Here is a 72,089-nt window from a genome sequence, read left to right on the forward strand (position 1 = left end):
AGGTTGTTTTCATGTTTTGGCTATTATAAACAATGCTGCAGTGAACATGAGGTTGTATGGATCTCATCAGGATAGTGACTGTATTTCTTTCAAATATATTCCCAGACATGGAATTGCTGCATTGTATGGTAGCTTTTTTTGTTATTATTTGAAGAACCTCTGTACAGTTTTCCAGAGTGACTTTTACTTTACTCCAAAATTATTTGATAATTTTACTTTTCCGGTAGCAGTGTATAAAAAGTTCCTTTTCTCTATATCCTGGTCATCACTTGCTATGTCTTATATTTTTGATAATAGCCATTTAAACATATATAAGGTGATCTTCTGATGTTTATTAATATTTATATTTCTATGATGATTAGTGATGTTGAATATATTTTCATGCATCTGTTTGCCATTTAAATATATTCTTTGGGAAAATATCTGTTCAAGTGCTTTGTCCATTTTTATACTTGAATATTCACAGGGTTTTAGTTTTTTACTCTTGAGTTATGTGAATTCCTCATGTATTTTTGATGTTACCCTCTTATCAGATATGTGGTTTGCAGACATTTTCTACCATTCCATAAATTGTCTTTTGATTTTGTTGATTATTTCTTTTGCTATGTAGAAGCTTTTTACTTTGATGTTGTCCCACTTGTTTCTTTTTGTTCTTTTGGCTTGTGCTTTGTGTCTTATCTAGAAAATTATGGCCAGAACCCATGTCAAAGAGCATTTCCCCTGTGTTTTCTTCAAAAGAGTTTTATGGTTCAAGTTTTATATTTAAATTATTACTCCATTTCAAGTTGATTTTTGTGAATGATGCAAGATAGGGGTCTAGTTCATTTTTTTGCCTGTGATTCTAGTTTCCTCAGTACCATTTATTAAATAGACTGACACTGCTCATTGAGTATTCTTCATGCCCTTGTCAAATATTAGTTGATGATATATGCATACATATATATATTTCTTAGCTCTCAATATTGTTTTGTTTCAACTGATACAAAAGAAATACAAAGGACTATGAGATTAATCTGAATAATATACCAATAACTTGGACAACCTAGAAAAAATGAATAATTTCCTAGAAATGTATAAACTACCAAGGCTGAATAATGAAGAAATAGATAATCTGGACGCCAATATTCAGTAAGGATATTTAATTGGTAATAAAAATGCTCCAAACAAGGAAAATTTTAGGACTACATGGTCTCACTGGTGAATTCTACCAAATATTTATAAAAGAATTAACTCTAATTCTTCCAAAATATTTTCCAAATTTTTGAGGAGAGAATACTCCCAGATTTATTTTATGAAGCCAGTATTACCCTGATACCAAATCCATATAAGGATACTATAAGAAAAACAAACAGCAGACCAATATCCCTGATGAATATAGATGCAAACATTTAAAAAAAAAAATATTAGTAGACCGAATTCAAGAAATCATTAAAAGGCTTATACACCATGGCCAAGTGGGATTTATCCCAAAGATGCAAGAATAGTTTAACATGTGCAAATCAGTAAATGTAATATACCACATTAGGAGTATAAAAGACAAAAAAAAAAAAAAAGTATGGTCGTCTGAATAGAATCAAAAGAAAGCATATGATGAAATTCATGATACAAATTCACAACAAATTGTACATAGAAGGAATTCAAGTGAATATATAACTATTGAAATTTTGTGTAAATGTATAACATAGGGAGGGCTTCCCTGGTGGCACATTAAGAGAAGAATCCACCTTCCAGTGCAGGAAACATGGATTCAGTCCCTGGGTTGAGAAGATCCCCTGGAGAAGGAAATGGCAACCCACTCCAGTATTCTTGCCTGGAAAATCCCATGGACAGAGGCGGGCTGCAGTCCATGAGGTGACAAAAGAGTCAGGTATCACTTACCCACTATTCAACAATAATACAGGAAATGTATGAATATTGTGTTATATGGCAAAAAAATTAAAAAAGTAAATGCATAATAGGTTTACTCAAAATTATAATTGTATATCTTCAGAATATATTTGATATTTCCAGAATTTTTGCTTATACCTAGGCTAAAATAGCATTATGTAAGCGATGACATCTATTAAGATTTTGAAAATGAGTACAAATGAGCTCATTTTTTTCTGGATTAATGATTTTCACTTTATTTAAAGGACAGCATTGGAAATGTGAATGATTCTTTCCCTATTTTCATAGTCAGCAGAACAAAGTGTCCAGGGGCAGCTATGCTTCAGTCAAAAATCTACCAGTCACTTCTGTTAGCCATTCTTAACAGGATTTTCATTATCCATTAGCATGGTTATACATTATCATATGACACTGATGTGAATCTGGATATAGAAAGAAGAGTAGTGATCCTCTTTTTTACAAGGAAATATAAAGATAACTCTGATAGTTACAACATAATTCCTCTGAGAGTTCAATGGTAGCATGCCCATATTATTGTGACAGTCGTTAGCACCCTTATGAGTGAGAAAAATATAGACAGAATTTTTAAGTTAAAGGAATAAAAAGCTTTATTTTGTTAAAGAAATTAAGTATTTGCTGAAATCTTTAAAACTAATCATAATGACTTTTTTTTTTTTTTTGGGAAGCATGATCTATATACAATGAAGAGTGCTTTAAAAAGCACAGGCCTTTTTTGGAGAAATGTCTATTTAGTTCTTTGGCCCATTTTTTGATTGGGTCGTTTATTTTTCTGGAGTTGAGCTGTAGGAGTTGCTTGTATATTTTTGAGATTAGTTGTTTGTCGGTTGCTTCATTTGCTATTATTTTCTCCCATTCTGAAGGCTGTCTTTTCACCTTGCTAATAGTTTCCTTTGATGTGCAGAAGCTTTTAAGGTTAATTAGGTCCCATTTGTTTATTTTTGCTTTTATTTCCAATATTCTGGGAGGTGGGTCATAGAGGATCCTGCTGTGATGTATGTCGGAGAGTGTTTTGCCTATGTTCTCCTCTAGGAGTTTTATAGTTTCTGGTCTTACGTTTAGATCTTTAATCCATTTTGAGTTTATTTTTGTGTATGGTGTTAGAAAGTGGTCCAGTTTCATTCTTTTACAAGTGGTTGACCAGATTTCCCAGCACCACTTGTTAAAGAGATTGTCTTTAATCCATTGTATATTCTTGCCTCCTTTGTCGAAGATAAGGTGTCCATATGTGCGTGGATTTATCTCTGGGCTTTCTATTTTATTCCATTGATCAATATTTCTGTCTTTGTGCCAGTACCATACTGTCTTGATAACTGTGGCTTTGTAGTAGAGCCTGAAGTCAGGTAGGTTGATTCCTCCAGTTCCATTCTTCTTTCTCAAGATCGCTTTGGCTATTCGAGGTTTTTTGTATTTCCATACAAATTGTGAAATTATTTGTTCTAGCTCTGTGAAGAATACTGTTGGTAGCTTGATAGGGATTGCGTTGAATCTATAAATTGCTTTGGGTAGTATACTCATTTTCACTATATTGATTCTTCCAATCCATGAACATGGTATATTTCTCCATCTATTAGTGTCCTCTTTGATTTCTTTCACCAGTGTTTTATAGTTTTCTATATATAGGTCTTTAGTTTCTTTAGGTAGATATATTCCTAAGTATTTTATTCTTTCCGTTGCAATGGTGAATGGAATTGTTTAACGCAAATCAAAACCACTATGAGGTACCATTTCACACCAGTCAGAATGGCTGCGATCCAAAAGTCTACAAATAATAAATGCTGGAGAGGGTGTGGAGAAAAGGGAACCCTCTTACACTGTTGGTGGGAATGCAAACTAGTACAGCCACTATGGAGAACAGTGTGGAGATTCCTTAAAAAACTGGAAATAGAACTGCCTTATGATCCAGCAATCCCACTGCTGGGCATACACACTGAGGAAACCAGAAGGGAAAGAGACACGTGTACCCCAATGTTCATCGCAGCACTGTTTATAATAGCCAAGACATGGAAGCAACCTAGATGTCCATCAGCGGATGAATGGATAGGAAAGCTGTGGTACATATACACAATGGAGTATTACTCAGCCATTAAAAAGAAGACATTTGAATCAGTTCTAATGAGGTGGATGAAACTGGAGCCTATTGTACAGAGTGAAGTAAGCCAGAAGGAAAAACATAAATACAGTATACTAACGCATATATATGGAATTTAGAAAGATGGTAACAATAACCTGGTGTACGAGACAGCTAAAGAGACACTGATGTATAGAACAGTCTTATGGACTCTGTGGGAGAGGGAGAGGGTGGGAAGATTTGGGAGAATGGCAATGAAACATATAAAATATCATGTAGGAAACGAGTTGCCAGTCCAGGTTCGATGCATGATGCTGGATGCTTGGGGCTGGTGCACTGGGACGGCCCAGAGGGATGGTATGGGGAGGGAGGAGGGAGGAGGGTTCGGGATGGGGAGCGCATGTATACCTGTGGAGGATTCATTTTGATATTTGGCAAAACTAATACAATTATGTAAAGTTTAAAAATAAAATAAAATTGGAAGAAAAAAAATAAATAAATAAAAAGCACAGGCCTTAAATTTGTCAGGATGTGGCTTCACAGATTTCTTTCTCCCCTTTACAAAGAAATTCTGAGAACTTAATTGGTGGTCATTCAATTAATCAGACTTAACAGTGCACATATGCTAGCGTCCATCTGCTGAAAGCTGTCATCAAGTGACATTGCCTTGTAACTGGATTTCAGAATTATTTGGCATGCCTGCAACATAGCCCACCTTCTGTTCCAGGCTGTAAAATAGACGCTTAAATTTTTTCCTTTCTCTTGATGATAACAATTTATATTACTTATGTACCAGAGACTTTTCATTTATTCAGATTCTTTGATCATTCACTGTTTGCTGGGATTAAAACTTTCTCAGAAGACACAGGAATTTCTGTGTCGATTTTCCACTTTTGTGACAATCATAGAACAAAAATGTACATGCTTTCCTCAACTTTCAGCCTTTGTGATTTGTGTTAGTGTTAGTAAATGATAAAGAATCAAGTAAGAAGATAAGGGTGAGTTTAACAAGATTTATTTCTAGATTCCTTTGATGCTATCTCTTGGCTAAGAGTCCGTCACCAGTAAAAGGAGATTTTATTTCCTGCCTTTAGGTGTAAAATAAGGAGCTTTTTCTGCACTTACTGCTGCTTAATTGCCTTCACTCAAAATAATTTTTATGACAAAAGGCATATTTTGGGATGATGTATTCTGGTTCCTTTAAATCATTCTACTTGAGACAATATATTAATCTTCAATATATAGTGTTACTTACATATATTGCTTGACCACTACAAGTAAATTCCACTTACCCAAGATTTTACCTCCCACTCCCTATCTTGAAAACATCAAAAAAGACACATAGCATAGTTAACAAGTAAAATAGTTCTGGTGATGTACCTGTCCCAAGGAAAATATAAGCAATATTTTTGGGTACAGTAAAACAAAACATATTAAAAAGCCAATATATCCAAGAAAATATAAGGCTACTGTTTGGGACACATTTATTGGTAACTGAAAATAAAAATAAAGCAAATTTACTCACCTCCTGTTTTGCTATTTTCTCTATTAAGGAGGATCAACTTAACTCTGGTGAAGATGGAATATATTAGTACATTGAGTAAAAAATTAGAATAGGAGACTATTAATATGAGACTCTAAGTGAGAAATTGTGTGTTCCAAATGAATTCAAGCCTCCTTGTTAACTGATGTTATATGCAGGGATATTGATATTTCAGAATATGGAGAGAAACACTGCTGACAATATCTGAAGACTCAATGGAGAGGCAAGTTATTCTATTTCAAAAAAATCAAATCAGAAAAAAAACTTTAATTCTAAAATGCAAATGAGATCATTCCTACAATTATAAATTGCTAAGAATATAATAGCAAAGCTTGCTTTTAATTCCAACAGAAAAGCACTAACCACAGATAGGAAATTCATTCAGGTTAGCAGAGGTAGACAAAAATAGGTCCCAACTTATTTCATGTAAAAATTCAGAAAAGTTAAGTACCTTGCCCTACATTACGGAGTTTATAAGTGGCAGACAGAATTCACATATCTGTCTGATTTCAGAGCTTTCACAATTATCTATTGCCACATACAGTTTTTGATAAATATCCAACCAAAATCCTAGGTTGGATTATTGAATGTGTAATTTTTTATGAGAATAGTGGTCATTAGAACCACTAATAATAATACAATGATATCACATTGACAGATAAATAAATATATAAATTTTTCTAAACTGTAATGATTAATATATTGATTTAAGCCTTGATAAAGGAAGTAGTCAGACAAATGGATGCTTTATTCTATGTTTTATTGATGATGCGAATCCAGTTATATAGTGTGCTAATCAAATTGGCAGATGGCACAAATCTAGGCCAATTATATTAACAGGATGTCAATATTTGAAACAAGGATTTGTAAATACTGAAGGAATTGAGAACACCACACCCCAAAATATGCCACTCTGGCATATTGACCTATTTTGAGTTAAAGTCACTTGAAAATTAGCAAATACAAAAAAGCTCTGACCTTCCTTCTTCTTCTTATAGTAGGAGGTAACATTCCATTTAAAAAAAAAAAAAAAGTTTTCCCTATACCAGAAAGATAATGACATTATTATCATCAAGAATGAGGTGTTGAAACTGAGAAAATTGTTTGGAGATCTTGTTAAAAGAATTGTTATCTTCCTTTAGCCTTCACACATAGTTTAGTACTCACTTTTGCACAATTGCCTTTCTTTGTTCAACCTAATATAAAAGGAAGCAGATTTTACTTCATCCTTGGGTCTTCATCCTTTACGACGGCTCCCATATTATATAGAATTTACATTAAATAAACTCATATTCTTTTCTCCTGTTGATGTGTTTTATATCAATTTAATTCTCAGGCCCCATGAAAAAGAACTCTGATAAACTAAAGGTAGATGTTCGCCTCCCCTACAATGTGATTCAGTTTAACTTGATAGATCTCTACATTGTTATCCAACCAATCTATACTTGAGTAATTTACAAGAAACTCACCATTTTCTGATGTTTCCTCTTTTAACCATGGTTGTTTTATTCTTTCAATGAGGAAAGTATGGCTTGGTTTCTTACAACTATTTAACCAATTAATCTTTATTCAGTGTAGTGGAAACAGTGAAAATCTGTATATATTTTAGGAACATACAGGCAAGTTTTAAAAAGTGCTTGAATGGTTGAAAATATCAGCTGAATTAAGGAAGCATATTCCCCTGTTTTAAATAAAATGTTTGAATTTCTTTTCACGAGTGCTGTTAATAACTAAAATATAGTACAGAAAATAATAAGTATACAGAATAATTGGATTAATGTTGTAAGAGATCAATCCTGGATTATTGGATGGAACATATTCACGACTCTCTTAGTAGTTCCAAAGAAATAACTACTATTAGATTTCTGTTTAGTTAAGAATGACTGACTATCAATGTCAGATATAATTTTCAAAATAAAACTTGCAATGGTGAAGTTAATTCTAGTTATAATTTAGATTCAACTTTATTAAGGAATAATTTGTATATAATAAAATCCACTCTTTGTAAGTGTAGAATTCAATGTGTAAGTAGTGAAACCATTGCTATAATCAAGATGTAAGACATTTTCATCACCCCTACATCCCCTCCTGACTAGTTCCTCAACTAGAACTGCTATAAAGACAAGTGAATGTGATTCTTAAAAAAAGCAAATACGTAAAGTAATTTGCTTCCAATTAAAATAAATAAATTTATATTTTTTAAAAAAGCAAATAGATTTTCTATAAGTAAATAAATATATGTATATATAAAAATGATATGAATATATGTGAAAGTGAAAGTGAAGTCGCTCAGTCATGTCTGACTCTTTGCGACCGCATGGACTGTAGCCTGCCAGGCTCCTCCGTCCTTGGGATTTTCCAGGCAAGAATACTGGAGTGGGTAGCCATTTCCTTCTCCAGGAGATCTTCCTGACCCAGGGATTGAACCTGGGTCTCCCACATTGTAGGCAGACGCTTTACCATCTGAGCCACCAGGGAAGTCCATGAATGTATGTAAATATCTATAAATCAACATCTATCTCACACCAAAATATAATGAATGAATTAAATAAGACTAAACAAAGCAGAAGAAAATATTAATGAACTGAAAGATTTGAAGTTATTTACTAAAAATTAGAGCAGAGACATTATAGCTGTAAAATATGAGACATTAGGATATAGTATTGACTGACTTCTGAGAGATAAGACACAGATTCTTTTCTTAATCTCAATGTTTTTAGTCTGCTCCAAATATATTGGAGAAAGTAAAAATTTCCTCAAAGTCTTAGAGTAGGACAACAAATTTGTTGTATATATTGTATTACCTGAGAATTACCTTCAATTATAGCGTTGGTTCTATGGGAAAAATGTATTCCAAGTTAAAAATAGCTGAAATGCATTGAAATTTTGTAACAAAAAATTATATTTGATGTCATGACACATACTTGCTGTATATATACATTTCTTTATTATTTCTGTTGGTATTCTTTTGTTTCATACTCATACTTTCATCCACAGTACTATAATAATTATAATCTCTAAATGGAATAACAAATATAAGAATATTCTTTATTGTGATACCATGTATATTTCCTTATTTGAACCATTCTTTTCTGTTGTTCTGAAACAAAAATATAAATCCCATGATTTACATATTTCTTCTATCAATGTTTAAATACAGTATGAAAAATTACAAGAGATTAACTTCTTTAAGACTCTGAAGGTGAAATAAAGAAATCCATCTCCCATTTTTAATGTTTTTAAATCTCTGAATAAGTATCAAAAGATAGAAGTTATTATAGTTTAAATTTTATGAAGAAATATTGCTTACTTCAAGGACTTTGAATATAATTTTTTTCATTTAGTATACTATCCTGAATAAAGACTTCTTTTCAGTGTATGAGAATTGTTCCTCTACTCTGATCAATTTAATTTGCCTTCAATTAGATTCAATTATGATTGTATCTAACTCATCATTCTAAGTTTTAAAAATATGCTTTTGAAATCCTTCAGTTTATTGTATCTCTAATTCTTATTTGAGATTCCAGAATACATAAAGCACTTCGAATAGAACTAACTTTAAAACTTAGAGTTCACAAAATATATTAAAACCTTGATTAATAGATGCCTAAGAAATACTGTTTAAATGCTCTACTGAAGTGACAATTACCCAAAAAACCCATTGTTTTACATTTTATTATTTAAAAGTTTTATAAAATACCTGTGTCTACTTTGTTTTTACCTACTATATTAAAGTGATTTTAACGAAATCTCTCTTTTAAAACACTACAGTGCTTCAGGGTCATCTGTTAGCATAGCAGTTCATAGTGTGGATGAGTTTATATGTTAAAGCTGCAAAGACTAAACCATCTGTATACTAAATCTGGAGCATCTCCTGAAAGTTACCTATGAATTGTATTTTTTGTCATTAACATGCTATCAGTAGTATCTTCTAGATAGGTTGAAATGTCACAAATCCTGATTATTTGAGAGTTACAGTGAACTGGATTCTAGCTAATTTATATTAGTACAGCTAAAAATATCTAAGTTGTGTGAAGTGTAGGCCCCTAATAACAGTATCAAAATCATAACCCATCAGTCGTTCTTTTGTGTTACATAGGATAATGCAATACCTCTGGTAGATCATATGCAAAGTGAAAATGAAAGTTGCTCAGTCATGTCTGACTCTTTGTGACCCCATGGCCTATATAGTCCATGAAATTCTCTAGGCCAGAATACTGGAGTGGTTAGCCTTTCCTTTCTCCAGGGTATCTTACCAACCCAGGGATCAAACCCAGGTCTCTCACATTGAAGGTGGATTCTTTACCAGCTGAGCCACAATGTAAGCCCAAGAATACTGGTGTGGGTAGCCTATCCATTTTCCATGGATCTTCCCAACCTAGGAATCGAACCAGGGTGTCCTGCATTGCAGGCAGATTCTTTACCAACTGAGCTATCAGGGAAGCCCATCATATGCAAAAGTGGCCTTCTAATTCTTCCTATTCCTCTAAGTGCATGCCACTTCTCTCATGAAAATGTAGTCTATTTCCTTTTCACATGAATCTGGAATGGGTGTGTGACATACTGTGAACAACTGAATATGATAGAATTGATGTTATGCGATGTCTGGGCCTAGGCCTTAAGAAGTCCTTAAGAATTTGCATTTTCTCTCTTAAAAACTAGTTACCCTAAAAAGATATCTGGATAACTGAGTGGAGGAAACATATGTGAGAAAGAAGCCTATCCAAATTTTAGTTGTTCTAGCCATCCTAGCAAAGTTGCCATAACTTTGAGTGAATTCATCTTGGATGTTGGCTTCAGTGAAGACCCTGGATGAATTCAATTTGCAGAAGTACATCTACACACATGTTGTCAAGAAGTGTACAACAAGATTGGCCCAAAGTTGTAAATCAACTATTCTTTAATTTAATAAAATTTTAAAAAGTGCACAACAAAGACAAGATGGCTCACAGAATCATTAGAAATAATATTCTTCTGAATTTTAAGTCATGATGTGTTAAGTGTTTTGTTATGCTGGCTGAGGAGATTACTGATCAGAAATTTGAAATTGTCAAATATCTTACTTTAAGAGAGTATGATAAAGTCTTACAAGAGAAAGGTAAACTAAGTAAGGAAAATTAATTATGACCCAGAACAATCTCTCAAGCAGGCAAAAAAATTTCTTAGTAAGAAATGACACAGGTCCTAGTGAGACCAGTAAAACTTAGCCTAAAAATCAAGATAAAATCAAATTGTATAGCTGTAAAAATCTTTGTCAAGACTTCGACAATATTTGTTTGCTCCCCTTCCTTAGATAAATTCTCTAATGTTGTCCCACAGCAGCCTGCCACTTTCACAGTAGAGAGAAGTAAATCTAAGAAAGAATTATGATTGTGGCATAAGATGATTTAAAATAAGCTTCACTGAAAACCCACAAAAGTTTTAAGAGAATTATACTTGAAACAGCATCCTGGACTAAAAGTATAGAGATAGTTCAAAATAAGACCCTGTCTACAAATTTTCTATTGGCAATAAAAAGATCATACCTTATGGAAAAATAAAGACTTAAAGAGTAGAGCCAAGAACTACTAAGAACAGTGGATTAAGAAACTATTTCCATAAAATTACAAGTGGACCTTAATCAAGGAACATCTTCTGTCAACAAGAAGGGGAAATTCATTATATGTCCCTGGCACAATTTCCTATCTTTTGAACAAACCAGTGTACCAGTGTGCCTTTTTTCAAATCATGTACATTAAACTGTGATCATTATTATTTTAGCTGTGTGTTACCTTAGTATGTTGGGTGTCAGGGGCCAAATACTTGTTTTAGTTCATAGGTTTCCAGAACAAGACTTTTCTTGCTTAAAGAGCTTTATCTACTTCTGAACATAATGCTGATAATGAAACCTTCGATTTTGTACTGATGTCATAGCAAGAAATGATATTGGATGGAGTGGAGAATAGGAATTAGTGTATTTTGCATCAGGGAGATATGTGGATTATTGTGTCCTGAGGGTGTATTGGGATGTTTGCAAAGCTGCCACTAATATTTCTTCCCATACTTTTACATTTCTTCTCCCTCTCTCTCAAAAGATACATTCTCTTTGCTTTTCCTTAAAGTGTGGGCTTGCTGTTGTGACTTGCTTTGACCAATAAAATATGAAAATTATGCTCTGAGATTTCCAAACCCAGTCCCTAGAAAAGATCTTGTAGCTTCCATTTTCTACCCGTTGAGATTCAGCACCATGTAACAGAACTCAAGTAAAACTACTGGATGGTGAGACAATACAAAGATAAAAAGGATAACTGGCTGATATCTATTCTAGCTACCCTAGCTGACTTGCCATATAGGTGAGTAAAATTGTTCTAGGCATCCCAAACCCAACTCAACTCACAGATAAATACAGCTCCAGATGAAAACATACAGCATGTAAACAGCCCAGTTGATTTTAGGCAACCCAGAAAATTGTGAGAAAAGTGTTCATTTTAAGCCATAAAGTTTTAAAATACTATTATGTAATAATATACAACAGAGACATTCCCTTTTTTCAAAATTTATTTTTTGCTGTGCTAGATCTTCATTGGTGCATGGGCTTTTCTCTAGTTGTGGCGAGCGGGGGCCTATTCTCTAGCTGTGGTGTGTGGGCTTCTCATTGTGGTGGTCTCTCATTGCAGAGCATGGGCTCTAGGGTGCATGGTCTTCACTATCTGCAACATGTGGGCTCAGTAGTTGCAGCTTCCAGGCTCTAGAGTACAGGCTCAATAGTTATGGCACACTGGGCTTAGTTGCTCTGCAGCTTGTGGGATCTTCTCGGATCAGGGATGGAACCCACATCTCCTTCATTGGCAGGCAGATTCTTTACCACTGAGCCACCAGGGAAGAGACATTCTCTTTTTAATAGCCATGAATAAGATGGTGGGATATGTTTCTAAAGAGAACTAGTGTGACAGATTTATTTATGTGAGAAGTTTTAATTTTTCAATATTTATTTTCTCTTTGTATATAGGAATATTATGCTCTGATCAAGGTATTGTTGACAAATGAAGCTATTCTAAAATTGTATAATCACTGGTAGAATGATTCTTTGAATCATTAAAAGCAAGCATTCAAATGTTTTGATAAATATTGGTATGTTCACCTGATGTAATAATTAGTCCATCCATATTTAATTCTAATTACTTCAATATTGTTCTATGAATAATCATATTGTTATTTAAAAACGTGTTTGGGGATTTAAAATGATGAAACACTACTCAGATTCAGTTTAGACTTTCATCATGATAAACAAAAGAAATTGTTTCACTGTATAATTTTATCAGTTTCAGTTAGTAAAATAGATGTACAAAGAATATGATGTGTAAATTATTAATAGGCCATTAACTCTTTTAACCATGGAAGGGCAAATTACACAAATTTCTATTTCATATTATAAATGCTAATGGGTGCTAAACTGCTCTATTTCATTTTTTCAACCAAAACTTAGTGCTATGTGCAGGAGTAGGATTCTGTTAGGTAAAGTGAGTGATCTCCAATAGAGAGTTGATTCTTGTATACCAGATTGTTGTTGTTCAGTCACTAAGTTGCATCCAACTCTTTGTGACCATATGAACTGCAGCACTCCAGGCTTCCCTGTCTTTCACTATCTCCCTGAGTTTGCTCAAATTCATGTCCATTGATTCAGTGATGCCAGAGAGAGCTTCCAAAGTCAGACTAAAATATTATGTGGAGGGCTCTAGGAAAGTTATGTTTTTTAAATCTTTTATTTGATGATAATGATGATGACAGTGATGATGATTATGATGACGATGATTTGAGGAAAAATTACTCAGAAATGAGAAAAGAAAAGGCAGGTATATTTTCATATGGTTGGTCTTGTCAAACTATGTGAAGTTCCATCATAGGAAGAACTTGGCCAGATACATGGACACAGGGTAAAATTGATAGAAGTGTCAGGCAAGTAGGAGCATGATGAAACAGAGACAAGATGATGCAGGAAATAAGCTTCATTTCTTAATAATTTTTACAAATGCTTACCCTCCATGTGACATGAATCTCTACTTACCCTGCAGATTTGTTGCTTGAATAAAATAAAGGATGTCAAATTATACATGATTTTCAAAAATAAAACATTATATGCTTGTGAAGTTATTACTCTTGTTTATTGAGTGCATCAAACAGAGATTTTAATTCATTCATTTAAAAAAATATTTATTGGAAATTCAAATCCTGGGTCAGACACTGGAAATTCTACATATTAAAGACACTGATGCCATCAGAAATTCTCAGTCAAGTGGTAGATATAATAGAAATATGTATAGTACTTTCCAATGTACTCAGGGTTTTAACAGGTAATAATATGTCATATTGAACAGTGATTCTTCCTGGGATATTTAGTATATGATACTTATATTATTGAAACTTGAAGGACGACTAGTCTTTCACAAAGCAGAGATGAGAAGGGGAAAAGAAGGCCACAAAAGATGTGAAAAAATGGTGAGGAATTCAGTTTGGCTTTGGTCAGTTATTTGTATGGGCAAGTAGAAAAATGTAAGGCTAGAATTTAAAAGGACATTTAATGCCTTGCTAAGAATTTTGGATTTTAATTTATCTTTCATAAAATAAGATGAGCATTTTTTTCACAAATACAGTGAAGAATTTTAGAGAAAATCAAGCTGAAAAATATTTATTCAATGATAATTTTATTCTCTATTGCTTTTCATGACACTGTTTGGCATAGGAGGTAATTCAATAGAAGTCCTGCCATATCTTTGTATTACTAAAAATTACTACAGAAAAATTTAATTTATTCATATTTATGAATAACCATTGATACCTCCTAATTCAAAGCATTTTTCTTTGTTCCATAAGAGTTACACAGGTGAATCAATCCTGTAGGAAATTTTCTACAAGAGTTTTCTACATTTCTAGAGAATATAAGATATGTACAATAAATATAAAGTAGAGAAATAGGTGTGATTTCATTGGTACAGATTAAAACCTATGTAAAACCAATAAAGAATAGTTCCTTCTACAGGATTTTGGGGAGGCTGGTGAAAAATACCCTATTGGTCATGTAGACATTTTATCACATTTCAGATTTTGCTTATTTCATGCAATATTTTTGGAGGGACTTAGACGAATGGATACATATAGATCTAGAAGCTATCAAACTTTTTTGGTAAAGGGCCAGATACTCAATTTTAGACTTTATGAGACAGATGGTCTGTTTTGAAACTTCAGAATTTCATGGGCACTATAATTTGAATTTCACATACTTTTAACACATCACAAAATACTGCTGTGTGTTTTTTGTCACCATTTAAAATTTTTAGAACATCCTTTGTTGTGTACTATGTAAAAATAGACAATAAAATAAATTTAGCCTATAGTCTGTAGTTTGCTGACTCCTGAATGATTTAGTTCATTCCTTTTTACTGCTGTATAGTATTCCATGCTTAGTATTTCTCCATTGTACATAGCTCAGAGAGAAATAACTGATTCATTGGCCACTCTGTCTTCAACTATATTCTCCAAAGTAAACCAGTTTAAATCCTTCATAATCATATAAGAGATTCATTTTTCCACCTTTGTACCCATGCTCTGTGCTCTTCAGCATGTGTATTTTCCTGAAACTCATGTCTAAGAAAACAGATAAATTCAGGTTTGCTTTATTATTTTATTTTGCAGCCAAAGAATCACAAACTTAGAGAGCATTTATACATGTAGTACAAATCACTTTTATTTTTTAAAACCACTTGTAAGTTGTCAACCTGTTTCATCATTTCTGAAAATGTTGTGCACATGTGAAGCAAACAAGGATATTCTGTTACATAAACACAAAAAATCAAGGGGCAGAACTAGGGAATCATACACATGCATACATACAAATGCACATCACATATATGTTTATTTTAGTTTCTATGTGTATATGTTGAAACCCATGAGATTCTTAGATGCTGAAAATATATGTCAGTCTGTACTTTCAACATTAATACCCTCCATAACCTACTTGGGATATAATATGTTAAATCTCTTCTCTGCATTGGCACTCACATGAATGTTCTCTTTACCTTGATCAGAGCCCTGATATTCTAATACTCTACATTATGGCTTCTCACCTCAGTCCACCTACTCCAACTACTACATTGCTCTGTACTACTTAATACTTTTATATTTTAACTGTTCAGTAAGAGTTGGACTGAACTGAACTGAACTGAAAAGAAGGCCAGGGTAATAAATATAAATTTAATTGCAATTCCAATTCACCAGTTAACAAATTTTCATATATTATTTCATTATTCAGATTTCTTTTCATATGAACTGCCTGTTCTTACATTTGACTATTTTTATTTTTAATATAAATTTATTTATTTTAATTGGAGGCTAATTACTTTAAAATATTGTATTGGTTTTGCCATACATTGATGTGAATCTATTCAGAAAACTGCTGAAAGAAATTAATAAGATACAAAGGAAAGGAAAGAAAATCTGTATTCATGAATTGGAAGACATAGTATTTTTAAGATGACAATACTGTCCAAAGTGATATACAGATGCAATGCAATCCCTATCAAAATCTAATGACATTATTTTGCAGAAATAGAAAAATTCATTCTGAAATTCACATGACATCTCAAGGGACCATGAATAGCTGTAACAATCTTGAAAATGCCAGATTTGGAGATATTGCACTTAACTTCAATTTTTTTACAAATATACAGTAATCAAAAATGTGTTACTGACATAAAGACTAGACAAATGGTATAGAATAGAGAGTCAAGAAATAAACTCTTACATACAAGGTTACATTATCTATCCTGGAGAATAGTCTGTGTGTAGTTAATAGAGTATGTTCTGATGCTACTGAATGGAACAGTCTTTGCTTCTGTTTGTTCCAATTGGACTATACTGTTGTTTAACACAGTTGTCTCCTTACTAATTTTCTGCCTAAATAATTTATCTACAATTAAAAGTGAGATACTGAAGTTCCCTACTCTTTCTGTATTGCTGTCTATTTCTCCCATCAATTCTGCTAATATTTGCTCTAAATATTTAGTTTCTCCAATATTGGGTACATATACATTTACACTTGTTATATCCTCTTTATGAATTGACCTTCACTTCATAGTGACCCTCTTTGATTCTTGTAACCAATTTTGACTGAGAGCCCATTTGATACATCAGATCTAATGGAAGTTGGGGCTTCTCTGGTAGCTCAGCTGGTAAACAATCTGCCTGCAGTGAAAGAGACACTGGTTCGATTCCTGGATTGGGAAGATCCCCTAGAGAAGGGATAGGCTACCCACTCCAGTATTCATTGACTTCCCTGGTGGCTCCAAAGAATCTGCCTGAAATGTGGGAGACCTGGGTTTGATCCCTGGGTTGGGAAGATTCCCTGGAGGAGGGCATGGCAACCCAGTCCAGTATTGCCTAGAGAATCCCATGGACAGAGGAACCTGGTGGGCTACTGTCCATGGAGTTGCAGAGTCAGACACGACTGAGTGACTAAGTACAGCACAGCAAGTATATCCAATTCTGCTCTCTTTGGTTATCTTTTGCATGGATTTTTTTTTTTTTTCTGTTGCTTCACTCTCAGGCTATGGTTCTCTAAAGATAAGGTGAATCTCTTGTAGGCCACACACAGTAGGGATTTTTAAAAATCCATTAATTTACTCCATATCTTTGGTTTAGATAACTGAATTCACTTACATTTTAAGTAATTAATGATATTAATATGTAAGGACTCACTATTTTCTGTTTTGTTGTTTCTTTGTTCCTTTCTCTCTTGCTGTCTTCCTTTTGTGATTTGTTGACTATTTGTAGTGGAATGCTTTGGTTTCCTTTTCTTTAACTATTGTGTGTCTAGTAGAGATTACTGTGAGACTTATATCCAACATCTCATAGTTATAACAGTAGCAAATTAACTTCAATTGCACACAAAACCTCTAAATTTTACTTCTCTTTGCCCAGGTTTTATTCTACTGATGTTGTGTTTTCCATCTACTCATGTGATATATTTCTTTGCACTGATCACTGAGGAAGACTTTCTTTTTTATTTTATTATTTTTTTATATTAATTAATTTATTTTAATTGGAGGCTAATTACTTTACAATATTGTAGTGGTTTTTGCCATACATTGACATGAATCAGCCATGGATGTACATGTGTTCCCCATCCTGAACCCACCTCCCACCTCCCTCCCCCATCCTATCCCTCAGGGTCATCCCAGTGCACCAGCCTTGAGCACCCTGTCTCATGCATCAAACCTGGACTGGTGATCTCTTTCACATATGATAATATACATGTTTCAATGCTATTCTGTCAAATCATCCCACCCTCACCTTCTCCCACAGAGTCCAAAAGTATATTCTTTACATCTGTGTCTCTTTTGCTGTCTTGCATATAGGGTCATCGTTACCATCTTTCTAAATTCCATATATATGTGTTAATATACTGTATTGGTATTTTTCTTTCTGACTTACTTCACTCTTTATAATAGATTCCAATTTCATCCACATAATTAGAACTGATTAAAATCCATTCTTTTTAATAGCTGAGTAACATTCCATTGTGTATATGTACCACAGCTCTCTTATCCATTCATCTGCAGATGGACATCTAGGTTGCTTCCATTTCTCCAAAGAAGACAAACAGATGGCTAACAAACACATGAAAAGATGTTCAGTATCACTCATTATCAGAGAAATGCAAATCAAAACCACAATGAGGTACCATCTCACGCCGGTCAGAATGCTGCTATCGAAAAGTCTACAAACAATAAATGCTAGAGAGGGTGCAGAGAAAAGGGAACCCTCTTACACTGTTGGTGGGAATGCAAACTAGTACAGCCACTATGGAGAACAGTGTGGAGATTCCTTAGAAAACGAAATAGAACTGCCATACGACCCAGCAATCTCACTGCTGGGCATATGCACAGAAGAAACCAGAATTGAAAGGGACACATGTACCCCAGTGTTCATCACAGCACTGTTTACAATAGCCAAGACTTTATCTCTCCTTGCTGCTCTTTGGAACTCTGCATTCAGATGGGTATATCTTTCCTTTTCTCCTTTACCTTTAGTGTCTCTTCTTTTCTCAGCTATTTGTAAGGCATCCTCAGGCAACAATTTTGCCTTTTTCATTTCTTTTTTGGGGGGATGGTCTTGATTTATTTAACTGCTTATTTAACATATGCAGAGTACATCATGCAAAATGGTGGGCTGTGTGAAGTACAAGCTGGAATCAAGATTGCTGGGAGAAATATCAATAACCTCAGATATGCAGATGACACCACAATTATGGCAGAAAGTGAAAAGAACTAAAGAGCCTCTTGATGAAAGTGAAAGAAGAAAGTGAAAAAGTTGGCTTAAAACTCAACATTCCAAAAACTAAGATCATGGCATGCGGTCCCATCATGTCATGGCAAATACATGGGGAAACAATGAAAACAGTGAGACATTTTATTTTGGGGGGCTTCCAAAATCACAGCAGCTGGTGACTGCAGCCATGAAATTAAAAGACGCTTGTTTCTTGGAAGAAAAGCTATGACCAACCTATACAGTGTACTAAAAAGCAGAGACATTACTTTGCCAACATAGGTCCGTCTAGTCAAAGCTATGGTTTTTCCAGTAGTCATGTATGGATGTGAGTTGGACTATAAAGAAAGCTGAGTGCCAAAAAAAATGATGCTTTTGAACTGTGGTGTTGGAGAAGACTCTTGAGAGTCCCTTGGACTGCAAGGAGATCCAACCAGTCCATCCTAAAGGGAATCAGTCCTGAATATTCACTGGAGGGACTGATGCTGAAGCCAAAACTCCAGAAGATGAGATGGTTGGATAGCATCATTGACTCAATAGACATGAGTTTGAGTAAGCTCCAGGAGTTAGCAATGGACAGGGAAGCCTGGCGTGCTGCAGTCTATGGGGTTGCAAATAGTCAGACATGACTGAGCCAATGAACCAAACTGAAGTGATGTATGCATTAACAAATTATTTCATCTACAGTTATTTTTAATCCTTTTGTCTTTTATGTCAGAGCTAAAATTGATTCACCTACCATGATTACAGAATTAGAGCATTCTGAATTGATATATTTATATTTACCAATGAATTTATCATTTCATTGGGATAAAAAAACATGTTTTGTATTACTTATTTCCTTTTTAAAATTTATTGTTTATTTCATGGCCTAGAATATTTTCTCTCCTGGAGAATGTTTCATGTGTACTTGATAAAAATGTATATGATGCTGTTGTTGAATGAAATGTTTTATTAGATATCTATTAGGCCTAGTTGGTTTATTGTGTCACTCAGTTCAGTTCAGTGGCTCAGTCGTGTCTGACTCTCTGAGACCTAATGGACTGCAGCACACCAGGCCTGCAACCACAGGGACTGCAGCACACCTGTCCATAATCAACTCCTGGAGTTTACTCAGAATCATGTCCATTGAATCGGTGATGCCATCCAGCTATCTCATCCTCTGTCATCCCCTTCTCCTCCTGCCTTCATGATCTTTCCCATCATCAGGGTCTTTTCCAATAAGTCAGTTCTTCGCATCAAGTGGCCAAAGTATTGGAGTTTCAGCTTCAGCATCAGTCCCTCCAATGAATATTCAGGACTGATTCCCTTTAGGATGGACTGGTTGGATCTCCTTGCAGTCCAAGGGACTCTCAAGAGTCTTCTCCAATACCACAGTTCAAAAGCATTAATTCTTCAGTGCTCAGCTTTTTTATAGTCCCAACTCTCACATCCATACACGACTACTGGAAAAAACATAGCCTTGACTAGATGGACCTTTGTTGGCAAAGTAATGTCTCTGCTTTTTAATGTTCTGTCTAGGTTGATCATAACTTTTCTTCAAAAGAGTAAGCGTCTTTTAATTTCATGGCTGCAGTCACCATCTGAAGTGATTTTGGAGCCCCACCCCCCCAAAAAAAATAAAGTCTGTCACTGTTTCCACTGTTTCCCATCTATTTTCCATGAAGTGATGGGACCAGATGCCATTATCTTAGTTTTCTGAGTGTTGAGCTTTAAGCCAACTTTTCACCCTCCTCTTTCACTTTCATCAAGAGGCTCTTTAGTTCTTTTTTGCTTTCTGCCATAAGGGTGGTGTCATCTGCGTATCTGAGGTTATTGATATTTCTCCCGGAAAATTTGATTCCAGCTTGTCCTTCATCCAGTCCAGCATATCTCATGATGTACTCTGCATATAAGTTAAATAAGCAGGGTGGCAATATACAGCCTTGATGTACCTCTTTCCCAATTTGGAACTAGTCCACTGTTCCACGTCTAGTTAACTGTTGCTTCTTGGCCTGCATACAAATTTCTCAGGAGGCAGGTAACATGGTATGGTATTCCTATCTATTGAAGAATTTTCCACAGTCAAATTTTTGGTGTAGTCAATAAAGCAGACGTAGATGTTTTTCTGGAACTCTCTTGCTTTTTCAATGATCCAGTGAATGATGGCAATTTGATCTCTGGTTCCTCTCAGTTCAGTGCAGTCAGTTCAGTCACTCAGTCATGTCTGACTCTTTGTGACCCCATGAATCGCAGCACGCCAGGCCTCCCTGTCCATCACCAACTCCCGCAGTTCACTCAGACTCATGTCCATCGAGTCAGTGACGCCATCCAGCCATCTCATCCTCTATCGTCCCCTTCTCCTCCTGCCCCCAATCCCTCCCAGCATCAGAGTCTTTTCCAGTGAGTCAACTCTTCGCATGAGGTGGCCAAAGTACTTGAGTTTCAGCTTTAGCATCATTCCTTCCAAAGAAATCCCAGGGCTGATCTCCTTCAGAATGGACCAGTTGGATCTCCTTGCAGTCCAAGGGACTCTCAAGAGTCTTCTCCAACACCACAGTTCAAAAGCATCAATTCTTTGGCACTCAGCCTTCTTCACAGTCCAACTCTCACATCCATAATCCAGCTCGAACATCTGGAAGTTCATGGTTCAAGTACTGTTGAATCCTGGCTTGGAGAATTTTGAACATTACTTTGCTATCGTGCGAGATGAGTGCAACTGTGTTGTTGTTTGAACATTTTTTGGCATTGCCTTTCTTTTGGATTGGAATGAAAACTGACCCTTTCCAGCCCTGTGGCCACTGCTGAGTTTTCCAAATTTGCTTGCATATTGAGTGCAGCACTTTCACAGCATCATCTTTTGGGATTTGAAATAGCTCAGCTGGAATTCTATCACCTCCACTAGCTTTGTCCGTAGTGTTGCTTTCTAAGGCCCACTTGACTTTGCATTCCAGGATGTCTGGCTCTAGGTGAGTGATCACACCATCGTGATTATCTGGGTCATGAATATCTTTTTGTACAGTTCTTCTGTGTGTACTTGCCATCTCTTCTTAATATCTTCTGCTTCTGTTAGGTCCACACCATTTCTGTCCTTTATTGTGCCCATCTTTGCATGAAAATTTCCCTTTTTATCTCTAATTTTCTTGAAGAGATCTCTTTTCTTTCCCATTCTAGTCCCCTATTTCTCTGATGAACTTCTACCTTTGTCCTGTTATTGAAAGTTCAGGATTAAAATCTCCAGTTATATTTTTAATTATGTATTTTCCATTTTTATCCCCTTTAGATTTATGTATTTACATAGTTGTTAAAGATTTCTGATGTATCAGCCTTTTTATAGTTCTAAAAATATCTTTTATCTCTAGTAACTTTTTAAAAATTTTATCTAATATTATTATAGAAGCAACTTTATTGAGGTTACTGTTTGTTTGCATCGTATCTTTTTCTGTCCTTTTACTTTCAATCATTGTCTTTAAATCTCAGTCTCTCTTCTTGGATATCATATAGGATCATCATGTTTTATCTAGTCTAACAATGTCTTTTGATTGGATTGAATAATATATTTACATCTAAAATTTTGTTGACATACTTTGATATTGTCTGCCATTATATATACATATATTTTTTTCTATTTCATTCATACATTTTTTGTCCCTCTAATACTTCTTCACTGTTTTCTAGTGTGGCATTTAAAATCCTTAATGATTTTGTTCACTGTTTTATTGGAATTATCTACATAGTGGTTTTTCTGTGGCTTACATTATATTAGGTTGGCCAAATATTTTTTGTAGCACCTTATGGAAAAACTCAAATGAACATTTTCGCTAGTGCAATATATACTTTAACTTACCACAGTGAGTTTCAAATTTATACTAAAAATTCCACTGGGATATGTAAATATCACTCCTCTATGGTGAACCTTTAGATAATATAGTAACTTTGAGGACTGGCTCCTCACAATCTCTGGGCTTTGTTACTGTTTTTTGCTGTTTAAATTTAGTGGTTTGGCAGATTATTTTTGCCATATATTTTCCTCCTACAGTGTTAAGCTTCTGATGTTGCTCCTCAGAGGGGTGTAATTTTTGTTGTACCTACAGTCACCCTGTATATCAGTGGTTTGGGCAGGCCCCTTTTTGACTCTGTATCTTCTCAAGTTCTCTGCTTTTCCACCAGGGAAAATCTTTGAATCAAGACTCTGGAGTTAGGGTTGGAGTCAATGATGAACTTCGTTCTGAGTGACACTCCAGCATTATGAACTGAACACCAGTGGGGCTGGCAGTGAGAAATATGCTCAGTTTTCCTTTCCATGCCTCTTCATATGCAGAGCCACAGCTTGTTCAAGACAACTATCCTGTGTGTGTGTGTGTGTGTGTGTGTGTGTATACACACACATATATATATATATATATATATAATTTCAGTAGAATTTTAGGAAAGTCAACCAACTAACCTAAATTACCATATTGAAAATCTTTGCTTGAGAATTAGTAGCATTACCAGATTCTCATCTGCTTGTAAGACCAAAGGAGTTGGTTTTGCCTAGATATTAGGGGTTGAGTAATTTGAATATAAAGCCTAATATCCTCACCTTTCATTTTTTTGTTAATCATATATTATCTAATTTTTATCACCTAATAGAGTTTCAGACCTTAAAGTGTATATTCCAATTTTTTAATTGAAAAAAAAAATGTCACTGGTGCCTATGGTTTGGTGTTTCATTTCTCAAGGAATTTCTGTGCATTTCCCACTTTCCATGTATTTTGATTTACTAAAATTAGTTGATTAAAATTATGTAATCAGATATTCCTGACACTAGATACCAGACACATACAGCAGGCATTGAAAAAGAGATCCATTTGTTATATTGTATACTTTTTTCTGTTACCTGTTGTATATCCATATAAAAATATTTCTCATTATCATAAATATTTTCTTTAAACAAGCTCAGTAATTAAAGACTGCTTTTATAGGACAACAGATTATTTTATCACACCAAAACATAAGTAATCCCATCCATATTTGTAGCATCAATGTTATGTCAGTGGTTTCTTCAAACTGTTGGTGCTTTTTAAATGCTTTGTGAAAAATATACCTGCAAAAATGATGTATGTTGTTAAAAATTTTACCTTGATTACTTAATCCTTTTTTATATTCCTGCATATACTTTTCAATCATTTTTGATAGTTTCCATAAGATATTTTCAAACAAAATGATCAAAAGCAAATACATAATCATGCAAAACCAGAATGCAAAGATAATTATGAAAATTTCATCATAATAACTGTTCACATATATGTGATGCCAAATAGATGGGGAAAAAATGGAAACAGTTACAGACATTATTTTCTTGTGCTCCCAAATCACTGCATATGGTGACTGCAGCCATGAAATAAAAAGAAGCTTGCTCCTTAGAAGAAAATCTATGACAAACCTAGGCAGCATATTAAAAAGCAGAGACATCATTTTGCCAAAAAAGGTCTCTATAGTCAAAGCTATGGTTATTCCATTAGTCACATACAGATGTCAGATTTGGACAATAAAGAAGGCTGAGTGCCGAAGAATTGATGATTTTGAACTGCAGTGTTGGAGAAGACTCTTGAGAGTCCCTTGGACAGCAAGGAGATCAAATCAGTCAATCCTAAAGAAATCAACCCTGAATATTCATTGAAAGGATTGATGCTGAAACTGAAGCTCCAATACTTTGGCCACCTGATGGAAAAACCATCTCATTGGAAAAGACCCTGATGCTGGGAAGGAATGAGAGCAGGAGAAGGGAGTGACAGAGGAAGAGATGGTTGGATGGCATCAGCAACTCAATGTACATGAAACGGGGAAACTCAGGAAGATAGTGAAGGACAGGGAAGGTTGGCATACTACAGTCCATAGGGTCACAAAGACTCAGACATGACTTAGCGACTGAACAACAAACTTATCATTTGTATCACTAAGAATCCAGTTCAGATAACAAGCTGGACATTTCAAATATATGTGGTTTAACATAAGGAACTATTCCGCCAGGTAAGGGAAGACAATAAAGGGATGATAAGATAACCCCAAAATCAGTAACATAAGAGACAGTTACCACTTATAAGAATGGGGAGAAAAAAAGAATAAAAAATGATTGTATTAGAACTTAAGAGCTTAGAGGAAGAACTCTGAAATTTTGGCACTTGTTAACCAAGAAGAGATTATGTGTTAACAGGTGGTCATACTACTAAGGAGAGTGTGGCTTAATGAGTGCTTGGACAACATTAGGGCCTGGCACAGGGTATGAGGGAACACGGGAGGCTATTCTCTGACTGCCAAAGAATAAGAGCTGACTGTTGTAAGAAACTGTGAAGGTACATTCCAAGGCTAATCTTGGAGAAACTGAAAGATGAAAACTGGAACCCATTGATTGTTGCTACTATAGCAATGTTATAGGAACTGGAAACCAAAAGAGTGAAAAAAAAGTGTTTCCAGTATCTCTACAATACCTCCCTATGGTAATCAAAGAAATCTCAAGAAAACCTATTCTATCCAGCACTGTCCAGAAATTAACCTAACTTTATACAAGATGTTAGAGCTGGACATGGAACAACAGACTGGTTCCAAATCGAGAAAGGAGTATGTCAAGGCTGTATTGTCACCCTGCTAATTTAACTTATATGCACAGTATATTGTGTGAAATGCCAGGCTGTATGAACCACAAGCTGGAATCAAGATTGCCCGGAGAAATATCAATAACCTCAGATACACAGATGACACCACCCTTATGGCAGAAAGTGGAGAGAAACTAAAGAGCCTCTTGATGAAAGTGAAAGAGGAAAGTGAAAAAGTTGGCTTCAAATTCAACATTGCAAAAACTAAGATCATGGCATCCAGTCCCATCATTTCATGGCAAATAGATGCAGAAACAATGGAAACAATGAGAGATTTTATTTTGGGGGGTTCCAAAATCACTACAGATGGTAACTGAAGCCATGAAATTAAAAGATGCTTGCTCATTGGAATAAAGCTATGACTAAACTAGACAGTATACTAAAAAGCAGAGACATTCCTTTGCCAACAAAGGTCCGTCTAGTCAAGGCTATGGTTTTTCCAGTGGTCATGTATGGATGTGAGAGTTGGACTATAAAGAAAGCTGAGTGCCAAAGAATTGATGCTTTTTAACTGTGGTTTTGGAAAAGACTGCTTTTGAACTTTGGTGTTGGAGAAGACTCTTGAGAATCCCTTAGACTGCAAGGATATCCAACCAGTCCATCCTAAAGGAAGTCAGTCCTGAATATTCATTGAAGGGACTGATGCTGAAGCTTAAGCTCCAATACTTTGGCCACCAAATGCAAAGAACTGACTCATTTGAAAAGACCCTAATGTGGGAAAGATTGAAAGCAGGAGGAGAAGGGGACAACAGAGGCTGAGATGGTTGGATGGCATCACCAACGCAATGGACATAAGTTTGAGTAGGCTCTGGGAGTTGATGAACAGGGAAGCCTGGTATGTTGCAGTCCACTGGGTCGCAGAGTCAGACATGACTGAGCAACTGAAGTGAACTGATACAAGATGTTTCTTCAGAATGTTATAAAATATTAGCAAAGAGCCTAAAATAAAGCATGTAAACTATGGGAAGACTATTTTTAGAAGGGAAGACAATTTTCTAAAATTGATCTAATACTGCAATAGGAAAAAATAATCCCAACGGGGACACCTGTCCACAGGAAAACACCATACTGGAAAATTATCAGGAAATATAAATTATCCCCCAAAAGACAATTTTGAACAAGTTAGTGTGTATTCATGGCTTACCATATAATAATTCATATTATAATGTCATGATAATCAAAGTATATTGGTTTGAAGTTGATGAGAATAAATAGCACAACTGGACAGAAAACAAACCTTAGAAATATTTACAGACTCATTAATGGAAAATTAGTATAAGATAGACAAAATCTTTCTAATCAGTTATTATTGTAACAGCAGAAAATAAGATGAAGTATATTTTGTATGGGCTTCCCAGTTGGTTCAGTGGTAGGGAATCTGCCTGCCAGTGCAGAAGGCACAGGAGACTCTGGTTCAAGCCCAGGGTCGGCAAGATCCCCTGGAAAAGGTAATGGCAACCCACTCTAGTATTCTTGCTTGGAGAATCCCATGGACAGAGGAGCCCAGTGGGCTACAGTCCAGGGAGTTGCAAAGAGTTGGACATGACTTGGCGACTGAACAACAACAATAGTGCACTGATATTCTTATTTAAGTACAATATACATATGGAAAAGTGCATATGTTATAAGTATACCATGCAGAATTTTCAAAAATTATACCATGCAGAATTTTCAAAAATGGAACACACTTGTATAACCAACTCCCAGATCAACAAACACATCAAGAGTAGTCCAGAAGTATTACACTCTCTGCTGCTGCTGCTGCTGCTGCTAAGTCGCATCAGTTGTGTCCGACTCTGTGCAACCCCACAGACCGCAGCCCACCAGGCTCCCCCGTCCCTGGGACTCTCCAGGCAAGAACACTGGAGTGGGTTGCCATTTCCTTCTCCAATGCATGAAAGTGAAAAGTGAAAGTGAAGTCGCTCAGTCATGTCCGACTCTTAGCGACCCCATGGACTGTACCCTACCAGGCTCCTCTGCCCATGGGATTTTCCAGGCAAGAGTACTGGAGTGGATCGCTACTCCCTACCAATCACTAACCTCCTACAAAGGTAACCAACACTGTGACTTGTAACAATGTCCATGAATTTTAGCTGTTTTGTATTTTACACAAATGTGATCAGATGACATTGAAGGAGTTAGGCATGTAGTACCCCAAGGCATGCAGCTTTGGTATGCTGATTATTCTGAGTTGAAGTCCCTTGAAAGATACAAATGTAGGGTGAGAATTTCTCTCAGCTCCCTTTATCTGCCTAAAGACAAATCTTCCAAAGGAACTAAATGTTTATAAATCCTCTCCCTGGGAGTCAGGGAAGACTGACTTTTAAGAGAAGAGACCAGAAGCTGACAACACAGAGACAAAGTATCATTCTTCTAGGGGCCCACTCATCTTTCTTAAAAATAATTTACTCTCCTTTTAATTGGATTATAGTCCCCTTCTCCTGTCCCTTCCTTCCCCTTTTAAGGCAATATATAAGCTTTTAAATATCACCACTTTCTTTTGGGGGGGGGGGAGTATTCACTTATTTTCCTGTGATGCCCCTGTGAATGTAATATTACAAAATTATAAATATGTACGCCTTTTCTCCTATCAATCTGCCTGTTATTGATCTTGGGTGGCCTTACCCTGCAGCGGCTTGAAGTTGGATTTCGGTTCCTGGCCAGAGACTGAAGTCAGGCTGCGGCAGAGAGAGCCCTGAATCCTAGCCACTAGGCCACTGGGGACAATGGCCATGATAAGGCCCTGGTCTGTCAGCTTTGTAGAAATAATTTTCCTCAAAGAGATGCAAAGTAGTGAAATAAGAAAATTGTTTATTAGGAGGGAAAGAGTTCATGTGGATAGACAGATGGGCAGACTTAGAGAGTCACACCCCCCTGATAGTTTAAATCACTTATACGGGGCATTTCTGCTAGGTTTCCCCTGGCCAATTATCTTGCTTTGGGTGATTCTGAGTCTGTATTAGGTTTACCTCAGGGTTCTCCACTGTGTGCACATGTGCATCTCTTAGACAAGATGGATTTCAGTGAAGAGGCCTATGGGTAGGTTGCCATCACTCCAAGTTTGTCTCTCCATGTGTAGTCGGGAAGGTCTCCTTGATCTCAAGAATGAGAAGTATGTGATCTCTTTTATTAGGCCTCAGCTTATCCTCTTCTTTGTATTAAAGTATCTGTCTATGGGGGACAAACTTTAGTATTGCTGTAGGCTGAATTGTATCTCCCCCAAATTTATATGTTGAAGTCCTAACCATTGGTGGGATAGTAGAGATGGGGCCTTTGGTGGTAATTAGAGGTAGATGTGATCATGAGAGTGGGACCTTATAGTGAGATGGCTGGTGACTTTATCAGAAAAAGAAGAAAGAAAAAGATTACTATTTCTTCACTATATGTTGACACAGTCAGAAGGTCAGTTCAGTTCAGTCACTCAGTCATGTCCAACTATTTGAAACCCCATGAACTGCAGCACACCAGGCTTCCCTGTCCATCACCAACTACCAGAGCTTGCTTAAACTCAGAACCACTGAGTCGGTGATGCCATCCAACCATCTCATCCTGTCATCCTTTTATTCTCCTGCCTTAAATCTTTTTCAGCATCAGGGTGTCTTCCAATGAGTAAGTTATTCACATCAGGTGGCCAAAGTATTGGAGCTTCAGCTTCACCATCAGTCCTTCCAGTGAATAGTCAGGGTTTATCTAATTAGCGTTGATTGGTTGGATCTCCTTGCAGTCCAAGAGACTCTAAAGAGACTTCTCTAACACGACAGTACAAAAGCATCAATTCTTCGGTGATCAGCCTTCCTTATGGTCCAACTCTCACATCCATACATGAAAAACCATAGCTTTGGCTATATGGACCTTTTTTGGCAAACTAATGTCTCTGCTTTTGAAAGGCTGTCTAGGTTTGTCATAACTTTTCTTCCAACGAGGAAGCGTCATTTAATTTCACATCTACAGTCACCATCTTCAGTGATTCTGGAGTTCAAAAAAATACAGTCTCTCACTGTTTCCATTGTTTCCCCATCTATTTGCCATGAAGTGATGGGACCAGATGCCATTATCTTAGTTTTATGGATGTTAAGTTTTAAGCCAGCACTCTCCTCTTTCACTTTCATCAAGAGGCTCTTTAGTTCTTCTTTGCTTTCTGCCATAAGGGTGGTGTCATCTGCATATCTGAGGTCATTGATATTTCGCCCTTCAATTTTGATTCCAGCTGGTACTTCATCCAGCCCAGCATTTAGCATGATGTACTTTGCATATAAGTTAAATAAGCAGGGAGACAATACACAGTCTTGATGTACTTTGTTGCATGTCAGGTTCTAAGTGTTGCTTCTTGACATGCAAACAGATTTCTCAGGAGGCAGGTAGATGGTCTGCTATCCCCATCTCTTTAAACATTTTCCACAGTTTGCTGTGATCCACACAGTCAAAGGCTTTGGAGAAGTCAATAAACCAGAAGTAGATGTTTTTCTGGAACTCTCTTACTTTTTCAATGATCCAACAGGTGTTGGCAATTTGATCTCTCTTCCTTTGCCTTTTCTAAAGCCAGCTTGAATATCTCAAAGTTCTCGGTTCACTTATTGTTGAAATCTTGCTTGGAGAATTTTCAGCATTACTTTACTAGCATGTGAGATGAGTGCAATTGTTCGGTAGTTTTAAAATTCTTTGGCCTTGCCTTTCTTTAGGACTGAAATGAAGACTGACCTTTTCCAGTCTTGTGGCCACTGCTGAGTTTTCCAAATTTGCTGGCATATTGAGTGCAACACTTTAACAGCATCATCTTTGGGGATTTGAAATAGCTCTGCTGGAATTCCATCACCTCCACTAACTTTGTTCATAGTGTTGCTTCCTAAGGCTCATTTGACTTCACCTTCCAGGATGTATGGCTCTAGGTGGGTGATCATGCCATCATGGATATTTGGGTCATGAAAATCTCTTTTGTGTAGTTCTTTGGTGTGTGGTTGCCACCTCTTCTTAATATCTTCTCCTTCTGTTAGGTCCATACCATTTCTGTCCTTTATTGAGTGCATCTTTGCATTAAATGTTCCCTTGGTATCTCTAATTTTCTTGAAAAGATCTCTAGTCTTTCCCATTCTATTGTTTTCCTCTATTTATTTGCATTGATCACTGAGGAAGATTTTCTTATCTCCTTGCTATTCTTTGGAACTCTCCATTTAGATGGATATATCTTTCCTTTTCTTCTTTGCCTTTTGCTTCTCTTCTTTTCTTAGCTATTTGTAAGGCCTCCTCAGACAACCATTTTGCCTTTTTGCATTTCTTTTTCTTGGAAATAGTTTTGATCATTGCCTCTTGTGTACAGTCATGAACCTCCATCTATAGTTCTTCAGGCACTCTCTGTCAGATCTAATCCTTTGAATCTGTTTGTCACTTCCACTGTATAATTGTAAGGAATTCAATTTAGGTCATACCTGAATGATCCTATGGTTTTCTCCACTTTCTTCAATTTAATTCTGAATTTTGCAATAAGGAGTTCATCATCTGTGCCACAGTCAGCTCCCAGTCTTGTTTTTGATGACTGTATAGAGCTTCTCCATCTTCAACTGCAAAGAATATAATCAATCTAATTTTGACATTGACCATCTGGTGATGTCCATGTGTAGAGTCATCTCTTGTGTTGTTGGAAGAGGGTGTTTGCTATGACCAGTGCATTCTGTTTGCAAAACTCTGTTAGCCTTTGACCTGCTTCATTTTGTACTCCAAGGCCAAATTTGCCTGTTACTCCAGGTATCTCTTGACACCCTACTTTTGCATTCCAGTGCCCTATAATGAAAGGGACATCTTTTTTTGGTGTTAGTTCTAGAAGGTCTTGTAGGTCATCATTGAACCGTTCAACCTCATCTTCTTCAGCATTACTGTTTGGGGCATAAACTTGGATTACTGTGAAATGGAATGGTTTTCCTTGGAAATGAACAGAGATCATTCTGTTATTTTTGAGACTGACCCTAAGTATTGCATTTAGCTCCATAAACCAAGGTAGATTGGAAGTGGTCAAAAAGGAGATGGCAAGAGTGAACGTCGACATTTTATGAATCTGTGAACAAAAAAGGACCAGAAGGGGTGAATTTAATTCAGATGACCATTATATCTACTGCTGTGGGCAAAAATCCTATAGAAGAATCCTATAGAGAATCCCAGGGATGGGGGAGCCTGGTGGGCTGCCGTCTATGGGGTCGCACAGGGTCGGACACGACTGAAGCGACTTAGCAGCAGCAGGAGCATTACATTTCTTTTTTTATTATTATGATGGCTACTCCATTTCTTCTACTGGTGATAGAAGCAAGGTCTGATGCTGTAAAGAGCAATATTGCATAGGAACCTGGAATGTCAGGTCCATGAATCAAGGCAAATTGGAAGTGGTCAAACAAGAGATGGTAAAAGTGAACGTCGACATTCTAGGAAATCAGCGAACTAAAATGGACTGGAATGGGTTAATTTAACTCAGATGACCATTATATCTACTACTCTGGGCAGGAATCCCTTAGAAGAAATGGAGTAGCCATCATGGTCAACAAAAGAGTCCAAAATGCAGCACTTGGATGCAATCTCAAAAACGACAGAATGATCTCTGTTCAATTCCAAGGCAAACCATTCAATATCACAGTAATCCAAGTATTTTCCCCAACTAGTAATGTTGAAGAAGCTCAAGTTGAATGGTTCTATGAAGACCTACAAGACCTTTTAGAACTAACACCCGAAAAAGATGTCCTTTTCATGATAGGGGACTGGAATGCAAAAGTAGGAAATCAAGAAACACCTGGAGTAACAGGCAAATTTGTCCTTGGAGTATAGAATGAAGCAGGGCAAAGGCTAATAGAGGACCTCTCCCACGTTGAAGGTCAGGAAGGGCAGCAGTGAGGAGATACCCCTCGTCCAAGGTAAGGAGCAGTGACTGCGCTTTGCTGGAGCAGCCGTAAGAGACACCCCATGCCCAAGGTAAGAAAAACCCAAGTAAGACAGTAGGTGTTGCAAGAGGGCCTCAGAGGGCAGACACACTGAAACCATACTCACAGAAAACTAGTCAATCTAATCACACTAGGACCACAGCCTTGTCTAACTCAATGAAACTAAGGCATGCCCGTGGGGCAACCCAAGATGGGCAGATCATTGTGGAGAGATCTGACAGAATGTGGTCCACTGGAGAAGGGAATGGCAAACCACTTTCTTGCCTTGAGAACCTCATGAACAGTATGAAAAGGCAAAATGATAGGATACTGAAAAAGGAACTCCCCAGGTCAGTAGGTGCCCAATATGTTACTGGAGATCAGTGGAGAAATAACTCCAGAACGAATGAAGGGATGGAGCCAAAGCAAAAACAATACCCAGCTGTGGATGTGACCGGTGATAGAAGCAAGGTCTGATGCTGTAAAGATCAATATTGCATAGGAACCTGGAATGGCAGGTCCATGAATCAAGGCATGATGATGCCTGGAGTAACAGGCAAATTTGGCCTTGGAATACAGAATAAAGCACGGCAAAGACTAATAGAGTTTTGCCAAGAAAATGCACTGGTCATAACAAACACCCTCTTCCAAGAACACAAGAGAAGACTCTACACATGGACATCACCAGATGGTCAACACCGAAATCAGATTGATTTTATTCTTTGCAGCCAAAGATGGAGAAGCTCTATACAGTCAGCAAAAACAAGACCAGGAGCTGACTGTGGCTCAGATCATGAACTCCTTATTGCCAAATTCAGACTTAAACTGAAGACAGTAGGGAAAACCACTAGACCATTCAGGTAAGACCTAAATCAAATCCCTTATAATTATTCAGTGGAAGTGAGAAATAGATTTAAGGGCCTAGATCTGATAGATAGTGTGCCTGATGAACTATGGAATGAGGTTCATGACATTGTACAGGAGACAGGGATCAAGACAATTCCCATGGAAAAGAAATGCAAAAAAGGAAAATGGCTGTCTGAGGAAGCCTTACAAATAGCTGTGAAAAGAAGAGAAGCAAAAAGCAAAGGAGAAAAGGAAAGATATAAACATCTGAATGCAGAGTTCCAAAGAATAGCAAGAAGAGATAAGAAAGCCTTCCTCAGTGATCAGTACAAAGAAATAGAGGAAAACAACAGAATGGGAAAGACAAGAGATCTCTTCAAGAAAATTAGATACCAAGGGAACATTTCATGCAAAGATGGGCTTGATAAAGGACAGAAATGGTATGGACCTAACAGAAGCAGAAGATATTAAGAAGAGGTGTCAAGAATACACAGAAAAACTGTACAAAAAAGATCTTCACGACCAAGATAATCACAAGGGTGTGATCACTGACCTAGAACTAGACATCCTGGAATGTGAAGTCAAGTGGGCCTTAGAAAGCATCACTACGAACAAAGCTAGTGGAGGTGATGGAATTCCAGTTCAGCTATTTCAAATCCTGAAAGATGATGCTGTGAAAGTGCTACACTCAATATGCCAGAAAATTTGGAAAATTCAGCAGTGGCCACAGGACTGGAAAAGGTCAGTTTTCATTCCAATCCCAAAGAAAGGCAATGCCAAAGAGTGCTTAGACTACCACACAATTGCACTCATCTCACATGCTAGTAAAGTAATGCTCAAAATTCTCCAAGCCAGGCTTCAGCAATATGTGAACCGTGAACTTCCTGATGTTCAAGCTGGTTTTACAAAAGGCAGAGGAACCAGAGATGAAATTGCCAACATCCGCTGGATCATGGAAAAAGCAAGACAGTTCCAGAAAAACATCCATTTCTGCTTTGTTGACTATGCCAAAGCCTTTGACTGTGTGGATCACAATAAACTGTGGAAAATTCTGAAAGAGATGGGAGTTCCAGACCACCTGATCTGCCTCTTGAGAAATCTGTATGCAGGTCAGGAAGCAACAGTTAGAACTGGACATGGAACAACAGACTGGTTCCAAATAGGAAAAGGAGTACGTCAAGGCTGTATATTGTCACCCTGCTTATTTAACTTCTATGCAGAGTACATCATGAGAAACGCTGGGCTGGAAGAAGGACAAGCTGGAATCAAGATTGCCGGGAGAAATATCAATCACCTCAGATATGCAGATGACACCACCTTTATGGCAGAAAGTGAAGATGAACTAAAAAGCCTCTTGATGAAAGTGATAGTGGAGAGTGAAAAAGTTCACTTAAAGCTCAACATTCAGAAAACAAAGATTATGGCATCTGGTCCCATCACTTCATGGGAAATAGATGGGGAAACAGTGGAAACAGTGTCAGACTTTATTTTGGGGGGCTCCAAAGTCACTGCAGATGATGACTGCAGCCATGAAATTAAAAGATGCTTACTCCTTGGAAGGAAAGTTATGACCAATCTAGATAGCATATTCAAAAGCAGAGACATTACTTTGCTAACAAAAGTCCATCTAGTCGAGGCTATGGTTTTTCCTGTGGTCATGTATGGATGTGAGAGTTGGACTGTGAGGAAGGCTGAGAACCGAAGAACTGATGCTTTTGAACTGTGGTGTTGGAGAAAACTCTTGAGAGTCCCTTGGACTGCAAGGAGATCCAACCAGTCCATTCTGAAGGAGATCAGCCCTGAGATTTCTTTGGAAGGATCGATGCTAAAGCTGAAACTCCAGTACTTTGGCCACGTCATGCGAAGAGTTGACTCATTGGAAAAGACTGTGATGCTGGGAGGGATTGGGGGCAGGAGGAGAAGGGGACGACAGAGGATGAGATGGCTGGATGGCATCACTGACTCGATGGACATGAGTCTAGGTGAACTCCAGGTGTTGGTGATGGACAGGGAGGCCTGGAGTGCTGCGATTCATGTGGTCGCAAAGAGTCAGACACGACTGAGCAACTGAACTGAACTGAAAGGGTAGTAGAGTTTTGCCACGAGAATGCACTGGAACAAGTATTTAATCCTTTTTATTTTCTTTTTTTCATTTTAGCAATTCACATGGGTGGTTAGTGGTATATTCTTGTGATTGTAATTTGCAATTCCTTGATAATTAATGAGCTTGAACACCTTCTCACATGGTTAATATTTATTTGCGTATCTTCTCTTGGGAAGTGTCTGTTTAATTATTTTGCCCTCTTTCCTATCCATTTCTTTTACCTGTCTCTTTCATGATTCATTTTTTAAGGTTATATTTTAGATAATCATTCTTTGTTAGATATATTAAATCTGATGATATGAGAGAATAGCATTGAAACATGTATATTTCCAGACGGAAAATGGATGACTAGTGTGTGTTTGATGCATGAAGCAGGGCACTCAAAGCCGGTGCTCAGAGACAACCCAGAGGTATTGGGTGGGGAGGGAGGTGGGAGGGTGGTTCAGGATGGGGTGGCACATGTGCACCCGTGGCTGATCCTTGTCGATGTGTGGCAGGGGCCACCACAGTGTTGTGAAGTGATTGTCCTCCGATTTTAATAAATAAATAAATTTTTTAAAAAGGCTAACTTTTCCCATCCTGAATATCTTTTTATTTCTGAGTTTCATCTTTTGATAAATAGAATGTCTTAAATATATTTACATGTATGTTTATTTCCCTTTATGATTAACAAATTTTTGCACTGTTAAGTGCAAACATTTGCACTTAAGCAAATGTTTAAGAAACATTTACTTACTCTAAGTCACAAAAATGTTTTCTTATTATTTTCTCTAATATTTTTATTGTGATGCATCTAATATTTAGACCAAGTAAATTGGGACTGTGTTTGTATATGTGGTGAAATATAGAAACCTTTAATAAAGAAATATACCACACAGTTATCAAGACAGTATGGTACTGGCACAAAGACAGAAATATTGATCAATGGAATAAAATAGAAAGCCCAGAGATAAATCCACGCACATATGGACACCTTATCTTTGACAAAGGAGGCAAGAATATACAATGGATTAAAGACAATCTCTTTAACAAGTGGTGCTGGGAAATCTGGTCAACCACTTATAAAAGAATGAAACTAGACCACTTTCTAACACCATACACAAAAATAAACTCAAAATGGATTAAAGATCTAAACGTAAGACCAGAAACTATAAAACTCCTAGAGGAGAACATAGGCAAAACACTCTCCAACATACATCACAGCAGGATTCTCTATGACCCACCTCCCAGAACATTGGAAATAAAAGCAAAAATAAACAAATGGGACCTAATTAACCTTAAAAGCTTCTGCACATCAAAGGAAACTATCAGCAAGGTGAAAAGACAGCCTTCAGAATGGGAGAAAATAATAGCAAATGAAGCAACCGACAAACAACTAATCTCAAAAATATACAAGCAACTCCTACAGCTCAACTCCAGAAAAATAAATGACCCAATCAAAAAATGGGCCAAAGAACTAAATAGACATTTCTCCAAAGAAGACATACAGATGGCTAACAAACACATGAAAAGATGCTCAACATCACTCATTATCAGAGAAATGCAAATCAAAACCACAATGAGGTACCATTTCACACCAGTTAGAATGGCTGCGATCCAAAAGTCTACAAATAATAAATGCTGGAGAGGGTGTGGAGAAAAGGGAACCCTCTTACCCTGTTGGTGGGAATGCAAACTAGTACAGCCACTATGGAGAACAGTGTGGAGATACCTTAAAAAACTGGAAATAGAACTGCCTTATGATCCAGCAATCCCACTGCTGGGCATACACACTGAGGAAACCAGAAGGGAAAGAGACACGTGTACCCCAATGTTCATCGCAGCACTGTTTATAATAGCCAGGACATGGAAGTAACCTAGATGTCCATCAGCAGATGAATGGATAAGAAAGCAGTGGTACATATACACAATGGAGTATTACTCAGCCATTAAAAAGAATACATTTGAATCAGTTCTAATGAGGTGGATGAAACTGGAGCCTATTATACAGAGTGAAGTAAGCCAGAAGGAAAAACATAAATACAGTATACTAACGCATATATATGGAATTTAGAAAGATGGTAACAATAACCCGGTGTACGAGACAGGAAAAGAGACACTGATGTATAGAAGAGTCTTATGGACTCTGTGGGAGAGGGAGAGGGTGGGAAGATTTGGGAGAATGGCATTGAAACATGTAAAATATCATGTAAGAAACGAGTTGCCAGTCCAGGTTCGATGCACGATACTGGATGCTTGGGGCTAGTGCACTGGGACGACCCAGAGGGATGGTATGGGGAGGGAGGAGGGAGGAGGGTTCAGGTTGGGGAGCACATGTATACCTGTGGCGGATTCATTTTGATATTTGGCAAAACTAATACAATTATGTAAAGTTTAAAAATAAAATAAAATTAGAAAAAAAAAAGAAATATAGTATTCTTTTTTTATTCCATGAGAATAGCTAAGTGACCCAGTACTCTTTTGGATTTTGATTGTATTGCAATGAATCTGTTGATTAATTTGTGGAAATTTGAGAGTTTAATATTATTAACTCTCAGTACACAGATTCCTCCATTCATTTTGGTATTTTCAAATTTCTCTTACTAATATTTATATTTTTCAATTTAGCATTCTTATGCATCACTTAATAGATTAGGTTCATGGTCGTATAATTTTCTCTTGACCTTTGTAAAACAAATTATTTTTATTGAAGTATATTTGCTTACAATACATATTGAATAGCTGTTTACAATATTATATTAGTTTCAGGTTTAAAACCTATTAAATATTTTTATATATTATGCTCCTTTTTAAGTATTATAAAATATTGGCTATATTTCCTGTACAATATAATATATCCTTCCAGTTTGTTTATTTTATACAAAGTAGTCTGTGCTATGTATAAAATTTTGTATGTTGACCTTATATTGAATATCCTTGCTAAATTGCCATAGATTAATTTTGAATTTTATGTACAGTCATTTTTTCTGAAATTCTGAGTGTTTTCTTTCCTTCTCTCTAATCCACGTGCCTTTTACTGTTTACACTGCCTTATTGCAAGGGAATGAAACAGCCAATAAAATGTAGAGTAGAAGATATGATAGCACATGCATGTGCTTGTTCTGTTTTCTATATTGGGGAAAAGTTTTCATTATATCATGTTAAGTATGATGAACATGGTAGATTTTTATAAAGATACTTCATCAGATTAAGGAAGTTCCATTCTATTTCTTGCTTGCTAAGATTTGTTTGTTTTGTCTTTTATTTATAGTTAATGGGTTGTGATTTTTTTTCAAATGCAGATTTTTAAAATTTATCCTATCACTTTTCTACTATGTTCTGTTAATAAGGTGAATTGAATTACTCTGACAGATTCTCAAGTGTTAAATCATCTTGCATACTTGGGGTGAATCATATGTGATAATGATACATATAAATATACACATATTAAACTTGCATATATGTTGTCATGTATATTTGTATTTATACTCTTGGAAGATATTTGTCATATTTATGTATTGTAATATACATTCAGATTGTGACAATTTGCAGCTCCTTGAGAGACATATATATTAGTAATTATAATAATGTATTGTTTATTTTGTAATATGTATAGATGGGCTATGTACCAAATAATAGAACAAAAAGGTGCTAATAGAGTAAAGCAACATAGGTGCAATGATTCTCTATCTCATTGGAAGTAAGTCATAAATCTGAACTTGATCCTGTTTAGGTGCATATGCTAAGTCCTAAAACAATATACTAAGAATATAACTAAAATATATATAGTAAAATTCATATAGGAATGAAAATGTTATAGTATGAAACATTTAATGGAAAATATTGTATGATCCACTTATATGAGGATCTGGATTGGGCAAATTCATACGCACAAAAAGTAGAATAGAGTTTACCAGGATCTTGGGGCTCAGGAATGGGGCATTATTGTTTATGTGATATAAGTTTGTAAATTTGGAATAATGAAAAATCCTGGAAATGTATGTCAGCTATGTTTACACAGCATTATGGATGTGCTTAAGGTCACCAAATTATACATTTAAAATGGATAAAATGGTAAATTTCATGTTAGGTATATAACAACAAAATAAAATGTAAAATGTCATAAAAATGAATAAGTACTGATACAGGCTACAATATGAATGAACCTTGACAGCAATGTTCTAAGTAAAAGAAGCCAATCACAAAAGACCACATATTATATGATTTCATTTCTATGAAATGTCCAGAAGAGGCAAATCTATAAAGACTGAAAATAGATTAGTTCCTAAGGGCTTGGAGAAATGGAGGAATAGTGAGGTGATAATTAAAGCAAATGAGGATTTTCTTTTTGGTGATACAAATGTTCTAAAAGTGACTCTAACAATGGTTTTACTTATCTAGGAATATTCTAAAAACAATTAAAAGTTATTACATTTTAAGTGAGTGAATTAAAAATCAATAGCATATACTGAAGTGTGCTTCATTGGTAATTTCTTGCACAACAGTTGTTACATTTTTTTTGACTTCTGCAACAAGAATTTGGTGAAATTCCAGTGTTCTCTCCCCATTTCTGATAAATAAAAGGGTTTATATATATCACTGTTTGCTTAAAGTTGTTTCTGTAATAAAAATAAATATAGGTAAGACAAAAAATGTAAAATGATGGAAATATAACATTCAAAACAAATAATAATTAAAAGAAAGCTAGAGTAGCTATACTAATATCATACTAAGTGCACTTAAGGAAAATTTCAAGGGATAAAGAGGGCCATTATGTAATAATAAAATGAGGAATACATCAAAAGACATAAGAATTCTAAATGTATTTGACCCAATTTGTAATGCTTCAGGATTCATTAAGAGCAACTTTGTAGGATTTTAAGGAGAGATAGATAATTTCAAAATTTTCAATTAACAGTTAAATGCTATACCATACATATTATATAAAACAAGGAAACAGAAAACCAGGAAGGATATATAGAAGGTCTAGTGAACATTACCAGTCAACTTGACCTAATTGATATTTATAAATATCAGCAAAATGATTCAGTTATACATAAGTGTGTATACAGTTTTTGAGATTGTTTTCTCTTATAGGCTACTGCAAAATATTGAGTATAATTCCTTGTGCTATAGAGTATATCTTTTTGGTTATCTCTTTTGTATACAGTGTTCTTGCCTGGAGAATCCCAGGGACAGGGGAGCCTGGTGGGCTGCCGTCCATGGGGTCGCACAGAGTCAGACATGACTGAAGTGACTTAGCAGCAGAAGTGACTTAGCAGCAGCAGTTTTTATTTCTTAGTACCATACGCCTAATGTTACCCTCCCCTCTTCCCTCTCCCCACTGATAACCACTAGTTTTTTTTTTTTATATCTGTGAGTCTGTTTCTGTTTTGTTATATACATTCATTTGTATTATTGTATAGATTCCACATATAAGTTATATCATACATTATTTGTCCTTCTCTGTGTGACATGTCACTAAGCATAATATTCTCCAGATACTAATATATCTGCATTATTTTATGACTGAGTAATATTCTATTATATATATATATACATATATATATATATATATATATATATATATATATATATATACACCACATTTGTGTGTAGATATATAACACCACATTCTCTTAAGCCAATCATGTGTTGATGGACACTTAGGTTGCTTATATATCTTTGCTATTGAAAATGGTGCTCCTTTGAATATTAGGGTGCATTTATCTTTTCAAATTAGTGTTTTCATTTTTTCTGTATATGTACTCAGGAGTGGAATTGCTAGAACAAATGAGAGCATTATTTTTAGTTTTTTTTAGGAACCACTATGCTATTTTCCATAGTTTTTGCACCAATTTACATTCCCACCAAGAGTGTAGAGGGGTTCCCTTTCTCCATATGCTAGAAACATTTGTTATTAGTTGATTTTTTGATGATAGCCATTCTGATAGGTGTGAGGTGATATCTTACTGTTGTCATGATTTGCATTTCTGTAATAATTAGCAAAAAGTAAAATAACATAAAAAGACAACCTATGAAATGGGAGAAAATATTAGCAAGTGGTATGAGTGACAAGGAATTAATATCCAAAATATATAAACGGAGGGCTTTCTTGGTGGCTCAGATGGTAAAGAATCTGCCTGCAGTGCAAAAGACCTGGGTTCAGTCCTTGAGTCAGGAAGATCCTGTGGAGAATGAAATGGCAACTCACTCCAGTATTCTTGCCTGGAGAATTCCATGGACAGAGGCACCGGGTAGGCTACTGTCCATGAGGTCATAAAGAGTCAAAATATGACTGAGCAACTAACACACACACACACACACATATAAACAGCTCATCCAACTCAATATCAAGAAACAAACAACTCAGTCAAAAAATGGGCAGAAGACCTGAGTAGACATTTTTCCCATGAAGACATACAATGGCTAACAGGTGAATGAAAAGATGGTTTTAAAAAATACCAAACAGGTAGACTAGAGATTTTGGTCTATATAGTCAAAGTTATGATTTTTCCAGTAGTCATGTATGGATGTAAGAGTTGGACCATGAAGAATGCTGAGCACCAAAGAATTGATGCTTTTGAACTATGGTGTTGCGGAAGACTCTTGAGAGTCCCTTGGACTGCAAGGGGATCAACGCAGTCAATGCTAAAGGAAATTAACCCTGAATATTCATTGGAAGGACTAATGCTGAAGCTGAAGGTCAAATATGTTGTCACCTGATGCAAAGAGCCAACTTATTGGAAAAGACCCTGATGCTGGAAAAGATTGAAGGCGGGAGGAGAAGGGGATGACAGAGGATAAGACAGTTGGATGGCATCATCAATTCAATGGACATGAGTTTTAGTAAACTCTGGGAGACTGTGGAGGACAGGGAAGCCTGGCGTGCTGCAGTCCACGGGGTTGCAAAGAGTTGGACATGACTGAGTGACTGAACAACCCATGTTTTTAATAGATGTGCCTTCTTTTCTCTCAATTCTTTCTGGGATGAGGGGAAATTGTAGAATTCTGTGTTTCCTCTCTTAATCCCAAAGACCCAGCTGGGTGCCAAGAGTCATCCACTCCTTTTCCTACTCCTTGGCCTGATATGTCAAAGTATTGGGTACAGCACCACTCATCTCCCTCACTCCTGAAGGAAATGTCTTAGGATTGCACACCTTCTCCCGACCCCACAGTGTCATACCATGTGCTGAAAGCCATGTCTTTTTCCTCTAGGGTAGTGTGGGTGGTGTTATGGTAAAGAACCCACCTGCCAGTGCAGGAGACATAAGAGATGCGGGTCCAGTCGCTGAGTTGGGAAGATCCCCTGAAGAAGGAAATGGCAACCCACTCCAATATTCTTGCCTGGAGAATCCCATGGACAGAGAAGCCTGGCAGGCTACAATCCATAGATTCGCAAAGAGTCAGGCACAATTGAAGCGACTTACCACACACAGTGTACCGAGACGCCAAAACGATGAGTGCAAACTATTTTTTCCTATCTCTCCTCAAGAGGCAGTTGGACTGTTGTTCACCTCATCCTGTCTAGTAGAACTGGCTGCAGAGATCTATATGTTGTTTGCAGGGTATGGGGAGTACCAGGTGCAGTGGTGCACAAGTCACTGGCGATGGGAATGCATGGAGTGCCATCTGTAGGGATATGCTGGGAAGTTGTCAAGATCTACATGTCATTCAGTATAAGCCATTGCTCCTTTTCTTTGAGCTCAGTTGCCTTCAGACGATCAGATACTCCATCTATGCCAATTTTTCTAAACATTTTTGGTGTAGAGATATTGGAGTGGAACTTTTGGGAAGTTCCCCCAAAGAATTGGAAAGCTAGATTCTCACATCACTCTTTCTTCCTCCTGTGGTCAAAGTCGCAGATTGGGGACTCTACTTTTAGTACTGAACTGTGCTGGCTTGGAGGGAAAATGACAGGGGTGAAGTGGAATTGATCTTCTTGCCCTTTCCATGCAACTAATCCCAGGTTTTGTGCTCCACCAGAAATGGTGACTGCAGCCATGAAATTAAAAGATGCTTACTTCTTGGATGGAAATTTATGGCCAACCTAGACAGCATATTAAAAAACAGAGATATTACTTTTCCAACAAAGGTCTGTCTAGTCAAGGTTATGGTTTTTCCAGTGGTCATGTATGGATATAAGCGTTGAACTATAAAGAGAGCTGAGCATAGAAAAATTGATGCTTTTGAACTGTGGTGTTGGAGAAGACTCTTGAGAGTCCCTTGGACTGCAAGGAGATCCAACCAGTCCATCCTAAAGGAGATCAGTCCTGGGTGTTCACTAGAAGGACTGATGTTGAAGCTGAAACTCCAATATTTTGGCCACCTGATGCGAAGAGCTGATTCATTTGAAAAGACCCTGATGCTGGGAACGATTGAGGGCAGGAGGAGGAGACGACAGAGGATGAGATGGCTGGATGGTGTCACCGACTCAATGGACATGAGTTTGGGTGGACTCCAGGAGTTGGTGATGGACAGGGAGGCCTGGCGTGCTGTGGTCCATGGGGTCGCAAAGTGTCAGACACAACTGAGCGACTGAACTGAACTGAGTGTGTTAGGACCTTTTAACTGAACTCTGAAGTGCTCTGAAGTTTGGTTGGCCAAAAGTTCATTTGGATTTTTCCAGAAAATCTCAAACCCAACAATTTTGCCCATGGATAATTGTTATATTGATGTCTCTGTGGGGGTGGGAGCAACGGCTGGACATCTTGATGACATTATCTTCCCATCTAAAAAATGCTTTGAATGTGAATTGAAATATTACATCTCAGAATTTGTGTGACACATAGGATGAGTTTTATACTGCTTTAGTGAAACATAATTCATGTACCATATAATTCATCCTTTTAAAGTGTTCAGTGTTGTTTAGTATATTCACAGAATTATACAACCATCACCACAATCATTTTGAGAACATTTCTGTCACAGCGGAAAAGAACCTCATATCCATTAGCAGTCACTACCATTTCCTTCCTCTCTCCAGCCCTGTAATTTTAACCCTATTGCAAAGTTTAGTTTTCTAGTTTGATTCAGTCATGATTGCTATTCCTTATGCTTTTTTGCCATCTTGATTTTATACTTGAAAGTTTATGTAAGTACATATCATAAATGTGTGAAACATTTCCCTAAGGATTTTCTAAGTATGTGTGTGCCTGTGCTTTCTCCTGGTTATTGACCAGTATGTGAAGAATTATGAGGTCAGGTCTGATTTTTTTTTTTAATCACTATATAAGGCTTGGTTTTTCTTTGTTTGATGGAATGAAGAATTTTTCCCTATTACTTAAAGTTCAGTATTTTTAGGAATATATATTATTTATAATGTATTTGATGTAAAATATATACACAAACTATAATGTACTATACATATATAATATATACACATAATATATCCTATATATTATTTAACTTGTATATAATTTATTATATATATATGAACTATATTATATATGTTACATATAAACTATATAAAATATTAAATAGATAATATTTTGCATATCATAATATAGAGATTATAAAATACTATGCATATATAGGATACTACCCACTTAATGCATTATATAGTTTACATGTAACATAGGCATTGTAGTCATAAATATATCATAAATTGTATAAAAATTGAATAATGAATTCAATTCTATATTTTGTAAATAATACAAATATTGTATATAATACAATATTTTGTATATACATGATAAAAATGCATATTGATCTACAGATCTATATTTATACATGCTGTGTAAATATTTTTCTGGGACATTATTGTACTTTCCATTAGAAGGTCCAAGACTTTTTTTCATAAATTATGCTTAAAAATACATTCATTTCATCCTTTTCTCTTATATTTAAGTTTATCTTGTACTACCGTTTTGAATATATTGAAGTTTTTCAGGGTCAGCTGTTGACTAGAGGTTTTCCTTGTAAAAGAGAACGGATGGTGTTCCAGGTTTTTAGTACTTTTTCTTGTTATCTAGACTCATGTTTGTGTGTGTGTGTGTGTGCAGTAATTTAGATGTTAGTTCTCTGCAAGCATCTTGAATGGTTCACAATATCTAGGATGGTTCACAAGAACAGGCAGCTTTTGAAAATTTGACTCTTGTGTGTTCAAGCCTGTTTTCTTTTCATGAAATCAAAGTGTGTGGTTGGTGTCGAAGAAAAATAATATTCAAGCCACTCGTTAAAGGTAGTAAGGCAGATTTTATTCAGGACTATTAATAGAGACCACTGCAGTGGGATTTTACAATAGAGAAAAATTGGGTTCAAATCCCATTACATGGGCATGGGTAAGTGGGAATTTACAGGTGAGCAGCAGGCTGCAGGGTAGTTATTAGAAAATTACTAAGAGGAAACATCAAGAGTAAGGGGGTTCTGGCTAATCCAACCCAATAGGTTTCTTGCTAAGCATTGGCTAGGTTGATCAGAAATCCCTTGAGGTATGGTAGAGAATTAGGATCCAGATCAGGTATCAAGGATGATCAGGTATCAAGGATGATCAGATATCAAGGCTAGGAGGTTCTGGTAAAACTGACTTAGAAGGATTCTTCCTCAAAGTAGATTTTACAATGAATTGCAAAGATGGGCCTAGGAGAAGGTTTAGGAGTCTGACCAGAGTTTGGTCAAGCAAAGAATCTTTGCCATTGGAAAACTCCATCATCAAGTGATAAGTTCTTTTCCCATTGCTCTATAAAAAGATATTTTGATTCTACATTCCACATGTACCCCCACTTTGGGCAAATATATATTATTATTTATTTCTTACATCAACAGCCATCAGCAGTTTCTCAACCTGACTTCTCTTGTACCTCTGCTAGAACTCCACTGCTTTCAGCAGCATTTTTAGACCTTGTGCATTTGTGTTCCCATATGTTTCCTTGTTCCTTTTTTTTTTTGCTGTTTCCTAGTGATTTCTGAGAGAAATAGAAAATTGTATTGTATACTGCCATGTTCATGTTCAAATAGAAGTCATACTATGTCTTAATATCCTTTAGTATTTTTCTTGAAATGCATATACAATTAGGGGGCAAATATATATGCAACTTTTAAGTGATAAATTTGTCCATAGCATATTTCTTCAATTATTAAAGCCTTTTTTCATTCTGCTCTGTAAAGTTTTTTAGTGTTCCTTCTAAAGAACTGCATATTCATTGATGAGTTTCTCTCCTTCCCTATGCTAACATTTTTTGACTCCAGATCCCTGAATGTGCCCTCATTTTTTTGAATCAAAAATGTTTGTCTATTAATCAACATTATATTTTTTCCTGTCTTTCTGTGCAATCATGGTTTTTCATATACTGTCATCAAAACATCAATAATTCCACAAGATAAAGCAGTAGAGAATGTGGACAAATTTTTAATGGGATACCATGAGAAAGCACACCTTACTTTCTGACCAGCAAGTAGGGAACCAATTCTTTTAACCCCATCAATGGGAAAGTTCTGTGAGTATTAGTAATATAAGCTAAACCAAGGAACCTTGCTTCTGTCACATCTATGTCCCTGAACTAGTGCCTATTTTTCATGTTTTTAAATGCTTTATAGAGCAACTTGAATTAGTACTTTGTAAAGGTCACCACTTACATTTGCTTTTTTAAACCCCATTCCTCTTATGTGAGATGAGCATGTGTTTCTGCCAAGCTTTGATTTTCTGTGACAAGCATGGAAGAATGCCTTGCTAATTAGAGAGGTTTACATATTCCCTAATATTCTATCATCTATTATGTTGATCTGAGACATTTTCTGGTTGAATAAATACCTGAATATTGAGCATACTGAGGGAAAGCCATTTTTCTACTTGAAAAATCTGAATATTTACACAGTAGAGATAACATCACATATCTACAGATTCCTTTCTAGTCCAGTTTTAATAACTGTATGTGGTGTTGGTGGTGGTTTAGTCGCTAAGTCGTGTCTGACTCTTGCGACCCCATGGACTGCAGCCTGCCAGGCTCCTCTGTCCATGGGATTCTCTAGGCAAGAATACTGGAGTGGGTTGCCATTTCCTTCTCCAAAAACTGTATGTAAAAACTACTAAATATCAAAAATAAGAAACAGACCCCAACGTGATTAAATTTGTAGATTTTGACTTCTTTTAACCTTGAGAAACATTTTCTCTTGGCATTCAATACACCAAACACTCATTAGTAGGAAATTTCATACTTGATAGTTTAATATAATTTGGACAGAGGTTCATCAAAATTTGAACTAATTATGATAAACTGCTTATATTTTCATTCATTTATTTACTTTTGGCTGTGCTGGGTGTTAGTTGCTCCATGTGGGCTTTCTCTAGTTGTGGCGAGTGGGGGCTACTCTCTGGTTGTGGCACACAGGCTTCTTACTGCAGTGGCTTCTCTTTTTGTGAAGCACAGGCTGTAGGGTGCACAGGCTTCCAGTAGCTGCAATATGAGGGCTTAGTAGTTGTGGCTCATGGGGTTAGCTGCCCCATGGCATGTGGGATCCTCCCAGTCTAGGGATCGAACTTGTGTCCCCTCATTGTAAGGTGGATTCTTAACCATTGGACCACCAGGGAAGCCCAAAATTGCTTATATTTTGTTGAAATTAAGATTCTCTCTTGGAGTTTGTAATATTAAAATAGATAGATTTACCTTATATATTGAGAATAAATAAAATGAATTATATAGAAATTTGTAATTCAAAAATTTCACTAATTGTTATTTGTCTGTATTCATGGATATTTTATTAAATGTCACTTATACTTTTGTGTCTGGTATTTGTGTGCATTATATAGTTGGCAATTTTACACTTAATCACACAGTTCAGGAGACAAAGAGCATATGAGAAAACATCTTTTAATGTAATATCTACTTCAGGGTAATTTTACATTCTTTGAAACAGTTTAGCTAAAAACAAAATGAGTGGAAAAATCATACTTATGTTACATTTCATTTATTGTATTTGTTTCCTATGGAACAAAATAATTTTTAATTTTCCAGAATAATTATAACAAATTGGTTTCATGAAAGTACATCTGCATGTCACTATCAGATTCAGAGTAGTAGTTTAAAATTTTTTTGGCTCTGTTGCTGACCCCCTAGGTGACCTTAAGCAAGTAATTTACCCCTCTGCACTGCTGATATCCCTCTAGGGATAAGGTTAATCATATTTGCCATCTATTTACCTCACAGTTGGATTAGGGAGGTGATCATTGGAAAGTGCTTTTGGAAGCTAAATGAGAAATAAATGCCAATCATAAGTTTATACATTATATGTGAGCTACTGATAAAGTAATAAAAACAGTTTCACCCATTTTAAACCACTCACGAAAAACATGATTATGGATAGACCTTTGGTATAATCCTCTGCAATAGTGGATAACTTTTCTTACTTCTTTAAAGAATTCCACTCCAAACTATTCAGAGGAGAAATAATTGAATTGCACATTATCAAAACAACTGCCTGCAATATTCAATCAAGTATTATTTGCAAATTTTTCTTTTGTAATTTCAAAGAATTCAAATAACTTATGTGAAGTAGCCTGGCTGTTGGGTTACATAAAGAATTTTTCCCTGCTCTTAAGACAGTTGTATGTGAATTTGAAGCAACAGTTGTTTTTAAATTTTTTTTCTTGTTTATTATTTTTCAACATTTTATGGAAATAATTTCACATTGATTTTCCCATCAAGGACTTGTATCCTCTGGTTCTCAGAAATAAATTGAACATAAGATTACTTTTTAAAACTACCTATTCTTAAAATAGTACATAATTATATAAATAGCTATAATATAGTAATAATAATTTGATAATTTGGATGTTTGAAATGTATCTTATTTCTTTAAAACTGTGCCAGGGGAGTCTTGATTAGAGAGGGTTCAGTTCAGTTCAGTCACTCAGTCGTGTCCAACTCTTTGCAACCCCATGAATCGCAGCACGCCAGGCCTCCCTGTCCATCACCAACTCCCAGAGTTCACTCAGACTCATGTCCATCGAGTCAGTGATGCCATCCAGCCATCTCATCCTCTGTCATCCCCTTCTCCTTCTGCCCTCAATCCCTCCCAGCATCAGAGTCTTTTCCAATGAGTCAACTCTTCGCATGACTTGGCCAAAGTACTGGAGTTTCAGCTTTAGCATCATTCCTTCCAAAGAACACCCAGGGCTGATCTCCTTCAGAATGGACTGGTTGGATCTCCTTGCAGTCCAAGGGACTCTCAAGAGTCTTCTCCAACACCACAGTTCAAAAGCATCAATTCTTTGGCACTCAGACTTCTTCACAGTCCAACTCTCACATCCATACATGACCACTGGAAAAACCATAGCCTTGACTAGACGGACCTTTGTTGGCAAAGGTCTGCTTTTGAATATGCTATCTAGATTGGTCATAACTTTCCTTCCAAGGAGTAAGTGTCTTTTAATTTCATGGCTGCAGTCACCATCTGCAGCCCAAAATAAAGTCTGACACTGTTTCCACTGTTTCCCCATCTATTTCCCATGAAGTGATGGGACTGGATGCCATGATCTTCGTTTTCTGAATGTTGAGTTTTAAGCCAACTTTTTCACTCTCCTCTTTCACTTTCATCAAGAGGCTTTTTAGTTCCTCTTCACTTTCTGCCATAAGGGTGGTGTCATCTGCATATCTGAGGTGATTGATATTTCTCCCGGCAATCTTGATTCCAGCTTGTGTTTCTTCCAGTCCAGCGTTTCTCATGATGTACTCTGCATAGAAGTTAAATAAGCAAGGTGACAATATACAGCCTTGACGTACTCCTTTTCCTATTTGGAAACAGTCTGTTGTTCCATGTCCAGTTCTAACTGTTGCTTCCTGACCTGCATACAGATTTCTCAAGGGGCAGATCAGGTGGTCTGGAATTACCATCTCTTTCAGAATTTTCCACAGTTTATTGTGATCCACACAGTCAAAGGCTTTGGCATAGTCAACAAAGCAGAAATAGATGTTTTTCTGGAACTCTCTTGCTTTTTCCATGATCCAGCAGATGTGGGCAATTTGATCTCTGGTTCCTCTGCCTTTTCTAAAACCAGCTTGAACATCAGGAAGTTCACGGTTCACATATTGCTGAAGCCTGGCTTGGAGAATTTTGAGCATTACTTTACTAGCATGTGAGATTGTGCGGTAGTTTTAGCATTCTTTGGCATTGCCTTTCTTTGGGATTGAAATGAAAACTGACCTTTTCCAGTCCTGTGGCCACTGCTGAATTTTCCAAATTTTCTGGCATATTGAGTGTAGCACTTTCACAGCATCATCTTTCAGGATTTGAAATAGCTCAACTGCAATTCCATCACCTCCATTAGCTTTGTTCGTAGTGATGCTTTCTAAGGCCCACTTGGCTTCACATTCCAGGATGTCTGGCTCTAGGTCAGTGATCACACCATCATGATTATCTTTGTCGTGAAGATCTTTTTATACAGTTCTTCTCTGTATTCTTGCCACCTCTTCTTAATATCTTCTGCTTCTGTTAGAGAACGTATATATATTTTATTTTAAAGTAACTAAATTTATTTTTAGTTGTTTTCCTTATAAATGACTACCTTTCCATTTAGGTTTACTTAAGATTTAATTTCATGCATCCTATTATACCTTAGTTCATTCCAAGTTTATTAGTCAACGTTGAAAAACCCCTAGTACATATGGACAGAACCAGACTTGGAACATCAATAAAGTTTAGATTTCAAGTCTTTGATATATGTATTTTCTTAATAGGTACAAATGATTCCTTAGGTATTATGCTCTAAGCAGTGTTGATTCATGCTCATTTTATTTTATTGAACAATTTCCTAGCATATTGACTTAATTTCCTTCTAATCTGTGTAATTACTTCCAGGGGAACATGCGCTAGCAGAAAGAAGTTAGTCAAATTCTTCTAAGTCCTGAGGATTATTCTGGTCTCGAACTTCCTCTGAATGCTAAGGTATCAGTTACCAATGTTTCCCTTCTCTTTCTTCACTTATAATTTTTAAACACCACTTGGCACTTCTGTTTAAAAACTATGTAAATTTTAATGGACAAACCCATTTAGGCTAGAAAGCTCCATTAGAAAACAAAAATAATATCTTTAAATTTTGTATAATGGCTACAACTCATTCTCTTAACACCTATTTCTTCATTAAGGTAATCCAGCATTTAAAACAAACATTTAAAATAACTTTAAAATATGTGCTAAAATGATTTAAAGGACTGTTATAAAGTTATTATCCAAAAATAGCTATTTCATTGACTTTTCATTCTTTCATGTGCTATGAGTGCACAATAAAAGGAAACAGTAAAGAACAAGATTGACTATGAGTTGCTTCAAGAAGGGTAAACATGATTTGCATCAGATTGAGGCGTAGAAAGCCTGGTCACATGGAGGAAAATAACATGGTGAGAGATGTGGAGATAAAACTGAATAGGATGTGTGAAAAATATGAGCTCTTTTTCCCTAAAACCATTGTAGGAAATTCATATTATATTTTATTATACACATTAGAATATAGATTTCTGTGTGTTTTTTTTTAATTACTCATGCTTTCTGTTAATGTTATTTTCTCTCTCAGACACTGATGTTGTGGGTTTCACATTTGGCAAATTTGCTATATGATATTTATTAAATTGTAGTCAAGAGTCAAATATTTATATTGGAGTTTTTAATATATGTGATTCGGATAGAATCTTCATTTACACAATACCTTTCTTCCCAAAGAATTAATGCATCTATCCTCTGAAAAAGTAGATAATTAGTGGTTTTAATCTGCTTTTCTTGCCAGTGTTTAACTCATTAGTAAGTATTTGTGATTTCATCTTTAAAAGTGCATGAAAATTAGGTCATCCATAAAGAGTGGAATAGAATGATTAATTTTCATATGCAGAAATCAGACAAAACAAACCTCGAAAGAGTCACGTGATTTTGTCTCTTCACTTTACCTTTGGAGAAAACAGTTGTTACCTTTGAAGAAAACAATTGTGTCCTTTAGAGTGAATTCTCTTTTATTATAGTTAATTACACACTTTAAATGACAAAATTCCATTTTAAGAAAATTATATAAAATAGTGGCTTAAATTCCCATTTATATTCCACTTTGCATATGCAAGGATGGAATCAGTGATATTAAATTGAGAGCACTTCTCTTTAACTCTTAATGGGGAAAAAAGCATTTTTTTTTTATCATGTTATTATCTTCATATTTGCTTAGTTTGGCCTTCCCTGTGGTAGAATTTCAGAGATCCAAGTAACTAATAGAGTAGGAAGAGAGTCAGAGCCATTTCCTTTAGTGTATATATTTATTTTGAAATATTTGTTCCATGACCTCTTCTGCATAGATTAATAGACCTCTTTCCCATGCTAAAGGGTAAAAAATAAGAATTCAAAGTCTAACTTTATATTTCAGCTTTAGTAGTGTTACAAAACTGATTGTTGTTTGCAATGGCTGTATTAGACCTTATGTTCTCCATAAGCATGGAAATATATGTGTGTGTGTATGTGTGTTCAGTCACTCAGTCATGTCTGACTTTTTGCTACCCCATGGACTGTAGCCCTCCAGGCTCCTCTGTCCATGGGATTTGCCAGGCAAGAATACTGGAGTGGGTTGCCATTTCCTTCTCCAGAGTATCTTCCTAACACAGGGATTAAACCTGTGTCTTCCACATTGGCAGTCAGATTCCTTACCACTGAGCCACCTGAGAAGCTCCTTTATGGAGATATACACATTCGTTTAATTCTAAGCCTTGGAACTTTGGTAAAATATTCAGTAGTGCCTCATCCAAATATAATTGAAAGAAAAATACGCATTGAAGTTTTTTGGAGTTGTTCTCCCCTCTCATTTTCTAAAGAAACAAAACTTTACTTGCTCTGGTAATTAGCAAGATCCAGCATTAGGATCAACAATGGTTAGAACTGGATGTGGAAAAACACACTGGTTCAAAATTTGGAAAAGAAACATCAAGGCTGTGTATTGCTACACTACTTATTTAACTTCTATGCAGAGGACATCATGTGAAATGCCAGGTTGCATGAATCACAAGCTGGAATCAAGACTACCAGGAGAAATATCAACAACCCCAGATATGCAGATGATATCACTCTAAGGGCAGACAGTGAAGAGGAACTAAACAGCCTCTTAAAGAAGGTGAAAGAGGAGCATGAAAAAGCTGACTTAAAACTCAACATTCAAAAAACTAAGATCATGGCATCCAGTCCCATCACTTCATGGCAAACAGAAGGGTGAAAAAATGGAAGCAGTGACAGATTTTATATTCTTAGTGTCCATAAACACTGTGGGTGGTGACTGCAGCCACAAAATTAAGATGCTTGCTCCTTTGAAGAAAAGCTATAGCAAACTTAGACAGCCTACTAAAAAACAGAGACATAATTTTGCTGACAAATGTCCATATAGTCAAAGCTATGGTTTTTCCAGTACTCATGTACAGATGTGAGAGTTGGACCATAAAGAAGGCTAAGCACTAAAGAATTTATGCTTTTGAACTGTGGTGATGGAGAAGACTCTTGAGAGTCCCTTGGACAGCAAGAAGATCAAACCAGTCAATCCTAAAGGAAATTAACCCTGAATATTCATTGTAAGGACAGATGCTCAAGCTTAAGCTCCAATAATCTTTGGCCAATTCGTTGGGGAAAAAATGATGCTGGGAAAGATTGAGGGCAGGTGGAAGAGGGGGCAATAGAGGATAAGATGGTTGGATGGCATCACTGACTCAACGAACATGAATCTGAGTAAACTCTAGGAGATAGTGGAGGGCAGGGAAGCCTGGCCTGCTGCAGTGCACAAATGGTCAGACATGACCAAGTGACTAAACAAGAACTGCATGTTTGGTGCTGGCAAATGTAGTGATAAATTATGTGAAGAATTACCCAAATAGAATTAACAGGGGTATACTCATAGGATATTGCATTTGCCTCCACTCACACCATTATTCAAAATGGTTTTCTTTTTTCATGTTAACTTGGAGATTTAGTGTTTAGGTGCCAGACTGGGGGAGAATTCTAAATCTAAAGATATAGATATATCTATAGAGACATAAATATGAAGTTGTCTTATACATCTAAGATTAGGGATATGATAATATTTTGAGAAAAAGAATTCTTGCTGTAGGTTAGTTTTCTTTGCTTGTTCATCTGCTGCTGCTGCTGCTGCTGCTAAGTCGCTTCAGTTGTGTCCAACTCTGTGCAACCCCATAGACGGCAGCCCACCAGGCTCCCCTGTCCCTGGGATTCTCCAGGCAAGAACACTGGAGTGGGCTGCCATTTCCTTTTCCAATGCTTGAAAGTGAAAAGTCAAAGTGTAATCGCTCAGTCGTGTCTGACTCAGCGACCTCATGGACTGTAGCTCACCAGGCTCCTCCATCCATGGGATTTTTCCAGGCAAGAGTACTGGATTGGAGTGCCATTGCCTTCTCTGTGTTCATCTGCAGGGGAAAATATATATGTCTCATAGTTCCCATACTTTGATTCTGGTCATATGGTAACTCTGGCTGAGTATCTCTCTGTCTCTTCTTAGTTCCTGGGAGTGAGAATGTAATTGGCTCAGACTAGATCATCTGTTTACTCCCAGTTCAACTAGTCATGGTTGAGGGCCTAGGGAGACACACAGTTACAGGGAGTCTGACTCTCAAATTCTGTGAATGATAGAAGAGATTCCAGACAAGTTGAATTATGTGCTAAGTAATAAGTATGCAAAAATTTTTCTAATAGTACAGAAAGATAGTAATGGTAATAGCAGTAATGACAAGTATAATTTTAAAAACATTTTTATTATAGATTTCATATTGCTTTGTTGATATTGATATAATAATGACAAACCTATTTTACTAGATTTTTTTTATTCTGGTAAAATATATATATAATATAATTCACCATTTAAACAATTTAAATTATATCATTCAGTGGCATTAACTGCTTTCATTTCATTATCACTCTCAAACTTTATCACCTTTCCACACTGAAACTCCATGTCCATTAAATATTAGTTCAGTTACTCAGTTGTGTCTGACTCTTTGCAACCCCATGGACTACCACACAGAGTATTGACTCCTCTTAAATTCCTCCACCCAGGTGCTGACAAATACCAACTGTCTTTATGAATTTGACTACATAAGGTACCTTATACAAGAAGAATTGTATACCTGGCCTCTTGGGTTTGGCTTATTTCATGGTTAAGGTTTGTCTATGTTGTAGCATTATATCAGAACTTCAGCCCTTTCTTTTAAGACTGAATAATATTCCATTGTATGTATATCATGTTTAGTTTATTATCTGTCAGTGGACATGTGCGTCATTTTCCCATTTTGACTAAATAAGACTGGTATTAACATTGATGTACAGATATAGGTCAAGTCCTTGCTTCCAATTGTTTTGAAATAAATAAACAGAAATGGAATAGCTAAATCATAGGATAATTTTATGTTTACTTATTTTGGGAACGTCACAAAGCTCTTCACAGTGGCTGTACCATTCTACATTGCTATAAGCAAAATATTGGGATTCCAATTTCTCTACATCCTTGACAAAACCTGCCATTTTGGGGGTATTTTTTGTTACTTGTTTGTCTCTTTGTTTGCTTTTGAAAATAGCAATCCTAATGGGTGTAAAGGGGTATCTCATTAAGGTTTTGACTTGTGTGTCCCTAATGATAGCTGATGTTGAACATTTTTTCATATGTGTATTTTGCATCTGTGTATCTTCTTTGGATAAATTACTATTTATGTCTTTTACCCATTTTAGATAGCTTTTTTCTTTTTGTTAATTTGTAAGATTTCTTTACATAGTCAGGATATTAATTATCAGCTATTACTGGTAAACATTTTCTCCCATTTTGTAGGTGATTTTTTCCCTCTAAAGGTAGGGTTTCTTGATCAGGAAAAGTTTTTCATTGTGATTAATTGTAATTTATCTAATTATTCTTTTGTCATCTCTGCTTTAGCTATCATATCCAAAAAATCATTACCAAACTCTAAAGTTCTGAAGCTTTTGCCTGAGTTTTCCTCTAACAGATTTAAAGTTTTAGTTCTTACCTTAATCCCTATGATCTATTTTGATTCAATTTTTGTATATCATGCAAGGAAAGTGTCTAACTATTCTTTTTCATGTGGGTATCCAGTTTTCCCAGCATATTTTATTGAAAAGACTGTCATATCCCCATGGAATGTTCTTGGAACCCCTGTAATTTGACAATACATACAAGAGTTTAGTTGGGGGCTCTCTATTGTATCTTATTGGTTTATACATCTCTGTTTATGCCAGTACTACAGTGTTTTAGTTACTGTAGTTTTGTGATAAGATTTGAAATCAGGAATGTGAGACCTCTTAGTTGGTTATTTCTTTCAGGATGGTACTGGCTATTTTGGGTCCTTTGCAATCACATATAAATTGTAGGATGAATTTTCTATTTCTGCAAAAATGTTCCTGGGATTTTAATAAGAATTATATTGAATATATAGATAGCTTTGTGTGGTGTTAATATCTTAACAATATTAAGTCTTCTAATTCATGAGCATGGGATGTCTTTCCATTTACTTCCTAAGGTACATGAAGGACTTTTCTGTGTGCCAGAGGATATAGGTAGTGGTTTTAATTTAATAAAGCCTGAATTGTTGTGAGATATTTTTAAATATTCATTTGATTATAAGTTACATTGATTAGGTGAGATCATTCTTGCATAATTTTGCAGAAATTAGTTACTGATTTGCCAAAAAAATAATCTTTCCTGTACCACCTGTTATAACAGTGGCCTATTATACTGATAATTTTATGTTATATATTCTAATGATGGATCATGGTAGAGAGGTCTGACAGAATGTGGTCCACTGGAGAAGGGAATGGCAAACCACTTCAGTATTCTTGCCTTGAGAACCCCATGAACAGTATGAAAAGGCAAAATGATAGGACACTGAAAGATGAACTCCCCAGGTCAGTAGGCGCCCAATATGCTACTGATGTTTAGTGGAGAAATAACTCCAGAAAGAATGAAGGGATGCAGCCAAAGCAAAAACAACAACCAGTTGTGGATGGGACTGGTGATGGAAGCAAGATTCGATGCCGTAAAGAGCAATATTGTATGGAACCTGGAATGTTAGGTCCATGAATCAAGGCAAACTGAAAGTGGTTAAACAGGAGATGGCAAGAGTAAACATTGACATTCTAGGAATCAGCAAACTAAGAAGGACTGGAATGGGTGAATTTAACTCAGATGACCATTATATCTACTACTGTGGGCAGGAATCCCTTAGAAGAAATGGAGTAGCCATCATGGTTAATAAAAGAGTCTGAAATGCAGTACTTGGATGCAGTCTCAAAAACGACAGAATGATCTCTGTTTCGAAGGCAAACCATTCAGTATCATGGTGATCCAAGTCTGTGCCCCGACCAGTAATGCTGAAGAAGCTGAAGTTTAACAGTTCTATGAAGACCTACAAGATCTTCTAGAACTAACACCCAAAAAAGATGTCCTTTTGATTATAGGGGACTAGAATGCAAAAGTAGGAAGTCAAGAAACACCTGGAGTAACAGGCAAATTTGGCCTTGGAGTACGGAATGAAAAAGGCCAAAGGCTAATAGAGTTCTGCCAAGAGAATGCACTGGTCATAACAAACACCCTCTTCCAACAACAAAGAGAAGACTCTACACATGGACATCACCATATGGTCAACACTGAAATCAGATTGATTATATTCTTTGTAGCCAAAGATGGAGAAGCTCTATACAGTGAGCAAGAACAAGACTGGGAGCTGACTGTGGCTCAGATCGTGAACTCCTTATTGCCAAATTCAGACTGAAATTGAAGAAAGTAGGGAAAACCACTAGGCCATTCAGGTATGACCTAAATCAAATCCCTTTTGACTATACAGTGAAAGTGAGAAATAGATTTAAGGGACTAGATCTGAGAGACAGAGTGCCTGATGATCTATGTATGGAGGTTCATGACACTGTACAGGAGACAGTAATCAAGAACATCGCCAAGAAAAAGAAATGCAAAAAAGCAAAATGGCTGTCTGAGGAGGCCTTACAAATAGTTCTGAAAAGAAGGGAAGTGAAAAGCAAAGGAGGAAAGAAAACATATACACATTTGAATGCAGAGTTCCAAAGAATAGCAAGGAGATAAGAAAGCCTTCCTCAGCGATCAATGCAAAGAGAGGAAAACAATAGAATGGGAAAGACTAGAGATCTCTTCAAGAAAATTAGAGATACCAAGGGAACATTTCATGCAAAGATGCACTCAATAAAGGACAGAAATGGTAGGGACCTAAAAGAAGCAGACGATATTAAGAAGAGGTGGCAGGAATACACAGAAGAACTGTACAAAAAAGATCTTCATGACTCAGATAATCACGACTGTGTGATCACTCACCTAGAACCAGACATCCTGGAATGTGAAGTCAAGTGGGCCTTAGGAAGCATCACAACGAACAAAGCTAGTGGAGGTGATGGAATTCCAGTTGAGCTATTTCAAATCCTGAAAGATGATGCTGTGAAAGTGCTACACTCAATATGCCAGCAAGTTTGGAAAACTCAGCAGTGGCCACAGGACTAGAAAAGGTCAGTTTTCATTCCAATCCCAAAGAAAGGCAGTGCCAAAGATGGCTCAAATTACTGCACAATTGCACTCATCTCACACGCTAGCAAAGTAATACTCAAAATTCTCCAAGCCAGGGTTCAGCAATACGTGAACCATGAACTTCCGGATGTTCAAGCTGGTTTTAGAAAAGACAGAGGAACCAGAGATCAAATTGCCAGCATCCACTGGATCGTTGAAAAAGCAAGAGAGTTCCAAAAAATAAAATCTATTTCTGCTGTATTGACTATGCCAAAAAAGCCTTTGACTGTGTGGATCAAAATAAACTGTGGAAAATTCTGAAAGAGATGGGAATACCAGACCACCTGACCTGCCTCTTGAGAAACCTGTGTGCAGGTCAGGAAGCAATAGTTAGAACTGGACATGGAACAACAGACTTGTTCCAAATAGGAAAAGGAGTACATCAAGGCTGTATATTGTCACCCTGCTTATTTCACGTATACATCATGAGAAATGCTGGCCTGGAAGAAACACAAGCTGGAATCAAGATTGCCCGGAGAAATATCAATAATCTCAGATATGCAGATGACACCACCCTTATGGCAGAAAGTGAAGAGGAACTAAAGAGCCTCTTGATGAAAGTGAAAGTGGAGAGTGAAAGAGTTGGCTAAAGCTCAACATTCAGAAAACAAAGATCATGGCATCTGGACCCATCACTTCATGGGAAATAGATGGGGAAACAGTGGAAACAGTGTCAGACTTTATTTTTTGGGACTCCAAAATTACTGCAGATGGTGATTGCAGCCATGAAATTAAAAGACACTTACTCCTTGGAAGGAAAGTTATGACCAACCTAGATAGCATATTGAAAAGCAGAGACATTACTTTGCCAGCAAAGGTCCGTCTAGTCAAGGCTATGGTTTTTCCCTGTGGTCATGTATGGATGTGAGAGTTGGACTGTGAAGAAGGCTGAGTGCCGAAGAATTGATGCTTTTGAACTGTGGTGTTGGAGAAGACTCTTGAGAGTCCCTTGGACTGCAAGGAAGTCCAACTGGTCCATTCTGAAGGCGATCAGCCCTGGGATTTCTTTGGAAGGAATGATGCTACAGCTGAAACTCTAGTACTTTGGCCACAACATGTGAAGAGTTGACTCATTGGGAAAGACTCTGATGCTAGGAGGGATTGGGGGCAGGAGGAGAAGGGGACGACAGAGGATGAGATGGCTGGATGGCATCACTGACTCAATGGATGTGAGTCTGAGTGAACTCCAGGAGTTGGTGGTGGACAGGGAGGCCTGGTGTGCTGCAATTCATGGGGTCACAAAGAGTCGGACACGACTGAGTGACTGAACTGAACTGAACCCTCTCTAATCAATACTCCCCCTTCACAAATTTTAAAGAAATAAGATACATTTCAGATATCCAAATTATCAAATTATTTTTACTATATTATAGCTATTTATATAATTATGTACTATTTTAAGAATAGGTACTTTTAAAAAGTAATATTATGTTGAATTTATTTCTGAGAATGGACTCAACGGACATGGGTTTGGGTGGACAGGGTGATGACAGTTTGGTGGACAGTTTGGGAAGGACAGGGAGGCATGGCGTGCTGTGATTCATGGAGTCCCAAATGGTTGGACAAGACTGAGTGACTGAACCGAACTGATTCTAATGATATAGGTGAATTGAATAGATAAAACATATTGAAAATGTTGGCCAAATAACTATTTCAGTAATATTAAAGTTTAAAGGGAAACAACATAACTTCTTCTGGTGCTGACATGTGTGGTCATAATTCCATAACTGTGTATCACAATTTGTCTTGGAGTATGATAATTTTATAGAGCACTCTTTTCTCTCCCATTTTGGATTCATTAGTGGTGAAAAAGATAGATATAGAGCTACTAAAAATTTGCTTTATAAAGATCCCAAGGGAAGGAGGCTTTCTTGATAGAATGCACTGCTGTATGAATTCTCTGCATCTCTATCTCTAGAAAAGAGCTGAGTTGCTAGCCAAGCTCTAAAGTGGGTTATATAGTTCAATGGAGTGGAATCACATAAACTCCTGAGTGGATTATTAGCTGACTGGACTAAAGTCACTACATTATAAGAACCATTATACATACTCACACATATGCGCATAAATGCACATACTACTTTTCCAACAAAATGTCCATGAGGCATCAACAGACTCTGAACAGACCATGTGATGTTTGAAATGGTGTTGAGGGAAATTGATTGAAGTGGATTTGAAAATATTTAATCCTTTTTGGAGAGTATTTTTATCATCTTCTCAATGTAAAAACTTTACTTTGTGTATAGAATTCGTTCAGTATTTTGAAGGCTGTCTTTTTATAATGATATTCTTATAGTAATTTAATTGATCTATGTTTTGTTTCTTGAGGGAGGTTTGTTTTTGATCAATACATGTAAGAATTCCATTCAGCCCTATTACTTTGGCTTTTAACTTTATACACAATACTTTTGGCTTTATAAAGAATAGAGATATAAACAAAACAAAAAGACAGCCTATGGAATGTGAGAAAATATTTGCAAATAATTGTGATCAACAAGGGGTCAATTTACATAGTATACAAACAGCTCATATAAATTAGTATTTAGAAAAACAAACAACCCATTTAAAAAATGGGCAGAAGAACTGAATGGGCATTTTTCCAAAGAGAAAATGCAGATGGCCACCAGAGACATGAAAAAATGTTCAAAATTGCTAATCATCAGGAAAATGCAAATCAAAACCACAATGAAATATTACCTTACACCTGTCAGCATGGCTATCATCAGAAAGAACACAAATAACATGTTGGTGAGGGTGTGGAGAAACAAGAACCCTCCTTCACTTTTGGTAAGACTATAAATAGGTGAAGTCATTGTGGAAAATAGCATGAAGGTTTTTCAGAAAACTAAAAATAGAACTACCATATGACCCAACAATTCCACTCCTGGATATATGAAAAAAAAAGCATAAATATTAATTTGAAACCATTCATGCTCCCCATGCTGTATTCACAGCAGCAATATTTACAACTGCCAAGATATGGAAGCGCCCTAAGTGTCCATAAACAAATGAATGAATAAAAAAGATGTAGTATGTATATGTACTTACATACATACACCATGGAGTAGTACTAAGCCATAAAGAGGAACAAAATTCTGCCATTTATAGAAACATGGATGGACTTGGAGGGTATTTTGCTTGTGTAATAAGTCAAAAAGAGAAAGACAAATAGTGTATGATATCACTTACACATGGATTGTAAAAAATTACAAAGTACTATTGAATATAACTAAAAAGAAGCAAATTCACATACATAGAGAACAAACTAGTGGTTACCAGTGGGGAGAGGAAAGGGAGGAAGGGCAATATAGGGGTAGGGATATAAACTATTAGGTAGAAAATAAGCTACAGGATATATTGTACAACATTGGGAATATAGCCAATATTTTATAATTATAGATGGAGTATAAACATAACAACTTGTGAATCACTATATTATACACCTGTAACATATAATATTTCACAGCAATGATACTTCAATAAAAAATAATAAAAAAGGACATCAAAAATTAATATTACATCTCTTTTTTACTTTTAGTTTTCTGTTTTTGGTCAGATAAACATACTATATTTCCATTAAATTCAAATCATATTTTATCACTAAGTGGAAAATATCATTTTCTCCATCTTGTATGTGGAACTAAATATCTTCTGCATATTGAAACTGAGGAAATTTCAGGGATGTGGCCTCCTGTTTATCCCTCATAGGTTATTGTGTGTTAATTTCCCTTCTATCTATCTATACACACAAATGTGGTACAGTGTTTTGTTTCTATGATTCTATATCTAGTATCATGTGCAGCAATGATTAATTATTCTCTTCAAAGTTTTAAATATCATATTGGCAGAATCATAATGGTAGTTAAAAAAAGGTAAATTCATTTAAATGCAGATTATTTTCATCACAACCCCAAAATAACTTTGTCCAAAATGGAAAACATTTATATCCATTCTTTTATAAGTTAATACAAACAATTCCCCAGCCTTATGTATATGGAAGGAGGTTTTCTGTAGATTAAAAAATTTATTTTCACAGGAGTATATTTAAAGTCACAGAAGAATGGAATCTCAGAGTTCAAAGACAGCAGAGTGGTTCTCTATTCAAGTATTTTACCCAGTTAAAAATTCACTTTATGAATCAACTTTCAAAATCGTTAAGTAAAAACCCTGATGTACTTGTTGTCATCTAAAAAATTGAAAATATGGCTAAAACAAATGAAACAAGACTATTTCTTAACTCTGATGATTAACCAAAGCCACAGAACAAACAGACATGGTCTATCCAGTATAAACTATTGACTCTCAGTAAGACAGCAAGATCTGACATTTTAATTTATGTCTATTTCTTTTACTTATCCTTCCTAGGCTAACTGGTGCAGTAGCCAAAAGCTTCAGACAATGGAGAAATCCGACCTCTTTTGAAGTTCTCTTAAAAGCACCATCCCTAGAGCAAAATAAATATTTCATACAAAATTATTGCTCCCTGGAAAGTCAGCATTCTCAAATTCTGGTTACTGTTTTATTTGATTCAGTTATCCAAACAGTAACAAAATCTGGGAACATCCTGGCTGCCTGACTGATTTCTGATAGGGCAAAATAGAACCTCGACAGAAGTTTAAAAGGATGTACTGGAAAACTAATAATGACAGAGAATGTTGGGAAGCTCTGACATATTTCTGGCAATCTAGTAGAATTCACTTATGCATAAAGCTCTGCACATACCTAGTAAAATCCTATGAAGGAAAAATTTCTCAGTCACTCACCTCTGGATGGTCTTGAGACCCTATGCAAGCAGGAAGTGAAATTTAAGTGTCTTGAAAACTTCTTGAAGTTTATGAGTGCTCTCTCTCAGATACATCCCCTTGGGAAAAAAGTAGAAGATATAAGGGAAAGGTATTTAAGCAAACATGATTCATTCATGCCTTACTGCTAAATTTTGCTGAGACAAGTGTGGTCTTTAAGAAACCCACACTTAAAAATAAAACAAGAACTTTACAGAAAAATTGGCAGGGCACTCAATGGCTACACACTGCCAGGAATACATAATATACTTTAATAGCCCAATATTGTTTATTGTTGCTTAGCTAATAAGCAGCAGTAAGAAAGTAGAAAACAAGAACAACCAGCAACAACAACACATTTGGAGGCAGGCAGGTGGAAAAACTTGATATAGGCTTGTAATAATATATTATTTAAAACATCTAGTTTTCAGCCAATAAATAAAAAACCCTTAAAGAAACAGGACCACTCTCACCTTCTCCCACAGAGTCCAAAAGACTGTTCTGTACATCTATAGGCAGACACTCTTCTAAGCACTTTGCACTTGAACTGTTTCAATCCTCATCCAACAGCCCTCAGGCGGGGACAATTACTCTCCTTATTTTACCAATGAAAATCCTGAGGCACCCGAAGTCACCCAGCTAGTAAGTATCAGATCTGTTATTCCCACCTCACCTGCCTGGCTCCAGATCTGTATTCTTAACTACTTGGGTGTGTTGTAGATCAGAGACTGTGTCTATTCTGGCTTCTAGATTCATCTCTTCAGGAAAGAGACAATGCAACTGAGCAAAGCATCTGTACTTGTGTAGGTTTCTGAGGAAGAAAGTTATCGGGAGTGAACAGTGAACAGTGACCAATGTTTGCAGTCAGAAGGAACAAATGACAAATACATGAGCCCGAGATTGTTTTCTGTTTCTGCCATAGTGGTTAATGAGGGAGGTTGGTCGTAGTGGAAAGAACATTAAGTCAGGAAGCAAGAAACATGGATTCAGGACACAGCTCTGCCACAAAGATATCCTGGGACTTTGAGCAAGTTTGTTAAATTCACCTCATCTTTCTCTCTCTTTTTTTTTTTTTTTTGGCATATTCCATGTTTTTCATTTTATTTCTGGCAGTTGTATAGAGTACAAGCTGACAAACTATGACCCATGGCCCAAATATGACTGTCACCCATTTTTGACAATAAAGTTTTACTGAGACATGGCCACACCCACACACAAAAAAAAGAAACAGGAAAGTATGTTACATAAAAAAGGAAAAAAGTAATCAGTAGGAAAAGTCCCTGAAGGACCCAGATTTTGTACTAAGTAAATAAGACTATATCAGCTATTATAAATATTTTCAAAGAACTAACAGAAATCATGTCTAAAGAATTCAAGGTTAAGTATGGGAACAAAGTAGAAAATATCAATAAAAGGATAGATATTATAAAAGAATAAATGATACATTCTGTAGTTGAAATAAAAATATACTAGAGGGGTTTAAAATTAGATATGAACTGGCAGATAAAAAATAATCAAACTTGAAAATTGGCCAATAGAGAGTATGCAGTCTGAAGATCAAAGAGAAAAAAAAAGGATTTCAGGAATGAAGGGAGCCTCAGAAACCTGTGGGATATCATCAAGCATAATAAAGTACAGGTGATTCACAGAAGGAAAAAATAAATTGAACAGGACAGAAAAAATACTTAAAGAAAAAATGTATGAAAAATTTCTAAATTTTAAGTAAACTATTAACTCACACATTCCAGAAGCTTAATGATCTCTAAGGAAGAAAAACTTATAAGATCCACACCTAGACACATCACAGATTAATGAAAATCATAGATGAAGAGAAAATCTTAAAGTAGCAAGAGAAAAAAACTATCATGTGAAATAGATCCTTTAATAAGATTAGCAGATGAATTCTTATGAGAAAACATGGAGACCAGAAGGCAGATCCAACCAGTCAATCCTAAAGGAAATCAACCCTGAATATTCATTGGAAGGACTGATGCTGAAGCTGAAGCTCCAATACTTTGGCCACCTGAAGCAAAGACCTGACTCATTTGAAAAGACCCTGATGCTGGGAAAGATTGAAGGCTGGAGGAGAAGGGGACGACAGAGGATGAGATGGTTGGATGGCATCATCAAGTCAATGGTCATGAGTTTGAGCATACTATGGGGAATAGTGAAGGACAGGGACTCCTGGTGTGCTGCAGCTCGTGGGGTCGTGAAGAGTCAGACACAACTTAGTGACTGAACAATGGAATAAGGCAGTTGCATGATATTCAAGGTATTTAAAGGAAAAGATTTTTAGTCAAGAGTTCTATACCCAGCTTAAATTTCTTTCAAAAATGAAGAGAAATTAATACATTTCTTGGTAAACAAAAGCTGAAAGAATCTGTCACTAGTAGAGCTGCCTTACCAGAAATACTAAAGAGAATTCTTGAGGCTGCAATGAAAGGACAGTGGGCTTTAACTCAGAACCATATAAAGAAATAAAGTGAAATAGTATAGGTAACTACATAGGTAAATTAGACAACATACACGTATGTTTTGCTGGAACTATTTTTCTTCTCTTGCAACTTTTAAAAACAATTTCATGAAATAATCATTATACGATATATTGATGCTGAAAGAAACATAAGTTTTAAAAAATATGTTAAAACAAAAATAATAGAAAGATATGTACTATGCAGTCTTTATAAGAGAGCTAGAATGGCTAAACTAATACCAATCAAAATTGACTTGAAAACAAATATATTTGTTACAGAAAGTTAATGACATATAATGATAAGAGAATCAATCCACCAATAAAATATAATTACGAACATATTATGTACCTAACAACAAAATCCCAAAATATATGAAACAAAAACTGACAGAATTGAAGGAATAAATAGAAACATCAACAATAATAGTTGGAGAATTCCATAATAATGGGTGGAAACCTAGGCTGAAGATCAACAAAGAAATAGAAGACTTGAACAACACTAACAGATGTTTATTCAATGTTCTACCAAATAACAGCAGTATACACATTCTTCTCAGGCCAAATGAAACTTTCTAAAGGATAGAAATATGCTAGACTCTAATATTATCCTGAAAATAATTTAAATGATTTGAAATCAATGAAATATGTTCTCCAGCCAACAATGAAACTAAATTATAAGTCAACAACAAAAACTTAGGGAAAATTACAAATATGTAGAAGATTGTAAAGCTACTTCTAAATAGCCAATTAATCAAAGAAAAAAATCAAGAGAAAAGTTAGAAAATAATTTGAGGAAAGTAAAAATGAAAACATGACACCCCAAAACTTCTGAAATGCAGCTAAAATAGTTTAGAGGGAAAATTATATTTGTAAACACATAAAAATGAAGAAAGATATGAAATAAATAATCTAACCTTCCATCTTAAGGAAACAAAGAAAATCAAACTTAAGCAAAAGCAAGGAAAAGGAAGGAAATGATAAATATTTGAGTGGGAATAAATGAAATAGAAAATATAATCAATCAAACCAAAATTTGGCATATTGAACAGCTTTACAAAATTTACACACTTTACATAGACTGACCAAAAGAAAGGAGAAAGAACTAGACTCATACCAAATTACTAAAATCAGGAATGAAAGAGGGGACATTCACTGCTGTAATGACCTTACAGAAGTAAAATGGATATAAAGGAATGGTTTAAACAACTGCATTCCAGAAATCTAGATCATTTAAATCAAATAGAAAAGTTCTGAGAAAGACACAAGCTATCCGAAGAGACTAACAAGTAGAAAATAAAAAACCAAAGAGATCAAATTAGTAATTTTTGAAAATCCAATAACGACATTATCAGGAGCAAATTGCTGTGATAAGAAAACAGCTATTTTGAGTTGTTGCCTATGCATTTAACAGTATGACAATCCTGCTTACACCCAGAACCTGGCATTTAGAAAGGACTTGAGCTTAGGATTCCCATCACATATTCCTGCTTTGATTTTCCCGAGGCACCTTTAAATAACCATTTAAGGTTGAGCCCCCCAAAAGTTAGTGATCTGTGTCCCAACTACCTTATAAGTAATAGGTGATTGCTACCCTGCTCTCCATTTCCTGCTCACTGTTGATGTGAGATGGGAGACTCCCTTTCCCCTGGCTTATTTCCTCTTCATTTCCTCCTACCTTCCCCATCATTCTGAGATTTTTGTAAGTAATAAATCTTGTGACTTTACTCTCTTTATGTGGGTGTACTGAACCTGTTCAGTTCAGTTCAGTCACTCAGTCGTGTCCAACTCTTTGCAACCCCAGGGACTGCAGCACACCAGGCCTCCCTGTCTATCACCAACTCCCAGAGTTTACTCAAACTCATGTCCATGGAGTCAGTGATGCCATCCAACCATCTCATCCTCTGGTGTCCCCTTCTCCTCCTGCCTTCAGTCTTTCCCAGCATCAGGGTCTTTTCCAATGAGTCAGTTCTTTGCATCAGGTGGCCAAAGTATTGGAGCTTCAGCTTCAGCATCAGTCCTTCCGATGAATACTCAGGACTGATTTCCTTTAGGATGGACTGGTTGGATGTCCTTGCAGTCCAAGGGACTCTCAAGAGTCTTCAACAACACCACAGTTCAAAAGCATCAATTCTTCAGCACTCAGCTTTCTTTATAGTCCAACTCTCACATCCATTCATGACTACTGGAAAAACTACCTTTCATCTAAACAGCCCTGGGGTTTTCATTTCCGCAAAGTGTTACTGAACCAAATATGAGTCTGTTCATTCTCAGAGAGTAAAGCCAATCTACTGACACCAATTGTGGTGAAACATTTACTGCAGCATTTATTACAGGCTAGGCAGTTAATGCTCAAAATATCAGAACTCCTAATTCTTCTGATTAGTTGTTGGTGAGGTAATTGAGAATCAACAAAATAGACCTTCTTGTTTCAACTGGTCTGGCATCTACATGTGTTTGTGGTCAGCATGCAGTTAACTCCTTCCATCTGTTGGAGCTTTTATGATCTGCAAAACAGCTCAAAGGACATGGCTCAGAATATTACCTATAGCTCTTGAGGAGGAACTAAAGGTCCTTGACTGTGTTTAATGGCTCAACTATTATTATTTTGTCTTGCTTAACTGTTTTCCTTTGTTCTTGTTGTTCCTTTGTTTCCTTTGTTTGAATGAGAGCCATTTCTCATTGCTCTGATTAAATGAATTATTTGGAACTCTGGGAAGGCCTTGGAAGCTTACGTTTTTATGCAAACAAGAGGCAGGCAGAGAACTTGGTGGAGGGAGTCAGTCCCAGGAGGCCCCATAAGGTTCTGTTTGTTTACAACAGTGGGAGCTCGAATGCTGAGGAAACCACCTTTGTACCCTCACACAAATTCTTTAGCTGCAACTAGCTGACTAACTTCTCCCAGACCTCTCAGTTGAACCACTGTTTGTTGCCTGTCTAAGATGTTGCTTTTTGCTTCTGAGTATTGCTGCTGCTAGGTGTTACTGCATATTCCCTAATACTGTGAAAGGTCAGATTCCCCTGCAGAGACAGATTGGCAAGCCCCAGTCTGAAGTGGGTGAATTTCCCATTAATCTAATCTGTAGTGTCAGGTCTGGAAATTATCAGCTATATTCATATGTGAAAGTCCCTGTCCTGAGCCAAAGTGAGCTAACCAGGATGGTAGGGCTCTCTGCCTCCTTCTCGCAGGCAGGGCCTGGAGTAGGGTAGCGGTGGGAATTTCAGGCTCTCAGGTCCTGGGAGCCAAGCAGACTTCCTCTAGATTAGCGCTACAAGCGACATACAAGTTGAGGATGAGACAACATTCATACCAGGTGATCCCTCCCACTATTCATCTACCAAAATGTCTGACACCAGTGTGGCCAAAAAACTGAGACAAAAAATTATACTGTGATAGAAGTGCAAGGTTTTCCAGAAAAAATTTGTCCAAAGGAGGGGGGAGAAGGGAGCTTCTCTTAAATAAAAGGTCATTCTGTTACGATTCATTTAAATTTCAGATACAGTACAATAGGCATTAGATTGCTTCTATGCTGTAACTAAACATGAAAAAAAGAGAATCTTTCTGAAGACCCAAATCCTGTTTTCTGGTACAGGTAAATGAACCCCACTTCCCCCTGAACTAGAAACACAGTATAGGAGCTCTAGGAGATATGGTGGCATATGACTAAATTTTCTTTAACCAAGACTACACATGTGCCTCCAACCTTTACTGTTTATGGAGATTTATAAATATATATACATATGCTATTTATAAATACATATATGTACTTTAATTTGCAAATTAACACTGCTATATGTTATACATAAAGTTGTTAAGAGAGTAAATTCCAGTTCTCATCACAAGGAAAAAACTGACTTACAGTTGTGGATACTTTTTGTCTGCTCTGGAAACTGGACCTGAATGGGTACAATTAACCTCACAAATCCCCATTATCTCTCTCACTCCATCTTTTACTACTGTCCTCTCATTACTTAAATATAGCCACAATGATATTCATTCTGTACCTGCACCACACCAGACAAATCACACTTCAGGGTCTTTGCACTTGCTATATCTAGAATGTGCTTCCCCTAGTTGTTAACATGCCTCATCCCTTCACCTTCATTTTTCACACAAAAATTTCTGCTCCATATATAAAGCCTGTCCTGAGCACTTTACTAAGAAGCCTATAAAATTAAACTTGCTTGCCTCTTTACCATGCTTCAGATACTTTCTGTCTCCTTCACTATTTCATTTTGCTCAATAACGTTTATCATGATCTAATATACTACATATTTTACTTATCTCATTATTCATGGTCTATCAAACCGTTCCTCTCCCAGCTATATTTGCAGGAATATGTGCACAAGTGCACACCCACCCACATATATATATATATATATATATATATATATATATGTTAGAATGTAAGCTCCATAAGAGCAAGAATTATTGTTGACTTAAAACAGTGCCTGGTAGATGATAGTCCTTCAAAAGTTATTTGTTGAAGATACAGATAAATTTTGAAATCTTGGCTGTAAGATTTGCAGCACTATAATAGGACCATGGGAGATCCCACGTGAATTTTTTTCTGGATCTGCTTTTTAAGAATTCACTTTGGAAATCTTAATCCTTTCACTTCCCTTCACATCACCAACGTCTTTTGAGGAGTCTTGCATATCTCTATTCTACAGGACTTTTGTACCTCAGGCTGTAGAAACAACTGTTGTCAACATAGGGTCTTTCATCTCAAAGGCAGGAGGTTAAGCAGTGTTTAAAAAAGAAAGAAGAGTGTAACTCCTGTTTAGGTCTCACTGATACATGTCCTTAACAGGTAGTAATAGAAAAGATAACAGGACATTGAGTCCATTTTTATCTGGCATCCTAATGAGGAACACTAGATTCATTTGATTAATTGAGGATTATTTTTCCTAGGTCTCAGATTTTCTTGTCTGTGTGATCCTCCCACCAAGCTTATGATGACTATTTTTCAGAAAGAGAATGTACTCTATAAAAATATATGCAGATTCTCTCACTTAGAACAGTGAATTTTAAAATTAATACTTAAGATGTTAAGTATTTTGTTTCTTGTTTTTATATTGTTTTGCTCGATTCTCAATGTAGAACTTTGGTGGGGGCTAGGAAACATATTGGATAGAATGGGAAAATTTAGTATCCAGATGGGTAGTGGTAGTATATCAATTGGTATTTCAATTCTTTTCTGTAACATAGATTTTAATTTCTTTTTTTAATTTTTAAATAATTGTATGTTCACAGGAAGTTATAGATGAATGTACAGGGAGGCCCCATGTAACCTTCATCCAATTCTGTCAATGATAATATCTTGCAAACTAAAATATAATACCAAAACATGGAAATTGACACTACTAAAATCCAGAAAGCTTATTTACATTTTACCACTTTTACATGCCCTCATTTAGGCATTTATATATGTGTGTTTATAGTTTAATGTAATTTTCTCACATGTCCATTCATGTAACCACGACCATGATCAAGATACAGAAGTGTTCCATCAGCAACCACAACTCTCCCTTTTGCTTACTTAACCATTTGTTAAAACATGTGTGGTCCAAAACAATTCTGTGTCCTAGACTTACCCTTATTGCTACCAGTTTGCAATCTCTTTTATAAGTGATTTGTTGTTGTTCAGTTGCTAAGTCATGTCCCAACCCCATGAACTGCAGAATGCCAGGCTTCCCTGTACTTTACTATCTCCGAGTTTGCTAAAACTCATATCCATTGAGTCAGTGATACCATACAATCATCTCATCCTCTGTTGCCCCCTTCTCCTTCTGTCCTCAATCTTTCACAGCATCAGGGTTTTCTCTAATGAGTCAGCTCTTCACATCAGGTGGCCAAAGTATTGGAGGTTCAGCTTCCACATCAATCCTTTCAATGAATATTCAGGGTTGATTTCCTTTAGGATTGACTGGTTTGATTTTCTTGCAGTCCAAAGGTCTCTCAAGAGTCTTCTCCAGCACCACAGTTTGAAAGCATCAATTCTTTGGCTCTTAGCCTTCTTT

The sequence above is a fragment of the Bos indicus x Bos taurus genome, chromosome X, assembly GCF_003369695.1.
Source record: "Bos indicus x Bos taurus breed Angus x Brahman F1 hybrid chromosome X, Bos_hybrid_MaternalHap_v2.0, whole genome shotgun sequence".
Classification (NCBI taxonomy): Eukaryota; Metazoa; Chordata; class Mammalia; order Artiodactyla; family Bovidae; genus Bos; species Bos indicus x Bos taurus.